We start from the raw sequence: 72,089 nt of genomic DNA, 5'->3' as shown, positions 1-72,089 counted from the left end.
CTACTAAGAACTACATAGCTTTGAATTTTTCATCGCACCAAAGGATACGTAGGAGCGAGATTCAAAGTCTCGTCAAGCACAGTAATAAAAAAAATTAAGTTTTTAGTCCTTTTTTCTTGATATACAAAATCCTGCAATAATTAGAAGAAATAGCAAATACTTTTCGGTTGTATAACTGGGTCTCGAACCCAATTTTTAATGTGACGACCATTTTCTTTTTATTTTAGGGTTTTATCGATATTTTCTATTTTCCTTTGGAATATAAAAACTTCGGCGACGACTCTGTTACTATTTCAAGTGTTCATTACGCTCAGGTATTTTTCGCGCTGCGACACTACCTAGAAACCTATAATATTTTCCTTCGCTATTTGCCACATGATAAGTACCACATGCATTAGTCAAGAAGATGGTGAGTTGCAAACAATGCATGTAACAAAAGAAAAAAAAGATAATGATCAAGGCAACCTTATAGTTATTCCTAAATATTGTACAGTATCTGTAACTCGGTGAACTGACTTTTATTTTTAAGCAAGCAATGTTGCGGTAAGCAAGAGTCGCCACCGACTTTTATTTTATCCAATATCTTGGAAGGGCAAAAAGAACAGAAAAAGACCTTTTAAGAAAAACGAGTTCGGGGGGTAGATTATGAAAAGGGAAGGTGTAAGCATCCTTTTCATCCGTAGTTGTCTACGGGCTCTTAATTTGCTTAGCTCATGTTTGTTTGTTTGTTTTGAAAAGAAGTGTAAGGACTTTAGCTTAAAAGCGTAGCCTTAGTCTTTGAAAAGAGAGGTGCAAAAAAGCTTTTTTAATTGAGCTAAGCATATTAAGAACACTACCCTAAGTTAGTCTTTTTCTATGCTTTTTACTCTTCTAAGAGAGATAGGGCTATCCTTACCATTTGGGGTAGGTAGTCCTATTGATTGGATATGCGGGACAATCGAAGGGTCGTCGGAGATCGTTGAAGGCAACAAGTAGAGGTACCTTTAGCAAATTCGAAGGGACAATCATCATTTCGTAGGCAACCATTCGAGGGACTAGATCATATATTTGTAGGCAACATCGAGGGTCATCGAGGGACTTATGATCTTTGTGATGATTTTTTAATCGTCGGGACTTTTGCTAATGGGTACCTCTATATTCGAGGGACACGACCATTGTTATTCGTAAGGCAACCAAGAGGGGCATACCCTAGGGGTGAGTGTGTGCGACGTGTGTCAGATTCAGATTTATTATTTATCTTTGAATTAAAGTTAGCTAGCGATTGATTGATTATCTTGCCATACAATCCTAAGCATTCATCTAGACAGTTTAATATTTGCAGGAAAATAAAGGTCCTAAGCTATTACATGGCTTCGGGATGAGAATTACAATAAAAACCTGGCGGGAAAATAAAGCGCGGAAAGTAAAAGGTCCTAATTAAATATTACAAACCCAAAATGAAAATTTAAAAGTCAGATTGCTCCAAGATAGTACCTCGCATACACAAGAAAATGTTAGTGCAAATGTATAAAATAAAATGAACAAAATAAGGACAAATATTAGTCTAAATTAATTCAAATAAAAATAATTGACACATAAAAAGAAGCATATAAAACGCAAATAAATATTTTTTTGTGTGTTTTCTAATATTTAAGGGAAAATAAATTCTAAATAAACTATTTTTATATTTTTCAATATGAAAATTAAAACAATTATAAATAAACAAGTAATAACAAGAAATAGAAACATATAAACAAACAGGGATTAAAAACAGTAAAAAGGGGTGTAAAATAATTAAGATAACTGGGCTCAAAAGGAAGGTCCAATACAAAAAATAAATCAATCCCCAGGAGGGGGTGTATCGCAGCAAATGAGTGGTGAAACAAAGGTAAGGGCGTTGGGCCATCTATAACAAGCCCAATAACAAAATTAATCATCAAAACCCTAAAAAAAATAAACCCAACAAAAACCTGCGAGGCTGTTTGGAGATTGTCGTTACGGTTCCTGAGTTCGTCGTGAATGAATGGTATGTTGCAGATTGGTTGCGGCAAGGATGATGATGATTTTGTTCGCTGAAAGCTAAGATTTGTGATGTTGTTCTGTTATGAGTCACGGAGTCATTGCAGGATTATGCACGTGCGAAGCCATGTCGATGCGTTACGAATTGGGTTTGTTGTGGCTGAGCGGAGGTCGCGAATCCGGCTGGTGTTGTGTTTCTGCGGTTTTACTCTGAAGCTATGGAGGCCCTGAATCGGCGAGGCGGTGTGGAGAGCTTCGCTGTCATCAGCACAGTAGTAGTTACGGATCAGCGTTTTTCTCTTTGAATCTGTTTATGCTGCTAAACTCTGTTGTTGTTGATTTTAAAACTTTGATTATTGTTACACCTGAAAACAAAACAAATAGAAAATTGTAATTGATTTTGGATGTCAATTGTATAGTTGACTTTGTTAATTTTGCAGTAGAAGGTGTGTTAGTAAATCTGTATGTTTGTATTCATTGCTGTTAGTTGTATGTTGAGATAAGTGATGAAGTTGGTTTGTAATGATATTGAAAGTGATGGAATTTGTGGGAAAATCTACGAATGTGAATATATGAGTTTCAAAAAACACATTTAATCATTTGGTTAGAAAAAAACAAAAAAAAAAAAAAGATTAAGGGAAATTGAAAATAAATGGAAGATGAAATTGTTAGTAAAATCGTAGAATAAAAAGGAAATAACCATCAGGTGTTCATCATTTAGTTGAAATTGCAAATAAATTAAAAGGAAAAAATTGAAAATAAGAGAGCGGCCTCATATATAAATCATTGGCCGAGAATATTGAAAAAACATTTTGAAAAAGGGGCCTCAGGCGTCATCATTGGCCAAGAAAGAAAAGAGGTTTTGAAAAACGTATAAAAGAAAATTTATAAATTTGTGAGAGAATGTGTAAGTGAGAAAGTAAAAGAATTGTCAGATGATTGTTGATGAAAAGGGATGGTGGAGAGTGCCCTATTTATAGATTGAAAATTAGGTTAAAATCAATCCTAAAAAGGAAATGATCCAATTGTGCTATGTCATTTATTTGAAATAAAAAGCCAATTGAAAATGTATGAAGAATAGACAAACATTTTTCTATTTATTAAAATATAACAATTAAAAGTAAACTATTTATATATTAAAAATAGACTTTGAATTGAATATTTATAAAATCCAGGATGTCAATGTAAACGAACCCAAGATTTTTATAAAATCTAATTTTTGAAATTGTTTTGAATTTTTGAAAAGCGTGGGTAAATTTTGGGGTACAACGATATCTTAAAAAGAGGACAAAAGTAAGCACTACCAACGGTCAAATTTTCCTAAAAGGTACTCAAGTACTCTAGTCTTCAAAGGTCATCATGTTGAAGCAAGTGAAAATATTGGGGCGATTTAAGGTGAAAGTTCCCATGACAATGACATCACGTAACAAATCTTCATTTAAACCGAGCAATGATTGATAAAAGCGGGAAAGTACGATAAAACCAGCATCCTGCAAAGCGGGGTAAGGGGTTTGGAGCAACGATTATGGGCTGCCCAGAAAGCTCGATAACTACGACCTAGACAGTAAAATAGTTCATTGGGCCGCGTGTGAGACATGTACGCTATCATAGATGAGGAAGCAGGTAATCTCAAACCTATGATCAATCAAACAGATTCTCGCATCTTGTGTCGTTATATTAGCAAGTTGTTATAATTTCCCTACTATATGAAATGGAGAACACTTCGTTTTTCCAGTAATTCAAATTCAAATCTCATTCGTTTCATCTCATTCTCAAACTGACTTAAGTGTTAATTTTGTAGGTCAGCTCATTCTTCACCGTAATAATATCTCAAAAATATATCATTACGATCCACATCAATCGTCAACCGGTCAATTCTTATTCCAATATGAATCCTCAAGAGGATTAGATTTCACCATAATATATGAAAATTTGGCTTGAGTTGGTGAGATAAAGACAATTATTCTTGATATATGTTTAGAATTGCAAATAGTGTCATCCAAGGAAAAAAAACATTAGTATGTCATTTGAATTAAAATTCATATTAGGTTCTGTTTGGTAAGACATGTTTTCGAGCTTATAGCTTATGTCTTATGTTTTATAAGCTCATATGATAATTTAGACCCGTTTGATAACGGTCTTTTCATCACGAACTTATAGCTTATTTTACTAGCTTATAGCTTATTTTTCAGACGCTATTTCAAATAGGGTTTTAGCTTATGTCTTATAGCTTATTAAATTTTCTTCTTTTTTATCCTTATTATTTTAATTAAAATTCATTTTTAACCCTTATAATTTATTTTAATTTAAAATAAAATAATTATATATTAAATATCTTTTATGTCATTTTACATTTATAAGTTAATTGAACCGTTAATTTTACCAAACATTTCAATGAACTTATTGTTGGAAATTTTCTAATTAATCAAGACTTTATGAACTCATACTCAATTCAAGATGAAAAATTAATCGGAAGCGTACCTGTAGGATCCACGAAATTTTAATGAGAATATGATGTGATTGAGAAATGACCGTCCAATTGTAGATTCCTTAATTCCTTAGTTTCTCTTTCATTGGGATAAAGAGAATAAATATTCTATGATATTTTTCTAGTGTCTACAATTGGGGACCATAACCCCTTATTTATAAGAATCACATGCCCTTTCATGAAGAATCATGTTTATTCAAGTTTAGAATCTCATGCCCTTCCATGAAGGGTCGTGATTATTCAAGGTTTCTTATTCCAATTTTACCCATCACAAAAATAGAAATAAGACTTTTGGTATCTACACAATATTTTTCATGACAATTACATCCTTAGCCATAAACTTTACATTAAATGGATCACTTTAATTTGGCTAATTAAATAATGGTCCTAACACATTAATTTATTACATGTGTGACCCCAAAAATTCTAACAATCTCCCACTGGTCATATATGTATCCTTATAAATGTGTTAAACTTTATGAGCTTAAAATTTCCATTATAAACATTGGACATATCTTCATCTCTCGTCCATTAATTACATCAATATATAGGACCAAAGCGGTTTTCATTATATCAGTCATAATTAAACCCATCAATGATCACAAATATAAACACAACTAAATGACATAGATTAATCATGAAATATGTAGCATGAAAATCACATGAAGGTGATCAATACATGTCAATTTTCAACTGGTCCACCTTACTTTAATGAAATCCATATTATCATACAAAGTGCAATAAACTGAAGGCAAAATATCTTTTTTCGTCCCTTAACTTTACCTCGGGGTCCAGTTTAGTCCCTTAATTTTTAAAATGACCATTTTGATCCCTTATATCTTCAAACAGCGCCACTTTAGTCCTTTCTGTTACATCCGTTAGTCAAAGTCAAAATTATGGTCTAGATGGCATATATGTGTCAATTAGTTGGCATATGACGAGGACATTTCACCATCAAATTTCTGAGTTGGCATATGTCACCATTAAATATGTTTTACATATATTTTTTATTATAAAAATATTTTTATTTTTATTAAATATGTATTACTTAAAACTGATATATTAAGAATAAGATTGTATAAGATTTCCCAAATTAAAAATCCATTAAATTATAAGATTTCCCAAATTAAAAATCCATTATATTATAAAATTTTCTAAATTAAAAATCCATTAAATTATCAAACTTCCCAAAAATTCATATTATATAATTTTTTTCTTCAGTTTTTCAAAAAAAAACAGACTTCATAGAAAGGCTCCAATACTCAGTACTCTTCAGTTTCTTTAATACTCAGTACTCATCCCAATCGGCTATATCATCATATTTTCAATTTACAACTTCAAAGAGTTAATAATAAATCTTCAAGAAATTTTTCTCAATGGCTTGTACAAAACAAACAACCAGCAAATCCACTGACGGTAAGGCTCCCCGGAAAGCTGCTAGGAAATCTAATCTGAAAACTCCCATTCAAACGTCTTGTTTGTTAAATCGCTGAAGATTTCAAAACGGATCTGAGGTTTCAGAGCATTGTTTTTTGACTCCTCAGGAAGTTATGTGTGAATCTCAAAACGGATCTGAGATTTCAAAACGTCTTGTTCGTAAAATCGTTCAAGGACCTGAGGTTTCAAAGAAGTGGTTTCAACTCTCTGTGTAGTTGTGTATGAATCTCAAAACGAATCTGAGATTTTAGTTGTGTTCATGAAATCGTTTAACAGATCTGAGGGTTTGTTTCAAATCCACTTTTTTGGGTTTGTTTTCATTGCCTCAAAGTTGAATTTGTTCTTACAATAAGCTTAATATCTAAATGTGTGAGTTTTCATGTTTAATATAAAAGAATAAAAGACTTACATCCATGAAACTGTTGGGGATGTTTCCACTGAACAATTTTAATGTTTTCACATATTTTAATTTGGGGAAGAACAAATTTTGTATTTTTTGGATTTAAGGAAGAACATGGAACAATATATGATTTGCTTCAGAGAAGAGTCATGGAGGATTAAGGAGGGCCATGGATGTGGTGGTGGAGGATTTGCAAAGTTATTTTCTGAAACAAATTGCTGGTTTCTGGATAAAAACACAATGAAGAAAATGGTGGTGAAGAAGAAATGCCACATAGATGCCACAAGTGCAATATTTGACACCGTTACTGAAAAATTGACGGAAAGGACTAAAGTGGCGCTGTTTGAAGATATCAGGGATCAAAATGGTCATTTTAAAGATTAAGGGACTAAACTGGACCCCGAGGTAAAGTTAAGGGACGAAAAAGGGTATTTTGCCTAAACTGAATAACTAAATTTTATTTCTGATCAGAACGTAATAAAATATATGAGTATGTATATATACTATCAAAACATAGAACATAAATAACAACAATGACTAACTCCCATTAAACCAAAGAATCCTCTAATTCTATAACACCTATGTGAGCAGCTTGCTCATGAAAGACCTTGGGTAGAAGCCCCTTTGTCATAGGGTCCGCTATCATGGAGTTTGTCCTTAAATGTTATAAAAAATGTGTCCACTTTGTACTCTCTCCTTTTGTCAATTATAATTTATCTTAAATTGATCAAATTGTGCAGGAAGAGATATTAACACCAAATGCACGATAAATTATCCGAAAACTCAAGCTTTTGTGTCTTAAATTTGTTGGAAGCAATATTAGACATTTCCATAATATACTTTCTTATGTTTCCTTTGCCTTTATACTTTATAGAAATCAAGCTTAGAAGAAGTGTGCTTGTTTTCACTTTATCGCTTTTAGCAAAGCGCTTTTCAATTTCAGCAAGGAAAAATTTAGCATTTGTTATTTCTTTAGATATAGTATCCTGAATGTCTCTGGAACGCCACACTTTATGATCATAAGACTCATGCGATTAGAGAGATCCCACTTCTCATAATTTTTTTTCATTAGAGGTACTGAAGTCTATAGGAGAAAGGGACGATTTATCATTAATGCAAGGTCGAGATCCATGCAGCCAAAAATAATTAAATTGTTTTCCTTCCGGTCCTTAAAATTGGCACCATTAAAAACCAGAACAGACAATTTGAAATAAATCATTAGTAAACTCAAATAATATATATGTTCAAATAATATCATAACTCATCTCAAGATATCTAGTGCACCGTCAATATCAAGTCTTTGGACAATAATATTAATTGCTAGTGATACTCTTGTTATAACAATCCAACATTGATAATAAAACATCTCAAATAATAAATCCCTCTTTGGATTGATTTATCATTCACATGTGAAGCCTTAAAATTATCACATGTTTATCATTACAAGTGTGTGTATATAATCATGTCAAATATCAATTTTCCCTTGGGCCAACTAATACTCACATAGAAACATATGCACACTAACATTCAACATTTCTCATGATCAAATCCATAAAAAAAAGCCACTTTGGTGATTTCTAGTCTCAATAGAATCATTTAAAATGTCAAATAACTTTAATTTAAAATTATGACAAATTGAATTAAATCAATTTCAAAAATGAAATATATGTATACCTTTTATTAATTTTATTAATATTCTTTGGATTACTTATAAGAAATATTAAACAATCATACATATAAAATCATGGACAAAATTTGAACATAAAAAAATTGAAAGGACGCATGGTTTTGCCAACCAATACAGCCAATTCGTGGACTATCTCAGTAAACCAAATACATAAGTGATGCTATTTTTAATTGCATTTCAATTGTCTCAAAACAATTCAATTTATAATTCATATATAATATGGTAATGCGTATCAATTGAAAAAATTGATTAAATGAAATGAACAATATTGCATCGTGAGTCAAGTAACAGTGTAGTGTAGCATATACATAATAATCAAGTCACAGTGCAACGTATATATTTTATAAACCAATAAAACACTTTAATTAACTATGATGCTGTAATGCATCAATTTCATTATTTCAGAGACAATAAATTAAAGTCACTGTTTTCAAAAGTTAATTAAAAGGAAATTCTTAGTAATAACTACTATAGCAAATAAAACATTCATAAAAAAAAGGCCGTGGAATCGTACCGTTCCGCAAAGAAATTCAAATACATGGTTCACATATAACAGTGCAATAAGCCATATTATCCATAAAGAAAAAGAAATTGAATTATCCATGCATTCATCATGATTGCATATATTATATATATAGATCATCCATAATTATTCATAATTCATGATTGCATATATAGTATATAATTTTCAATAATTCATTTTTTTTAAAACTCTAATATCAATAATTACTAAAATGCATACATGAATCAAGTATGGGTGGCTCTGATACTACTTGTTGGAAATTTTCTAATTAATCAAGACTTTATGAACCCATACTCAATTCAAGATGAAAAATTAATCGGAAGCATACATGTAGGATCCACGAAACTTTAATGAGAATATGATCTGATTGAGAAATAACCTGTAGATTCATTAATTCCTTAGTTTCTCTTTCAATGGGATAAAGTGAATAAATATTCTATGATATTTTTTTAGTGTCTACAATTGGGGACCATAACTCCTTATTTATAAGAATCACATGCCCTTTCATGAAGAGTCATGTTTATTTAAGTTTAGAATCTCATGCCCTTCCATGAAGGGTCATGATTATTCAAGGTTTCTTATTCCAATTTTACCCATCACAAAAATAGAAATAAGACTTTTGGTATCTACACAATATTTTTCATGACAATTACATCCTTAGCCATAAACTTTATATTAAATAGATCACTTTAATTTGGCTAATTAAATAATGGTCCTAACACATTAATTTATTACATGTATGACCCCAAAAATTCTAACACTTATAAGCTATCAGTCTCAACCATACGCTATAAGTTATAAGTCTCTACCGCTATTTTTACTAAACAGACTCTTAATAAAAAATAAATGTTAAGCAATATATAAATAAGATAATTTATTATTTAGATATTTAATATTTTAAAGTTTTGAGTAAAGATGTAAAGTAAAAATTCATATATCTATTTGTCAGAATGTCACTAAGGCTATTTATGCTTTTCATGTTGGCTCCTCAGAATTTAGCTTTATTATTAAATCTATTCCGCATTTGTTAGTTTTATTTCCGAACTTTGAGGTAAAGTTCATCAAACGCCAAGCGAATTCGGTTGCCCATACGTTAATTAAGGCGGCTAATTCTTGGTCTCGGTGTAGCTTTTTCAGATATGTACCTCCTTGTATTGAACGTTGTTTGATTAATGATATCAGTTAAGTTTGTCCTTCTAAAAATAAAAATAAACTTCTACTATTTTATGTAGTTTTGCAATAATCAATCATAAACACACAACAATTATTTCATTGTTCAAGCTAAGTCATTGCAAAGGATTTTAAAATACATCCCCATCCTAAAGTCTATACTCTAGCAATTATTTTTGCTTAGCAATTAATACAAGAAACTGCTAGATTTCATTCCTTATTTTATATTACATGCCCCTGTCACGATTAGAGACAGGAGTACGTGCTACGCAAACTTATATATAAAAACCATAAAAAACAACTTAAGAGAGAAGCAAATTACAAAACAAGACACATACATTTGTCATACTGATTGCGACTTAAAAAAGATTCCCTCTTTATATTCATGAATCTAATCTGATGCAAGAAGTTCCTTTTATTTGTTTATTTTATCAGTCTAGTAAAAAGTTTTGCCAAAACAAAATTATTTTCATCACCATTATTATTATAATGATAATGATTATTATGATTATGATTTATTACCAATATCACGTGTGTGTGTGTGTGAATAGAGGACTTAGTGTTGCAACTTGGAAATGCATGTGACTCTATAGTATTGAATTAACTTCAATATGTCCACTCTTGTGGCAGAATCATATCATCTTGGACATCTTTCGGCGCTTTTGTTGACTGTTGATTCTCAAGTGAATACATCCCTTCCTTATCACTCACAACAAGATCTGAAAAATCATAATAATAAAAATATTATAGATCAAATTGATATTCATAAAAATAGTTTAAGAGAAAAAATATTTTATATACACTTTTTTTTACGCTCACGCAATATCACGATTAATCACATGCAAAAATATAATTAATTCAGCTAAAAAATATGATTATTTATATAGTTGAATTAACCATATTTTTAACTGAATTAATCGTATTTTTGCATTCAATTAACGAGATATTGCAGAAGTGTTTCTATAATAATAATAAAGTACCTCTTATTGGAGGGAAGCCAGCAACTTTGGGTTCTCCAGATATTACAGCGGTTTTGTCAAAGTGTTGTTGCAAAGCTTGCACAACTCTTGCTGGTATAAGGACAGTGGAGCAACCTTTCCCTAACCATAAAACGTGCATTAAACAAATCAATTTGGTGTAAGATGTGAAATCAACTTCATAATTTTTTGACATAAAGTATATATTAATTAAGGGTGTACATCAACAAATCTTTAATTATTCTCACCAAACTATCTAACTACTTCATCTTTTACTTAATTTTAAAAAAAAAATTTAAGTGTAACTATTTTCTTTTGTGGTATGTATTACTACTTTAAACTCTCACCTATAATGTTTGTGAATATCAGCTCGAATTTTGGTGATGACGTCTAACCTAACAATATCGACTTCTGCATAGTTGAGCTATTTTTCACTAAATGAAAAATAAAACACCTGCGTAGTTGAGCTATTTCTCAGGAAAATAAAACATTAAATCATTGACTCAAACGTGTGCATGATGTTACACTAGATATTAGAGAAAAATCAAGTTGAAAATGCTTAAAAGCTAAGGTAATATTTATCACAATTTAGTTTTGAGTTGGGACAAGAAATATCCTAGAAAGGAAAAAAAAATATTTTAGCTAAAAATAGAGTTACATAGACAATAAATCATAAACTGATTTGAATATTAAAAGTGGTAAAGTTCAGCAACCAACCATTACCAACCAACTATTAAAAAACACAAACCGAATTTACCATAAAATACAAAACATAACATAATATAAAAAAATAAACATTACCTTTCTTTTTATTTGATTCCGAAGGAGCAACGGTTCCAGAACGAGGCAAGAAAACACCGGTCCCATTTCTCGAACCGGGTCCACCAATAAAAACCGCCCGCATACCGGTCTGCAATGGAGCCGGCCTTGGCAGACGAGGACGAACCCGGTTCGGGTTCACTCCATTATTACCTTTCTTCTGACTCTGAATCTCTTGTGCATGTTTTTTCATTGCTTCAATCGCTTTGATTTGTTCCTGAATCAATGCTCGGTGTGACAAAATCGACTTCATAGTACTACTATTATTCTCAAACCCATCAACGACATGATCGTAGGTTGTTGTTGTTGCTGCCGTTGTTGTTGCTGTCGTCTTCCAACATGGTGTTGGTGGTGGTGATGGTTCTTGAGATGATGACCCTTCAGAGCTTCCATGGTTAAAACTCACCGGTGACCAGAGAGTTGAATCCGGTGAAACCGTCAAGTCCCATGGTTTCATGAAATCGAATGAATCGTTCTCTTCTTGAAGAATAAAGTGAGACATATGGTGAGTTAACTCAGTAATGAAATCGTCTTCTTTGTCTTCTTCGGTTAGAATCGGAACATGGGTGGAATCGAGTGCTCCAACAGCCATAACAATAAATAAAACAACAACGTTAATAGTTATATTAAGGTTGTAATGATTTGGAAACAGTTGTTGGTAGTGTAGTAGATTGGAGGAGAATAATTAATGAGAGAGTAAAATTTATTTGTATTTAAGAAGACACAAGTGAGACGTGATGGGAGGTTTTAATTTAATTTTATGAAGAGAGTTCGGTTTGGTAGTTAGATTGGAGGAGGAGTGGAGAGAGACAAGTACAAGTCAGCTGTCATTTGTTGGACTTTGCTTGCACCTCCTTAAACATGCGAACAACTATAACTGTCACAACCCCTACCATTATTTTATTTTATTATTATTATATGAGTAGTATGGTTTAAGCAATTCATTTTCCTTGGTGGGTGCATGTGGTGTGGACTGTGGATTATATTAATATTAATATTTTAGTTCTAAGAGTTATCTATGTTTTTCTCAACCATGAAGAGATCATATATATGTCATTGCATTGTATAAAGATAACTATAAAGTTGAGTACTTAGGAATAAAAATATAGATTGGGCTTTTTACTTGATAAAGCTATGGTTATCATCTCAATTGTTAACATTATATGAATTTTAAGATAAGAAAATTAGTTATTGTCTAATCAAGTTGTCTTTGGAGTGAAGTAAGTTTTAATGCTTTATTAAAAATTGTATATTGATAGAAAAATAAATTTTATAGAGACTGAGAGAAATATTGTATTAATTAAAGTATAAATGTGAATGTTGTAGTAATGGTTTAAGGCCTACTACGGGCTAATAATGTGGAGGTTCAATTATCAGTTCAAAATTATAGGATGTTAAAGGTATACTTTTCTCACAAATTATGTTTTCTTTAAAGTGAAGTAAGTTTTAATGCTTTATCAAAATTTGTATACTAGATAGATAAAAAAAAAAATATGGAGACTAAGAGAAATATGTTATTAACTAAAATATAAAAAGGAGTATTGTAGTAATTCGGGTCGGCTAGGGGTCAATAATGTGGAGGTTTAGTGATCAGTTCAAAGTTATAATAAGGTGTTAAAGGCAGGGCCGACTTTGGGCCAGGGCAATCATGCCCACGGTCCGGTGCCTAAAAAATCGGGGACATCAAAATTATTAAAAGGTTAAAATATTATAATAATTATTAATAATATAAACGATATTTGTTAAAATCGAACAAATGAAAGCTTGTCGAAATTTTATACTAATTTCCATGATAGTGATGATATAAATTATATCAATTAATTATAGTTGATTTGAGATGGTAGACAGACTTGCGTGCAGAATTTTATAAATATGTTGTTCGAACCAATTAACATCGAGTTTCATTAGTTTGGTTTGGTTTTTACCCGAACTAAAAAAATGTCTGACCCAAACACAATGGTTTGGTTTGGATTCCAGCTTGGTTCGGATTTCCCCGAACCAATGAACACCCCTAGTTAGAGTGCTAATTTTGCTAGTCCACCCATTATTTGTCGCACTGGAAGCTCGCTCCACCATACCAAAACTTCATTTCATCATTTCAGCATACATTTCTAGTTCTTTAACGTAACAATGACACCGTTTGTGGTCATCGATTTCTAATTCTTACCAATTCCACAATCAGATCTCTCTGATTCAAAAATCATGAACTACTACAACGAGTTTACTTAAACAAGATGACGATCGATCCAGCTACCAAAAACACCACAAGTTTCCCAGCCTCAAAATCTTTCCATTTCCTCTCAGTTGATCCAATTGATGGCATATCATCTATTGAGAAATAACCTCCACCATGAAGCTCTCTTTATTCACAAGTGGCAAATGAGAGGCGTGAAAATGACTTATCTAATTTAGGGTTTTGAGACAGTGAGAAAGTGGATGGAGCTCTTAATGTAACACTTCCACTAGTCATAACTTCCAAATGAACCATCCAAAATTAGGAATCCTCATTGATGACGAGAGCTATTATGGTCTGATGTCTATTGGACTATTCATGAGATTAGGGTCACACAGTCGATATTTGAAGTCGTATGAAGGCATGAATCTTTTAGTTTTCAATGATTCATCCACCATTCCATGTGAAAATATCGAGATGTTAGCCTCTCTTAGGGAAAGAAAGGAAGAAAGAATTATGAATGTACATTTCCTCATGATCATGTGTGAAAACTTCTATAACAAAATCCCTAGGAGATTACCTCGTGACATTAGATATAGTGGCCTCTTGAGTCCATTTGAAGATGAAGTATCACAACGATTCAGGCAAACAATTTGTCATTTCGATCGATCTGCGTGAGGCTCACCTCATACGTAAAGTTGTATTGAAGAACCCTCATCCCCCACCCCCACGTGACTGTGATCACGTTTGAGAGAATAAAAAAGAAGATATGCCAAGTCGTCTGCATGATCGACCTCGACGTGCGAGAAGATGAAACATTGTGAATCGACGAGCTCAACCCATCGTCAGAGTTCAAAGTGATGACCTTAAAATCGATTATGGACGACAAATTTGAGATCATCCAACACAATTGGTTCATTTAGAGGTTGAGTTACTGCCTAAGGCAAAGAAAGGCTCATTGAGTGCCTTAAATTAAATGACGACCTCTTTGCAGTTTCTGCTAACGATATTCCAATATAAACCTAGATATGGCTTGGTATCGATGGAACATTAACCCCTCTATCTGTTATGCAGTTCAACAAAAGAGGCGACAATCTCTTGAAGGTCAAAGCAACTAGGAAAACATTATAATGCCTAATAGATGCCAAATTTATTTTCAAAGTAAGGTATATTGAATGATTGTCTAATGTTATGTTAGTAAAAAAAGCTTTGGGGAAATGGAGAATGTACGTCTATTACACTAATATCACTCGAACTTGCCATAAATATTCCTACCCACTCTCGAGACAGGCTAATGGATAATTCGGTTGTTACAAGGTGTTATTATTCATGGATGCATACTCTGGCTATAACCAGATATTTATGTATGAGGCAGACAGAGACAAGACAACCTTCATGATCGAGGGAGCCAACTATCAATATTACTTCATGCCTTTACGCTTGAAAGATGCGATGGTAACGTACATGAGAATGCTAGTAAAATTTTCATGGAAGAGATAGGTAAAAGTTTAGAAATCTAAAAGGATGTCATGATCATTAAATCCAACAATGAGGAGTTGCATAACCAACACCTTACTAGTGTGTTCTGGAAGATATGACAACACAACATGAGGCTCAACTAGGAGAAATGTACCTTTAAGGTAAGAGCCCTAAAATTATTAGGCTTCTACTCGACAAAGAAAGGCATAGAGGCAAACTTGATTAAGTGCAAGACGGTCATCAAGATGGAATCACCAATAATGAAGAAAGAAGTAATGAAATTAAATTGGATGCTCACTGCCCTTAAAAGATTCATATATAGGTCATCCCAACATGCATTACCATTCTACAAGTTACTGAATAAAAAAGCACGCTTCGAGTGGACCCAGAGTGCTACTATGCATTATTGCTCTAAAAAAATACTTTATCGACCTCACCACTTTTGTCTATATTGATCGTCGGGAAAATTTTGTTCCTTTACATGGTCGTCTCTTCTGAAGCAGTCAATGTTTTCCTTATCCGGAGAAGTAGAATATTGTCAAAGTTTGGTGTATTTTATATCAAAAGCATTGGTCGTACCAAAAAGATGTTACCAAAAGATAGAGAAGGCATTTGTGGCTCTGGTAACTGTATCATATAGTCATTATATTCATGTACTAAATAGGTCATGACATTCTATGTAATTATACTCATGCTTTTGACGACTCTTTAATCTTGATGCTTGTTTTAGCTTTGCTACCTAAAACTTGTTTTTTATGGTGTGACATGACATGAAAATGTGCTTGTAATTATTAGATCCAAGATAATCATCTATTGGATACGAATCCTTGTAGATAGGATTAGACTCAATATTTGCATATATACTATAGTAGGATCAGTGTGGTGTCTTGTTGCTTTATAAATGTCGGAAATTAATGCTCTACATTAGTTAATAGACCGATATATTGACTATTGGGTAATTCGTTGATCTCATGGTGTTAAGATGACAAGAGATACGAATGAGAGAAATATGTGGTAATATTAATAGCAGAGTAAAAGAGCATATTACTGATATATGCACACGTATAATAAATACGTAATGACAAAATCTATCCCTAACAAGTTTTCATACTGTTAACACTAAAATATTCATTTTACTTTTTGGCATTCATTTTATCTCATTTACTTTCTTGCATCAAAACCAATATAAAACCATTATATATTTAAGATCGCAAAACCTGTTGAACAATCTTTGAATCCACCAATCTTTATGGATACGATAATTGTAAAACTTACTTTTGTCTCACAATGAACATGTATCAATTATGAGATTTGAAATTAACGTGCATGTTCCCAAGGTCACTCACTTTGGCTTTCGAAATATTTTCTACTTCTGCAAATGAAGCACCCTCCGTGAAGATCCCAACATAGGGAAACACTAACTAGTGTCCTGAAAAACTTCCAATTTTTGTGCTATGGCAAGCCATGAGGGAAGATGTTATTGGGTAGACTCAATCATCAGTTCAAAATCATAAGATGTTGAAGGTACATTGTAGTTATTACCTTGAGATCCATACTCGATCCATGCCATAGATAGTTAATCGCCATTAGGATGCAAGTCAAAACAAACATATTAAAGGGTGTAAGTCTAAATCCTTAATTCACCTCCACAAAATAGCGGACAAAACAAATTTATCCTACAGATCAAATCCGTTTTGTCTTCATCGCATATAATCATGAATGATATGATATTACAATAAATACCCCCACAATATCTTTATCTAGTTATCAACTATTTCACTAATTGTAATTAGTAATACTAGTGTTTTAACAAATGATACTAATTTTCGTAGAATAGAGGGTCGGAGTATTTGGAAAGTTAGTACTCTTCAGGCTGAAAGGAGTTTTAGGCTGAAAGAATTTGAACTTAATTGTGCCACAGACACAATACAATGTCATACTCCTCAGGCTGAGAGGCATTTTACATGAGTAAAAGTAATTTGAATGGTGATGCAACTGACTTCTTAGGTCTTCGGGTCTTTGTTGTTTCTAAAATGGTCTTTGTGATGTGAGTCTTTGTTAAGTGTTACATTTTCTCAATCCTTTCTTCTTTCCATCTTTCATGTTTATAACTGTGTTTTAATAGTTTGAGTTTTTTTTATTAATACCCTGCAAGACTGTACATTTTGTATACAAAAAAGTGCAACAACCTACATAAATTGAAAGCAATATTTTTTCAATTTTTTTCCTTAATAGTATCAAGCTCATCTTTCCTGTTTTATTTTTTGTTGGGTTTTATTGTCTTTATAAAATCAATTTATACATTCTAATTGCAAATTTTTATATTAAATTTTCAACTTTATAAAATCAATTTATAAAGGGAAATTGTAATTTTGTGAATCTACATATTATGAACATTTTAAAATGATTTCAAAAATTATGAAATCATTAAATCTTATCTAGGGACCAAGAAAATGTCAAATGTGTAAATGTGGCAAAATGTTTACGGCGTGGATTTGATTTCCTTGTTTTGGAGTTCATTTCCATTTTCAGCAGGTGGAAAGGCCAAATTCATAATTCTAACTTCTAAGCTATGAAGTGATAAGAACCACAAGAAATAGATTTAGTTATTCAAGATAAGTCATAAATTTAAAATTTTGAAATATTCATTTTCTACTTTAACTTTTAATATGATTTTATAGTGGATATTAGATTTTCTAATCAACACAAATTTTTTAGCTATGTATCAAAGTGTGATATCATCTACAAGATTTTTCATATCATGACAACAACAACCCTCAAGCAATATGATTGAGAGAATATTTGCTATTTTTAAGTTGCGTTTCACAATTTTTAAGTCACCACCTCTATATCTAAGTAAGACACAAGCATAACTTGTTGTGTTGGCATGAACAACACTTATTTATTCCAAAAATATTTGTATGATGGATGTTCATCAAAAATTGGAAATTAAATGAGTCGAGTCGAGTCAAATTTGTTTCAGTTCGGCTCAATTCGTGAAAATTATTTCAGCTCAAATATCGGTTTGGGTTTGTCACGAACTTTTTTCCAGCTCAAACTCGACTCGTTAGAAATTCACAAACAACTTGGTTTAGTTCGCTAGGTTCATCTCATTAGGTTCAACTTGTTTGCTTCACGGACTTAAAAGTTATTTTTTAAAGTCTATTCTTTTTATATATTTGATCTTTTAAATAAATATATTTTAAGTAAAAAATATAAAAATAAAATAAAAGTCATAAGATTGGAATTTATACGACTATGATTTTACTTGTATAAGTATTTTTAAAAAATATTTTGCTCAATTGAGAATATAAATTAGCAATTAAAACCATTAGATTAAAAGAAAAATATAAGACTTGTTAAATTATAATTTCTTGTGTCGAAATAGCATGTTACTCGACAGAACAAGGATGTGTCGAAATAAGTAGTGTATCAAGTTGTGCTAGTTGTCGAAGTGTCGAAGCAATTATCTTCACACAGTATTTCGACTTGGGTCTAAAATATGTATTTTGGGCTTTTTATGTTTTGCGCATTGCCTTAGGGAGAAAACAACCTGCAACTATAAATAGAGGGAGTAACCCCTAATTTTGATATTAGGCTTGTATTCACAGAATTTTACAGTTGCAAAGTGAATAAAATTTTCCACACTTTGTAGGTAGAGAAACTCTGCATAAAATACTCTTCTTCCTCCTCTTATTAATTCACCTTTCTTCTAAAACTTTCTTTCTTATTTTCTTCATTGTCATTGTGTAGCGATAAGGAATTACTCAAAGGTTTCAGTTTAATTTCAACATATGGTATCAGAGCACTGACTTAGCGATTCTTGGCAAGGAATCACGATGGCAATGACTCATCTAAATGGGCATTTTTCAACGAGTCTTCTAATTCTGAAAGTAGATAACTATGAGAATTAGTGCAAGCAGATGAAGGTTGTGTTGTATTGTCAAGATCTTTGGGATCTTGTGAAAGAAATAAAAGAATGGTTAGGAACGCTAGCAGAAGATGCAACGGATGAACAAGAAGCTGCATACAAAGAATTGAAGAAATGGAATTATAAATCTCTTTTTATATTTCATCAATGTTTGAGTCCAGATAATTTTAAAAAGTTTAGTGATGTTGAATCTGCGAAAAAAAGCTTGGAAAATTCTTGAAAAGTCTTTTGGAGGTGCATAAAAGGTGAAAGAGATGTGGTTACAAACTCACAGAAGAACGTATCAATTGCTTCATATAGAGGAAAGTGAAAGCATAACTGATTTTTTTACTAGGGTTACAAAACAGGTGAATCAAATCAAGGTATGTGGAGAAGTGTTGACATCATGATCAGTTGCTACAAAGATCTTGAGATCTTTGGCTCCTAAGTTCGACCACATAGTGGTAGCCATAGAAGAATCGAAAGATTTGTCGGAATTGACAAAATAAGAGCTTCACGGGACACTTGAATATCATGAATAAAGAATGACTGAAAGAGCTGCAGGCGAGTGTTGAAAGTATTTTGGGTAAATATTTTCTAATATCGTATCCACAGAGACTGGGTTAATATTACTGCCGTTCTATAGTTAATTTATAATGAGTAGTGAAAACTATTGATTTTGATTGTTTGAATCTCCAGTTGCAAATAACAAAATAGTAATTGAATGACTAAAAGCTTAAAGAATGAATAACAATGGTGAATGAATATGTTGAGTTCTAGGGTTCATCAACCTATTCATATGCAATAATCAATTAATCCACAAGTGAACATTATCTAAGTTATTATCTTCATTCATCCTCAAAACTAATATTATGTCTAATGATCAATTTAGAACCACCTCTACCGGTATGATATTCGATCTCTCAGAATAACTATAAAGATAAAGGGAATTAACCACGATGATTTATGAAAACTTCTTCAAAATCTCATCTCTGAGTATTAATCAACAAGTCAATATAAGAACCTAGGGCAAAAGTATAAACCCTATCTCTCGATTGATAGTTTAACAATGATGTAAAATAAAAGCAAGATTCTTTATTGATAATAAAACTTAAACAATTGTTCACATGAATTAATCGAAGTAATTGCATCTTCATAGGTTAACTACTACCTTAAACTCAACACAATGGGGTTTAGCTCTCCATAGACATGGAGAACACACAAAGCTTCATAGAGGGATTCATCTTCATCAAGGGAATGTCTTCAATTGATGTTGAATTCTCCATCGGATGTTGTTGTCTGCTCTGAAATAGGATTGCTCTCTGAATTTCGCTCACCAAATATCTCTCTCTCTCTTCTCTCTTATGAGGATTATGGCTTCTATTTATAACTTTATTTCTTTTTACTCAACTCCCGCGGCGCGGCACGGATTGGTGAGGCGCGAGCCAAAGTCAGAAGTGATGGCGCGTCTCGTCCCTTATCACCGCGGCTCGGCATCTGCTTCTTCCTTCTTCTTTGTGATTTCTCTTCTCCAGGATCTCTACGCCTTTGTGTTTCTTCGTCTTTACTTTTCAACATTAAAATCTGCACAAATAACACCCAGAGTGATGCAAGTCGCTCTACAATTAGCATCGAACCTCTAAAGTTCAATTCTAACCATAAAATCCTTAAAACTCACAAGATATGTTCAACTTAAGATCAAAAGGTAGTTATTTTAACACATGAAAACACTACTAATTCACTCCTAACAAAGAGTCGAAGAGCGATATGGCTTTGCAGGCTCAGTCAGGAAAAGAAAAGAAAGGTAAAGAAGGTTGGAATGGAAACAAAGATATAGAAGGCTACAACAATTCGATTAGTCGAAATCAACAAGAAGGAAGCTAGTCGAGTTAGAGAAAGCCCTCTTACCAAATCAACCAAAGAGGCGGTGCTGCGAGAAGTGGTGGTCGAAAAAGCCTGACAAAAGTCACACTCAGTGTTTCAATTGTCAGAAGTATGATCATTATTCTAGTGATTGTCCAAAAAAGCATAAAAATCAAGAAAGTGATGCAAAATTTGCAAAACATGAAGAAGAAGAAATTATACTGATGGTCACAACAAGAGATGAAGAGAGGTTCAAGGACCAATAATACTTGGACTCAGGATGCTCATCACACGTGTCTGGAAGGAAAGATTGATTTGTCAACATAAAACCCTCAATGAAGAACATGGCGAAATGTGAAAATGACAATACTCTAGCGGTTGAAGGTGTTTAAGATGTTATGATTATGAGGAAAGATGGTAACAGATTAGTAATTTCCAATGTGTTGTACATACCAGGCATGAAGAGCAACTTGCTAAGTATATGGCAGTTTGTCGAAAATAACTATAAAGTATCGATCAAAGACAGGATGATGAGACTCATTGATGCAAATGGAAGGTTAATTTTGACGGCTCCCGTGTCTCATAATATAACCTTCAAGATTGAACAAATTATGATGGAGCACAAGTGCCTTACAAATACAGCTAGAAAAGATGAATGGATATGCATTATCGACTAGGTCATTTCAACTTCAATGACATCAGAGAGTTCAAAATAAGAAATATGGTTTCATGATTACCAAAAATCGACATTCCAAGAGAAGTGTGTGAGTAATGTGTGCAGGCGAAGCGACACAAGAACAACTTCGGCAAGGACGCAAGAAGCTATTTGAAGGCAATCCTTGAAGTCATATAGTCTGATGTATGTGGTCCAATACAGGTGGATTCGAATGGAGGTAACAAATCATTTGTCACATTCATGGATGATTTAAGTTAAAACCATGGACTTACCTGATGTAATACGGTAAACTGACTTTTTTAAAATGTTGCGGATAGCAAGAGTCGCCACCGACTTTTATTTTATCCAAATATCAGAAAGGCTAAAAGAACAGGAAAAACCTTTTAAATAAAAAAACTGAGTTCGGGGGGTAATTTATGCAAAGGGAAGGTGTAAGGCACCCTTTGCATCCATGGTTTTCCATGGGCTCTTAATTGCTTAGCTCACTTTGTTTTCAAAATGTTTGATTTGTTTGAAAAGTAGGGTATGAATAGAAATTTAAATAAGAATTTTAGCTTGTAAATAAGCGTAGTTTTTTTGAAAAGTTTCTTTGAAAAGAAGTGGGAAAAAATTTTGAATTTGAATTTGAAAAAGAGCAAGCAATTAATAGCAACTACCCTAAGTTTAGAAATTTGTTCTTTTAGCTTTTCAGGGCGAAAGGGTCTATCCATACCATGAGAGGGCAGGAAGTCTTTCAATTGGATGTTGAAGGGTCATCGTTCGCCATAAGACTGTCCCTTGCCATAAAGAGGGCAGGTAGTCTAAGGGAAGGATATAATAGTCCTTTAATATTTTTAGGCATCATGCGAGGATACCTTAGCAATTGGGACAATCATTATATAAGGCAACCTCGAGGGAGTTTCAATAACTTTAAAGGCAACATTTGCTTTAGGTATCCTCGGAATCGAGGGACTTGACTATTTTCAGGCAACAAGGCAGCAAGTGATAAGGCAACAGGCAACAAGAAGGGTTACCCTAAAGGTGTGTGGGTGCACAATCATGTGGTTAACTTCGATGACATTTATCTTGTAATTAGGTGATCTACGTTCAATTCATGGTTATCACTCCCTAAATTACTAACCACGCAATTAAAATAAAATAAAATAAAAGCAGAAATAAAATTTCCTACGCTATTACAATAAACACCTGCGGGGATGGGGGAAATATAAAACCTATTACAATAAAACCCTTATAGGGTAACGGAAAAATAAAGGCAGAAAAAGATAGGGCAGTAATTAATTTGCATCTTCAGCCTTGATCTTCCTCGAACCTTCGATTGACTCTGATCATCTGAGAATTAAATGGATAATCATAGGGATTAGTGTATTACAGATCCATTAACTATGGAGGCAAACCCTATTTTAATTCAAAAGGCAGAATAAAAATAAAATGATGTTAAATAGAAACTTAGCTTTTTTTGGTATGGCGGGGCGCGTGGCTGAAAGATCTTTGATTAACCCTGAAAAGTCGAACACAAAGAAGAGAAATGTTAGTGCATTAAATGAACCCTAATTGATTACAAACCTAAAAAGTTTACAAACCCTAAAGGGCTATTTTAAGAAAACTTATTGTAACCCAAAAGAGGTTTATAAGGCTTAAAAATGCGTTAGTGAATAATACCTACCAGAGGATTCTAAGGTTTATAAATGAATCGAGGTTAACAAACCTAAAAACTAATTATTAATTTTCAAATAATTAATTGATTAAAAATATATACAAAATAATAATTTTTATTGTTTAAAAACAATTATTGATAAAAATCGTGGAAAAAATCGAGTTTTCGATTAAAATAGTGATGATTATAATTTTATTATAAAAAAATAACTTATTAAGATAAGTAAAAAATATAAATGATAATAATTAGGTCACTTTGTCGAATTGCCTCAATGAAAAAAGGCAATTGATGTGAAGTAGGAATACAGGGTGAAGTGTAAACCCAAAGGGGAAGTGACTCGATATAAGACAAGGCTTATGGTGAAAGGATTTCTTTAGAAGGAATGAATCGACTTCGATGAAGTTTTTGCACCTGTTGCCTAGATCAAAATAATCAGGTTGGTTGTTGGTCTGACGAAGATGAACAATTGGAAAATGTGTTAGATGGATGTTAAATATGCATTCTTGAATGATTCTTTAATGGCCCCTTAGATGAAGAAGTCTATGTTGAACAACTAGTTGGGTTTATGAAACATGGCAAAGAGAGAAAAGTGTACAGGGAGAAGGAATTTGTGAAGTTCACAATTGAGCATGGAGTATATGTAAGAAGAAGCAAGAGTGAATTGCTTATACTATGTTTCTATATCGATGACTTGTTGATAACAAGTAGCTGCAAGAAAGAGATCGAAGACTTCTAAGATGATCTTAGCAATGAATTCGAAATGACTGATCTGGGCAACATTTCATACTTCATTAGTATCGAATTCTACAAGAGTAGTAGAGGCTTAATGATGCATCAAAAAAGATATGCAAGTGAAATTCTCAAGAGATTTGAGATGGAAGAATGCAACTTGACTTCGACACATGTAGAACCAAGACTGCAGTTGTTGAAAGAATTAGACGAAGATGATGTCGACTCAACCCAGTACAGAAGACTGATTAGGTCATTACGATACCTTTTTCACTCAAGGCCTGATCTAACATACAATGTAGGTATGGTGAGTAGATTCATGCATAAGCCAAAGGTATCACATCTAGCATCGACGAAGAGGATACTAAGGTATCTAAAAGGAACTCTTGACTATGATATTCTGTTTCCTACTGCTGATGAAGGAAAAGAATGTAAACTAGTGGGTTACACCGACTCAAGTTGATGTAGTAATACTGAGGATCGAAAAAATCCACAGCTGGTTATGTGTTTATGCTAGGTGGTGCACCAGTTACTTGGAGTTCGAGAAAAGAACCAGTAGTGAAACTCTCATCATGTGAAGCCGAGTACATAGCTGCTTCTCTTTGTGCATATCAAGCAATATGGATGGTGAATCTCATCAAAGAGATTACAGCAGAAGATCATGGTGCAATCACCATGAAGATTAACAACATGTTAGCTACCAATCTAGAAAAAACTAGATAGCACATGGTCGAAGCAAGCACATCAAAATGAGGTTCTATTATCTTCGAGAGCGGGTAGATAAAGGGAAGATGAACTTGGAACACTGCAGAACGGAGTATCAGATTGCAGAAATCAAGAAGAAAGGAGTGCAAGTCGAAGTGTTCAGAAGACCAAGAGTTATGATGAATGTAGATAGCTTAGACACAATGAATTAGCTGGTGCATTAAATTGAAATTCCTTGTGTCGAAGCAGCATGTTGCTCGACAGAACAAGGATGTGTCGAAACAAGTAGTGTGTCGAGTTATGTTAGCTGTCGAAGTGGCGAAGCAGTTAGTTTCACACAGTATTTCGACTTGGGTCTAAATAGGTATTTAAAGCTTTTTGTGTTTTGAACTTTGCCTTAGGGAGAAAGAAACCTGAAATTATAAATAGATGGATTAACTCCTATTTTTAATATACACTTGTATTCACAAAATTTTGCAGTAGCAAAGTGAATAAGTTTTTCACAGTATGTGGGCAGAGAGAAACTCTGCAGGAAATATTCTTCTTCCTCCTCTTATTTTTCAAACCCTAATTCACCTTTCTTCCCAAATTTTCTTTCTTGTTTCCTTCATTGTCATTATGTAGCAATAAGTAACTACTCAAAGGTTTGAGTTTAATTTCAACATGACTATGATTTGGAGCAAATCATTAGATCTAATTTTAAAAATAATATAATTCATCCCATATATAATCGAGTTGACTCATAAACCTAACAAGCCAAATTCTATATAGTTTAAATCCAGCTCATTTAGTTAATGAACTTAATTCTTAACTCGTATTCAACTCATTTGATTCACGAACCTAGTTCAACGATTTAATTATCGAATTGGCTTGAACTATTTTTGAATTGGTTCAATTCATTGTCAACCCTAATAAAAACTTATCAACAAATCTCCCTCTTTAACATTAGTTATTTATGAAGGCAATAATTATGAATCCACTATTTGAATATAAGAGGAGGAATAGAAAAACTTGTTAATTTGTGATATAAAACAAATATATGAAAAAAATGTTACCGAGCATGAATAGAAAAAGTTGTTAATTCGTGATATAGATTCAGATATATGAAAAAAAAATGTTATTTATAAGAATATAAAGTTAAAATTACTTATTTATTATTAAAGAATATAATTCTTTTGAACCAACCATTTCTACTATAATCCAGCCATGTCTATGCGGATCTGACTACTTGATAGAATACTCCGAGTTCAAACATATCAACTATGTATTTGATCGACTTCTAAAACATTTCTATAACCACTCGAATAAAGTGTATTCAATTGTAGAGGATTCATACTTAAGCAAATCTAAAGGTCCTCCACATTTCATATTTGAAAGATAGTGAAGTAATTATTCCTCTTTTATATTCTGGTATTACAGAACCCGGATGTCATGTATGATGTCGTGACATCTAGTCTGTTAGAAAAGCTGCACTGATAAAATAGGATCATCTTCAATTTTGGTTCAACACTTGAATGCTAACAGATCATAAACTTTCTGGAACCATTTATGCATAATGATAACCCAGTTATCACATGCAGGTTTTGATCTGGGGTGGTTCAATAAACACACAAGCTCTGGGAGTAATCCCCGATGTCGTCTTCGATGTTATGACACCCATTACTGAACAAACTAATAAATCAGTGAAGAAAATAAATAACACAATGAATTGTTTACCCATTTTGGATTCATAATCCTACTCTGGGGGCTACCAAGCCAGGGACAAGTCCACTAAATAGAATCGATTCATAGACCCTCAGCAAACCTCTAGTTTACGATCTAATCACTTAATACTACACGTGTTATACTTCTACCTAAGACTCACCTAGGTATGAGGCCCCCCTCAAATCCCTTCAATCACAAACAGTGATAACATCAACTAAGAAACTGAAGACACGCTTCAAGACAAACAACTTGATCTTGCTTAACAGCTTTGATCAAGAAACAAATCCCTCAACTCTTACCTACAGGATTCGAGTGAGAAGAATACTTCTCTTACCTACAGGTTTTGAGAAGAACATGGCAGCCATCCCACAACCCGGGTGATCTACCTTGACAAAGCCTAATGATTATATCTTTTCAATACTCGACTTGCTTGATAAACTAGGTTACAAAGCTTCCTATTTATAACTTATTGCCAACTGGACTTGTGCCTTCAATCACAACCTTATTTGCTGTTACAAATCAACAAAAAACTTTTGCTAAAAGAAAGGTCTTTAGTCATAAGTTTCCTAAATTGTCTCCATAATTAGACACTACATAATCTTCAATATTCTGACTTGATTCTCTTGACCTTTAAATCTGCGCCACATATGTTTGCATAATATTCCATAGAATATTCTGCATCTGTTGATTACATCTAGAATCTTCATATTTCAGCTTAGCAGGCGCGATGTCATGAGTTTCTGCATATGACATCTCTAAGACGTGTTGTCACAGAGCATGTCTCAACATTCCATAAAACATCTCGTTGTTCTACCTGTTTTGTACATATTTATATTTGTAAGTTCTATACAACATATTACATATTGGTGCTACTATATTTTAGCCAAACATAAATGTCAATCACGTAATTCTGAGCATTAATATATATATATATATAAAGGGCATATCATATGAGAATGCTATATTTATATGAGAATGTGAGAATGAATCTCAACCATTGGATTTTAAAATAAATGGTGGAGATTATGGGTGAATCTTTTTTTTCTCTCTCCTACATCATTTATTTCAAAATGTAGGAGAAAGAAAAAAAAGATTCACCCATAATCTCCACCATTTATTTTAAAATCCAATGGTTGAGATTCATTCTCACATTCTCATATAAATATAGCATTCTCATATGATATGCCATATATATATATATATATATATATATATATATATATATATATATATATATATATATATATATATATATATATATATATATATATATATATATATATATATATATATATATATATATATATATATATATAATAATGACATCATTTTAGATAACAAGTTCAAAAAATAATTTGAATACTCTGTCATCATTTATACATTGACTTGAATATTTGAGTGTTAATCTTGCAAGCACATCCCCACTCCGTCGTAGATTTTGTAACTCTTCACATATTTCTCTGGTAATATTTACGTGGTTTTTAGTTCTCCTTATTTAATTTTCAGAATTTATTAATTAATTTATTAAAAATTCATCAATCTAATCTGATATATAAATAACTTTAAAATCCTAATTGTATTATAAATTCATTAAAACCGAAACTGAAGAAAATATTATAATTTTTTCAAAAAAAAAAGTCTTAAAAATCAATAATACAAATATAACCTACAAAATTTTTATTTTGCCAAAACAGTCCTTTAAAATTTCAATTCAATATCAGTCAAAAGAATTTTCAATTCATTATATTTAAACTAGTTTGTTCTATTCTATGGTTAAAAAAAACCTAAACTCCTAAATAATATAATAGAAAATTTCTCATCCAACCTCATGAATCTCTTACACACCACAAAAATTTTCATTTTTGCCCTCGGCTTTCGTAGATGGATCTCTGGAAGCACCCCATATTTTGAAAAAATTTGATTCCTTCCATAGATGCATCTACGAAAGCGTAATAAACTAGTGTATATGGGGAGAAAATACACATAAAATCAGCTCAGAGATTTTTCCGTAGATGCATCTCCAGAAAGGTCTTAGCGCCACATTCTTCCGTAGATGCATCTACGGAAGTGTTTGATATAGTTTGAACCAACATGATCACTCCCTCCATTGTTTCATTTCTTCAAACACCACATACTCCACACCCTAAAAACCTTACTTCATCAATACTTTATATCACTCAAAGACTCAAACTTTGGTGCAACAAATCAAAGGGAGTTTGGTGGGGGACTGTAATTGTGGATTCCGGGTCATATCGGCTTTGCTTGGTAAGGGAGAGGATGCCCATGAGCTTGTCCGTCATGATCTTATCAAAGAATTGGTGAACCATAAAGACTCGTACACACGGGTATTTGGAGACGAAATGAAATTTGAATCGGTAAACGAGGCTCTTGTTCCTTGGGGTGGCACTTACACACTGGTTTCGCATTGGATGAGATTCCCGGACATGGGACATCTTATTGCATCCGCATATGACATCGTGTACATTGACTTGACGCATTACGGTTTTTCAGAAACCTTTTTCCCGCTCCGCACGACACCTCCTACAAATCCAATTGATCGTATTATATGTGTTGGGTGGCTCGCTAAATCGCGTTATTTTGTACAAGTTTACTTGAAATCGGGATGCCTCATACCACCTACTTCACTGAAATGAGCACTTTATCACACCGACGTTGCCAATACGCGGCCGGACCGTTTTGTGGATAGGATGCACAATTTTGAAAAGTTGAACAACACCGAGAAGGAATCAAATGCCGAAAAGTCAAGATTAGAACCTCCAATAGATTTAGCCGGCGATAGCTCTTTTAATGTATTTATGTAGTTTCAAAGAGTAATATATACACTCTATAACATTGCAATATAGTCCTTTTTTGTCAAGTCTTACTTTATGTCTTTATGTGTTTATACATTTTTCCATTTGCAATCTACTGCTAGCTACTGCATTGCTTCTGCTGCAAAAACAAACAGGCAAACTTCCATAGATGCATCTACAGAAGGTGTTAATTTAAAAAATTATGGGTGTTTACCGTAGATGCATCTACGGTAAGTGGAATTTTAAAACACTTTCGTGGATATAACTACGGAACTTTCTATGACAAAGTTTGTGTGGTCCATAGTCTTCAAAGGCTTCTATAAATAAGGGGTTTCTAGGTTTGTATTACGCAAACACAAACCTTAAACGCAAACACAAAAATGTCTCGTTGTCATACCCCAATTTTTGACCCTGAGATCATACATCATTTGCATCTCAATCATTAATCAAGATCACAATCTTGAGATTTCATTTTTCGGTGTTATGTTCGCTTCATCTTTGAGGGAAACTATCAAGCACCTAATTTTCTTTAATTTGTTTATACTAACCAAAAATCAAAAATATATGTTTTGTCTCTTTTGTTTATATTTTACAGGTGAAAGATCGGGCAAAAATCAAAACAGTGCAAGAAAACAGTTTTTTGAAAATTTGAAGATGGAAATCGATTTACCCCTGCAGGAAATCGATTTCCTGTGCGCAAAATTCAAAAAAATATAAGAGGGAAGCTTGACATCATTTTGGCACCTTTTTATTTGATCATTTTACCAATTTTCCACCTCATCAAAATTAACTCATTCATTAAACCCTCTTTAACCTCATTTTACCATTTTTACCATTTAATTGCCACTTTAATCACCAATTAAACACAAGTTAATCACCAAACACAAAAAGACCAATTTGCCACTACTCTTGCTCCAATTCTATAAATAGAGCCTTCTACTCTCTCATTTCTCAAGCTTTTGATAGCCAAAAAAGTTCTTGCAAATTCATTTCTCAAGCTTGGAGAGCCAAAAAATTGCTTGCAAATTCATTTCTCACCCTTTCCAAAACCCTCACCCAAAGTTCATTTTCATAAGATTAGTAAGGTTCACATTGAATCTTGCTAATTTTGAACTAAGCCTCCTACATTTCACTCTTTTCTTTGATTGTTCATCTCCATACTTGAAGGATCTACACTTTGTGCTTGTTTTTGAAGCTACTTCAACACTTTAATTCAAGAATTGGTAAATTTCTCAATTCTAAGATGTAGATCTTTGTTGCTTGTGTTAAATGCATCTTTGATGCTATATTGGTGCTATTTGATGGTGATTTGATGGAAAATTCGTGCTCCAATGGATATGTGATCATAAGGTGTTTGTATGTTTGCTTAAGTCAAGTTTTATGCCTCCTAATGCTGATTTTTTGAATGCTGCGTGCAGGAAATCGATTTCCCTCTGTAGGAAATCGATTTCCACCTTATTTTTTTTCAAAAATTTGAACTCTGGACTCAGGAAATCGATTTCCTACAGAGGTAAATCGATTTCCTGCTGGCAGAATGTGTTTTTTGCCTTTTTTATGCTTGTTTTGGCTTCTTACTTCCTCCACTTCATTAATATCATTGGATCTAGGATGTTGATAGGTTTGAAATGACCTAATCCATAATATTAGATGAATGATATTAATGATAGTGTGAGTTGATTATCTTTTGTGAATTTTATTCTTCTTCCTCCATTTCATTAATATCATTGGATCTAGGATGTTGATAGGTTTGAAAGAACCAAATCCATAATATTAGATGAATGATATTAATGATAGTGTGAGTTGATTATCTTTATGCATTTTATCTTCTCCTTCTCCTTCTCCTTTTTTCTTTTGATCGATGAAAGTCTTAATACTTTGAGAATTCTTATGGATTCTTAGTAAAGACTAGATCGTTACCTATTTTCTTTTCGTGCGGTATTGCTTTTGGAAGGCGATCTACATATCGTTCTTCTCGCATGCATTAGCATATAAAGTTTTGACCGGCCTCGTTGTAGGGTGATTTCTACATAAATCACTTGGCGATCTGCTTAACATAGCGCAATATTTCGTGTCCCGAATAAAAAGATCAAATATTGAAGAGAATTGTATGCGGTTGATTTAAGACTTGTGGAGGTTTTTTATCGTGTAGTCGCTATGATTTTATCAAGCTTCTGATAAACCCCATTGAATTTAAATCCTAGTACATCATTCACTCACCATAAAACTTATCCTTGTCTGTCTCCATCTTCAGAGTGGTTTGCTTATCTGTCAAGCTGATTCCTCGACACATTGAACTAGAAGCATGTATCTGAAAAGTATGGAAGAACTTCAACAAGACCAAGAGTTTCTAAGAGCAGAGGTCAGCGAGTTGAAAATTCAGATGAATCAAATTATGGAAATCCTGCAAGTTTTGTTGAAGAAAGAATGCAACATTCCTCCGATTTTCCTAAAGCCAAGTGTTTCAGACAAGATAGCTCATCTTTGTTGCTGATTAGTCACTAGGCCTTGATTCTGTGCTGTTTGTATTTCCTTTATTGTGTTGTTTACTTTTAGACTTTGTTTGTTTCTGAATGGTGATTTTAATGAAATGAGCATTGCATATTTTGAATTCATTAACATCCACTGTGTTTATGTTTATACCTTCTTTTACAAAAACTTTTTCTTCCATTTGCTTTCTCTATCAAACTTGTGTTTTATGCAAAGATTGGAGGGAGGATGATGACAACGAAATACCCAAGTTGTTGAACTGTATGCTTTCGAATAAAACTTTGCTGATGATGTACAAGCATTGTTTCAATTCCCAAACACTGGAGAAATAAGGAAGTTAATCCCTTGTCAACCCCTCTGAGCCTTCGAAGTTGGAGTTTCTTTCTGTATGAAAAAACCTGCATTTTTAACCTGGGGCAGGGTAGTTCTCAGTTAATTTGGCTGTGCATTCTATTTTAAGAGAATCATTCAATACACCTTTCAACAAGTGTTTCAATCACAAGCTTTCCTCCGCATACATCAAAGAAATGTTGGAGATGTCAATTAAAAGCCAATGATGGTTCATCTTAATCATTAAGCAAGGCAGTCACTATCTTTCAAAAAAAAATGTATCAAAAAATGTATACAAAGAAAAGCCTGCTAAGTCAAAACCAAAAATGATGACTTAGGCAAAAATAAGGGCATCCCGCTGACTGTAAGTTCAAAATAAACAGTTCAGGCAAAAGTAGGGATATCAAAAGAAAAAGATGAAAAAAGAGAAGTCAATAAATTCCTCAAGCAACAAAATGTTGTGACAACAAAAAGGAAGAAGTGACTGCAATCTCAAAAGTTCTCTTTGCTTGTGAACTATCATCATTATCAAAGGTGCAATTCCAGAAGTCTCTTGGAACCTGAATGCATAAGTTGAATTAACTGAGTTTTAGGACTGGAGATCATCACGAAGGGGGTGGGTACAATCAAATTTTGAGCCTTATATCCTTTGTTTCTTAAACCGTGAACCTGGCCACGTTACAACCTTTAAAAGACCTAATTGAGGCAAGGTTTGTTTGAAAGCATACTACAACAAGGTTGCGTAAGCTGACTCCCATGAGATTTTCCAATCATTTGCTTTGATATCATATCTTTGCTTTATCTTTCACTTTGAATGTCTTAACCTTTATGTTTTGACCAGTGATTCCATTTGCTTTACATCAATAACATCTTTCCAAAAATGATTTTGATTTCAAAAATATTCTTTGAGCATTGCATTAAAATTACCATTCTTGAATGAACATTTTATTTGCAAGTAAGCATTCACCTTTCAGGAAGTTCAAACAGTCGAGAAACTTGATCAGTGATCCTATCAGGGGCACGTTACTTCAAGATCCTGTTGTTCAGATGTTCAGTCAAGATTTGTTGATCAGAATATCCTTTCAATACTTGTACTGGGGCAAGCCATCCCAACATGCATTTCAAGAACTGAAGCCATGATCGGTTAACTTGCAACAATTAGTGAATCAGGGGCAATCTTCTTCAGCAATCCCCAAGCAGTTTTATCAGCCTTTCTCAAAGGATCATCGTTTTGATACAGTTACCAGTGTAATAGAAGTATGTCCAAGCATCTTCTTCGTAAGCAGAATTGGCAGAGTTCCCGTGTTGAGGAATCGAGTTCCTATCATGCCTCACAAAAGAGTCTCCCTCAGTTGTAACAAACAATTGCATTGCATTAATCATATATCATGCATAGAAAAATTCAACATCATGCATTGAAGCAAATTTCATACTCATTTGCATTTTTCGAGGTCTTGTTGCTATCAACATCTTCACCTTGAGATCAAAGTCCAACTTACTTGGCACCTATCCAAAGCAGATGCTTGTTTGTCTTGTCCGTCTAGTGTTATTCCTAGATGTATCTTTTCTTCTTTTAGTATCATTCCTGAAATATTTACACCATGCTTTATCTTGGTTCCCTTCAATCATGTCTTATCTTGATTGTCTTTGATCATGCTTTATCCTGATCACTTACACCATGTTTTATCTTGTCTCCCTTCAATCATGTTTTATCTTGATTGTCTCTAATCATGCTTTATCCTGATCACTTTCGACCGTGTTTTATCTTGGTTACCTTCAATCATGTTTTATCTTGGTTGTCATTTGATGTTGCTTCGTCCATGCTTTATCTTGAACGTCTCTGATACATTCTTCCCAAAGTTCAAATCATGCTTTACCTTGATTGACCTTGGTGTTACCTAATCATGTTTTACCTTGATTGTCATTTGGTATTTTTCAATCATGTTTTACCTTGATTGTCATTTGATGTTATCCAATCATGTTTTACCTTGATTATCCCTTAATGACATCCAATCATGTTTTACCTTGATGGACCTGTGATGATCATCTAATCATGTTTTACCTTGATTGTCCGTTGATGATTATCCAATCATGTTTTACCTTGATTGTCCTTTGACGATATCCAATCACGTTTTACCTTGGTTGTCATTTGATGTTGTCCAATCATGTTTTACCTTGATATTCATTTTGATGTAGCCACATTCATGTAGGCCTCAGATATTCTCTTCTCGAAGTTCAATCATGTTTTATCTTGAAAGCTTCTGTCGAGAGTTTCTTTCTTTTGTGAAGTCCGATTCTATTCCTAGATGACGTATACCTTTTACCCCAGTGGAATCCTTTCTTATCTCCCCAGTGGTGTTATACTCCTATCTATTCCATAATCATACTTGATGCATCCATTAGCATCACATCATACCTTAGGTTCAAAAATTGTGTGTTTTGTATTTAAGTCTCTTCAATTACGTCGAGCTGAGGATTTTAACCCTCACATCTCCGGATAGAAGAAACTTAAATAGGGGCATCTGTCATACCCCAATTTTTGACCCTGAGATCATACATCATTTGCATCTCAATCATTAATCAAGATCACAATCTTGAGATTTCATTTTTCGGTGTTATGTTCGCTTCGTCTTTGAGGGAAACTATCAAGCACCTAATTTTCTTTAATTTGTTTATACTAACCAAAAATCAAAAATATATGTTTTGTCTCTTTTGTTTATATTTTACAAGTGAAAGATCGGGCAAAAATCAAAACAGTGCAAGAAAACAGTTTTTTGAAAATTTGAAGATGGAAATCGATTTACCCCTGCAGGAAATCGATTTCCTGTGCGCAAAATTCAAAAAAATATAAGAGGGAAGCTTGACATCATTTTGGCACCTTTTTATTTGATCATTTTACCAATTTTCTACCTCATCAAAATTAACTCATTCATTAAACCCTCTTTAACCTCATTTTACCATTTTTACCATTTAATTGCCACTTTAATCACCAATTAAACACAAGTTAATCACCAAACACAAAAAGACCAATTTGCCACTACTCTTGCTCCAATTCTATAAATAGAGCCTTCTACTCTCTCATTTCTCAAGCTTTTGATAGCCAAAAAAGTTCTTGCAAATTCATTTCTCAAGCTTGGAGAGCCAAAAAATTGCTTGCAAATTCATTTCTCACCCTTTCCAAAACCCTCACCCAAAGTTCATTTTCATAAGATTAGTAAGGTTCACATTGAATCTTGCTAATTTTGAACTAAGCCTCCTACATTTCACTCTTTTCTTTGATTGTTCATCTCCATACTTGAAGGATCTACACTTTGTGCTTGTTTTTGAAGCTACTTCAACACTTTAATTCAAGAATTGGTAAATTTCTCAATTCTAAGATGTAGATCTTTGTTGCTTGTGTTCAATGCATCTTTGATGCTATATTGGTGCTATTTGATGGTGATTTGATGGAAAATTCGTGCTCCAATGGATATGTGATCATAAGGTGTTTGTATGTTTGCTTAAGTCAAGTTTTATGCCTCCTAATGCTGATTTTTTGAATGCTGCGTGCAGGAAATCGATTTCCCTCTGTAGGAAATCGATTTCCACCTTATTTTTTTTCAAAAATTTGAACTCTGGACTCAGGAAATCGATTTCCTACAGAGGTAAATCGATTTCCTGCTGGCAGAATGTGTTTTTTGCCTTTTTTATGCTTGTTTTGGCTTCTTACTTCCTCCACTTCATTAATATCATTGGATCTAGGATGTTGATAGGTTTGAAATGACCTAATCCATAATATTAGATGAATGATATTAATGATAGTGTGAGTTGATTATCTTTTGTGAATTTTATTCTTCTTCCTCCATTTCATTAATATCATTGGATCTAGGATGTTGATAGGTTTGAAAGAACCAAATCCATAATATTAGATGAATGATATTAATGATAGTGTGAGTTGATTATCTTTATGCATTTTATCTTCTCCTTCTCCTTTTTTCTTTTGATCGATGAAAGTCTTAATACTTTGAGAATTCTTATGGATTCTTAGTAAAGACTAGATCGTTACCTATTTTCTTTTCGTGCGGTATTGCTTTCGGAAGGCGATCTACATATCGTTCTTCTCGCATGCATTAGCACATAAAGTTTTGACCGGCCTTGTTGTAGGGTGATTTCTACATAAATCACTTGGCGATCTGCTTAACATAGCGCAATATTTCGTGTCCCGAATAAAAAGATCAAATATGGAAGAGAATTGTATGCGGTTGATTTAAGACTTGTGGAGGTTTTTTATCGTGTAGTCGCTATGATTTTATCAAGCTTCTGATAAACCCCATTGAATTTAAATCCGAGTACATCATTCACTCACCATAGATCTTCCTACTAACTTTGATAACATACTTGACAAGTTTCAAGATGGTTATCTTTAACACTTAACAACTAACTTTAATTTCCGCACCTTTACTATACCGCTCTTTATATTACCGCTCTTTATATTTCTCGCTTTATCGCTTTACTTTATCATTTCATCATATTTACTTTCCGTCATTTTCTCTTTGTCCACTTGGACATATGTTTATGCTTCTGTTATTTTTCTTTTGTCCACTTGGACCATACTTTATTTTTTTCGCTAAAACACTAATAAATAACCAAAATCTAAAAAATACATAAGGCTCTCTTTGGACTATCAGTTACTATCCCTAGCGCTTTGGAGATTCAGACTTATGGACCTAGTACCTCTGGACTCATTCTATTACTATCCTGTGATTGTTCTGTCTGTCTGGCATTGTTCTGTTGTATGTTTATGTGTGCAGGTATTTCCTTGAAAGCCCTTGATGGTTAATTCCAAGGCATTGATATAAGGATTTTACCCGAAAACAGCCGTTACTCTGCCCAATTTTCGTCAGAATCTTAATGTGCTTAATGAAAAATGGTGCTAAGACAATAAGTTCATCTGGATCCCCAAGTGTTAATGTGTTGGTATTGATAAATCCAAAGGATGGGAAAACTACCTTGGCTCTTAATGTCAAGTGTTGGCTTCTTATTCGGTTAGACCGTTTCTTTCCTTAGCTTTTATTTTATGCATTAGGTTAGCCTCTTCATCTCCTCCCATTCTTAAATTTTCAAAATCTTCTCCCTTTTTTCCAAAATATTCTTATGTTTGCAAATATTTTCAAAACTTTTTTCTTAAAAATATCTTTCGCCCTTAGTGGCTTTTCTTCAAAAGTTTAGACACCGTTAATTGTCGAAACGAGTGGTTATACCCCACGATGTTGAAATTGATTGATAATAACGAGATCTTTTCCGCGTGAGAGAGCTAGTGGCATACTCGTTGATTTTATCCGAGTTGGCGCCCTTCTTTCATTTGCGATGCAAAGAACTTGTTTGTTCTCATGCTCAAAATCAATGGCTGAGTATTTCTCTCTAACGACAACAAAGTGTTTATTCGTTTTTTAAAATGTTTTTTCCCAAAAGCGGAACTACATTAGCTCTGACTTCTCCATTGCACCGAGGAGGTATGTAGGCCCAAAGCTTAACGCTTTGCCGAGCTTATTTTAAAAATAAAACAAACTGTTTTTTAGCACACACACAACACAGATTTTCAAAAAGCTTCCCGTGGAGTACCACGGATATGAGGGGTGCTTTAAACCTTCCCCTCATATAATCAACACCCGAACCTGAGTTCTCTTTCTTGTTTTAAAAACAAAACTTTGGGTTTTACGTTCTTTTCCCTTTTCCTTTGAAAAAATAAAGCGCGGTGGCGATTTCAAAACGGAATATTGATTCGAGTCAATCCCATGGCTTCGATATCAGATTTTCCCCGCTACACTCGTATTAGGCCAGATGGATGTCACCGAACATCAATGAAGCGTCCCGATCCTGAACCAGAATATTGCATAAGGGAAGGGCATGTCATTTTCTCTCATGTTAAATCCCCTGTGCCGGCGAAGTTTTGGAATATCCATTCCTTCGACCAACTCAAGAGGACTATCATGTCTTTTTTAGAGGGGGAGTACGAACCCGGAGAAGAAATCAAAAGGATCCAGAGGCTTAGAACAAGTACCTCGTTTGCGACCGGAAAAACACAATGTTGGTGGGTTGAAGTGAAATGGGACATCGATTGCATTCAAATGATGCATGAATTAGATGACATTGATTTAACCGTTGTAATTTCTTAGATCTATTAGCTTTCTTAATTTCTGTTTGAAATTTCGTTGTAATATCAATTAATCAATGAATCTTTTATGATTCAAAATGCATGGGGTCTTTTATGGTTCAAAATGCTTATGTTTTTGTCTGTTTTCGTAGATGGATCCATAAAATGCTTCTGTAGGTGCATCTATGAAACAAAATAAACGTAAACAAAAAAATGGGTGCTTCTGAAGATCCATCTACAAAAATACGAGGACAAAATTGTCAATTCAATGGTGCGCCTAAATGTTATGGGGTTGGTTGAGAAATTTTCATACAATAAATCTCTTTTCACTTTGAATTCCGTCCACTCCATTCAATTCTATTGTATTTCCCTTCACTTCTTTCATTTTAAAATATACAAATACAAACAGAGTCTAAAATAGGGATGGCAACGGGTGCCCGCGGGTGCGGGTTTTATAGTACCCAAACCCGCACCCAAAATTACCACCCGAACCCGAACCCAAACCCAAAAGCTATTCGGGTGACAAAATAACACCCACGCCCACACCCGCTGGGTTCGGGTTTTTTCACCCAAACCCAAACCCGCAACAAAATACATAAAATATATTTTTCCTACAATTTTCTTACAACTTTCCATAATATATATATATATATATATATATATATTCGGGTGTGATTTCGGGTTTCGGGCGCGGGTTTCACACTACCCAAACCCGCACCCGAAATATCGGGTTGTACCCGAACCCGAACCCAAACCCAATCAACTCGGGTTTTCACCCGTTGACTCGGGTTCGGGTGCGGGTGGGCCCCACGGGTTTGGGTCTGTTTGCCATCCCTAGTCTAAAAGGACCAAACTAACAAAATTGAAAAAGTAAGGAGGGGGCGCAAAGCAATTAAACCAAATTAATATTGGGTAAATCAAAGATTCAAAGGGACTTGGCTCGAAAGGTGAAAAACCCAAAGGGGCGGCGAAGCGAATTTGCAGACGAACATCACCGTCCCGTCGGTAACAATGGAGGCTCGTCACGCATCTCTCGGTCGACGAACGGTATCTACCTCTTTCTCCATCTTTCTCGATTATATTCACACTCCACATTCATGCATTACCATTTCCACCTCTCCAATTTCTCACTTTTCGTTTTACCCAATTTTCACATCAACCATTTCATCTTCAATTTTTACTCAATTTTTGCTCAATTTATGTATATTTGATTTCTCTATTTCCCTAACCATTTGATTTCAATTGAATTGTATAATTGAATGCTTTCATAGCTTGAGGAAATTCGTCAAAAGAGAGCCGCGGAAAGATTGGTTAAAACCACTTCCGGACCAGATCTAAGTCAGGTTCCGACCATCTCCGGTGAGTTTTGTTGGTTTTATCGGCGAATAGAAAAACTCATGTCATATACTTTTTCATTTGTGTATTGATCTTTCTATGCATTACATTGCTGTAATCAAAATTGTTTTTCCTTTTCCTTTAGAGATGGCTACAATTAACAAGTCGGAGAGCGGAAATAGACTCTCTGAGGTAACATCTATTCTTCTATTTTATTGTTACTTGAATTCTGCGTAGAGCGATTTTGTTTTGAGTGATGCTATTTTCTGAAATTTGAACTCAATTGTGTATATTCTTATTACAGTCAGATGTTAGTTCGCTAATATCTCAAATAAAAGATCTGCAAAAGAAGAACACGGAGTTGGATGAAGAAAACAAGAAAATGACTTTAAAGGTGAAGATTCAGATTTGTTGTTTGTTGGTTTATTATTTTTAGGTTGACAAAAAATAAACTGGTAGGCTGATTGTTGTTTCTCTATTGTCGCAGCTTCAAACGATTGAAATTGATAATGATGCAATGCAGAAGAAGTTAAATGGACTGGTAAACAAAAAGGGCTGAAGATGAATTTTGTTTTTATAGTTTGAGTTATAAATTTGATTACTTAGAGCGCAGTTGCTAATTAGTCATAATGACTTTGCACTCCGCAATATTGAGATTGTAATGATTTTAACACTTAATTAGAAAACCCAATTTGATCCTGTAGGAGCAAAATACGGTGCCATCTCTCAGAAAAGCTCTCAAGGATGTTGCGATGGAAAAAGATGCTGCAGTTGTTTCACGAGTAATTATACTCAATTTTATCCATGTCTCTTTGCCGTAGCTTGTTTTGAATCTTTCGTAATACCTTTTGTAACTTACGTGTTAGTGCAGGAAGATCTTTTAGCACAGCTTCGTACCCTGAAGAAACGGCTGAAGGAAGCAGAAGAGGAGCAATATCGTGTATGGGAATTTTTATTTTGCTAAAAAAATGTATGAAAGGCCATTTTTTGTCTTCAAAATCTTATTGGCTATCTTTCTCTCTAGGCAGAGGAAGATGCAGCAGCATTGAGAGCAGAATTGAATTCAGTTCAGCAACAATCAATGACTAACACAGTCAGTACAATTCCATCTCTTGGTCCACCAGACCACCATCTTCAAATATTAGAAAATGAGCTAGCTGGTTTAAAATTGGAACTGCAGGCGAGTAACGATCGTGTTATTGCCACTTTGACTTTTTAATTTTTAATTTATTTTTCTGTTGTGTGTGTCTAATGGTGATTTAAATCTACAGCGTGAGTCACTGATGAGGCACCAGGGGCAAGAACAATTAGCAAAAGAGCAAAGCCGTATTGCATCATTGATGTCTGAAAAGCAGGAGTTGGAAGAAAAACTAAACTCCATGTCTAGAGAGGCTGCAGGTGCTGTTCATAAAAACTTTTGGCCATACTATATTAAATTTCTAATAGCTTATTGAATCAAAGCATGCTAGCAGTCAGTAATGTAAGTCATGGCTCTCTTTGGATGCACTATGCCATCCTTCGATCGCAAATGACATGGCCATAAAGTTCAAATTCTTCTTTGGTGGAAGCATTCTGCTTTTCAAACTAATAAATGGTCCCTGTTGTCTTCTCTCTGACTTCAAATAATATAGTTTCACATCTACTGATTTGGCGATTTGTGCCATAAAATCTTCATGATACACAGGGTCTCCAATCCATTATTTAGCAAGGACATCTATTAAATTATTATTTGGTTCTAATTATCATTGCATTTGACTTGATATTCCTTCTTGATGTATTGGTGCACTATAACATTGAATTGACCATGGGTTTTGCTCTCGCAGAAATCTCAGATAAAGCAACTCACAAGGCATTCACTTTGGTGAGGAAAACTTCTTTGATTTAATGAATTTTCAATATTTAATGTCTGTTAGCTGATCAATCATGCCAAAAAAATTGCATTACTGGTTAATTTAAGTCACTGTTTAGGTATTAGCATATTGGGCCCCTTTGAGTCCTCACTCTTGATTATGATGATTTTTTTAAATCTACTCTTCTTTTCAATGTTCCACATGGCTTATTCTTCATCCGACATCTCACTTTTTACTATTTTAATATTTTGTCATGCTCTTATATGTTAAATAGGATTGCACCGAGATTCAACTTGAAGCCTCTACCTTTTCACTTTAGTTTTAGATGTACTTAGGGAACACATTCAAGAGCTAGCACTGAGATGTATGTTTTCTGCAAATGATAGTCTTACTTGGAGAGGCGAGAGAGGAATTTATTGGGAGGTTGGAGATGGGTCTTAGAAGCATATGACTTTCTCCCGAGCAGAAGTAAGGCGGAGTATTTAGGAAAAGGCAAAGCTATTTCTAGCTTAGAAGTGAGAGTTGAAGATCATATCATACCACAAGTTACATGGTTGAAATATCTTATGCCCATAGTACAAAACTAAGAAAAAATAGAAGACCATCGAATTCAAGTTGGTTGGTTGAAATAGAGGAGGGTCTCAGGTGTTTTATATGATGCGAAAGTACCGCTCCGTCTGAAGGGAAAATTATATCGGACAACGGTAAGAACCGACACAGAAATAAACTAAGTGTAGCAGAGATGGGGATGTCGCGTTGGATGTGTGGTAAGATTAGACGAGATATGATTATCAATGACGATATTAGAGAGAGTTGGGGTAGCAAAGAGTAGATCAAATGGAGGTGGTCAAACGGCTAGAGGTAGAGGAGAAATTAGAAAAACTATAGAAGTAACTATTTAAAAAGATCTCGATATTAGAATACTATGACTTAGTTTGATCCGTGTAGTCCACTCCACTTAGAAAGATAAGGTTTAAATGTTGTTGTTGTTGCCACTTAAGTCTTACTCCCTCTGGTCCTTAATATAAGAAAAACTTTACTTTTTAGATTCATTGGATAATCAATGTATCTGACCCATATATGGGTATTTTGAAACTTTAAGTAAGTGGAAAATAACAGAGGTGAGTCAAATTGAAGTTAACTTGGAAGAAGGAATTTTAGTGACCGGACAATTGCGGGGGAGATCTCATTCAATCTTCTTTAAGGATGTAGTACTCACCAAACTTGTTTGGACTAGATACATGAGCTGCCCATTTTTTGACAACCGTCCCAATATTTTTTATATATCAAGAAAATCTGAATTATTTTTGTTCATAGTTTCAATCTCTTTTAAATATGCTACTTTAAGCATGACCTTAGTTTCTTGTTATCTATCATGGGTGTTTTGGCAGCTGATGATGAATGACCTATTGTTACCCCCAACTCTATTTTCAGTCTATTATGTTTTTGTTTAACGGTCAACCTTTTGCTAAATCTCAGGAGGACAAGCAGAAACTTGATAAGCAGTTGCATGATATGGCGTTAGCTGTAGAAAGATTGGAGAGCAGCAGGCAGAAACTTCTAATGGAGGTAAATTCTTAATATCTAAATTTTATGTTTTACTTTTCTGTATATTCCATCTGATAGAGTGGTTGGTTTGCCATCTTGTTGGAAGATTGATTATCAATCTACAGAGATAGAGAGGCTTTTTGAGGAAAATTCTAATCTCTCAAATTCACATCAAGAGGCAATTGGAGCAGCAGCAAGATGGGAAAGCCAGGTAACAGCTAATATCAGGAGTCTTATCAATACACCCATGGTTTAATATTTTATTTGACTAGACTTCTAAATAGGGAAATCCTTGCCTACTTGTTTAATAGAAAAATATCGATTCCTATCATTTTTCTTTTCGAGATCAAGGCTCAAGAGTCTCTGCATCTTTTGACTAGTGAAATTCAGTGAACAAATTTCGTCTAAGAATTTAGTGTTGTGGTTGATTTATCTGGGAACTATAGTTCAATGGCTCTTAAATAAATGAAATCTAGGTTTACTACTGTATGCTTTGTTGGAGATGAATATCTTTCACTAAAATTCAAAGGCTCCAAATAATGTGTTTTGTCAGAGATGAATATCCTTGTAATTGTATGTTTTGTAAAATATTGCCTCACTTGACAAATTAATACGCTGGTTGATATGAGATATGACACCCTCTTTTTGGTTTTATTAGTGTCTGTCATATTCTCCTATATTATTATGGCTTGCTGGTGAAGCGATTTTATGTGAAGTGTTATACTGAGAGGTGGTTTTCTCTTGCATGTGTATTTTTTCCTGCATTCTGTTTTGCCTAAGATTGATATCACTGTGGGGTAAATTTTAATGCCGTCAGTTCTTTATCTATTTATGCAGTGTTGAAGATTTCCTTCTGAATGTATACATTATAACAAATATGATAGTTCTAGACTGAAGAATTTTGTTTCTATTACTGTGTTGACTGGTGATTCTGCAGGTGATGGAGTGTCTTAAGCAAAATGAAGAGCTGCGCGGGATTCTAGAAAAATTGCGAGTGGAACAGGCTAATGGCTTACCAGACTCATTTAAGAATGGGGTACATGAGACTGATTCCTCAACATCTATTGGAGAGGTGGCATCTCTGAAGGTTATATACTTACCCTACTTATAAGTTATAACATGTCTGTTCTTTGTTGTCAATTCATGTTGTCCCCTTGCGGGGTGTTCTTGGGGTCGAAAATTGACTCTGCAATTAATTGTCGAACTATAATTTTTTGCATTGTCTTCTGAGAAACTTCATTGAGGTCCATCTGTTCTCAAAACGTTGACAGCTTTCATCTGTTTCTGTTCCTTATTCTACACCCATTTGATTGCTTGGCAGGGCCAACTTGTAAAGGAAATGAGCAGAGCAGAGACACTAACGGCAGAAGTCATGCAACTCTCTGCGCAACTTGAACAAGTCAAACAAGCATATGATGGTCTTGCACGCTTGTAAGACCCTCTATTTTTTTCACTCTATCTGGCGCACATCATTTATTCATTCTGACCCTAAGTTTCTTGGATATAATGCTCCTTTATTAATGCAATCTACAATATTGCAGTTATAAGCCAGTGCTGCGCAATATTGAAAACGGTCTCATACAAATGAAACAAGACAACTCATTGTCTGTACGATGAAAGTGATGGGCAGTTTGTTGATGATACTCTGGTGACTGAAGCCCCAACTGATTACATGAATTTCCAATTTAATGGAGTTTGTAGCACCCATTATTCATATCAGTTTCCTAAAAACGAAACAGGACTGTTCCGTAACTGGCGATGATGGAAATGGAAATGAGAACTCTGGTAATATTTGGCACGAGAGACCATATGTTACATATACATGAATTTGTAAAATGTATCATTCTTTAAACTATATTAATATGTAAAGAACAAACATTATCAATCGGGTGAGTATATTTCGATGATAGTTTTGTATAAACCAAACATAGATTGAAAGAGTTGTAATTAAACCTTTTTTTTTTTCTGGTTGATGTGTATCATCTTTATAGGTTGCATAACAAAGTGGTCTTTGGAAGTTTGATATTTTAAGGAATTACCTTCTAGTTTAATATCAGAAAATATGCTCTAATGAAAAGAAATTCCAAAGGACAATGACTCTCCTTATTTCCCTCGCATCATCATGGTGTAAAAGAAACTATATAAAGTGAAAGCTTCATTTGTGTTAAATGTGCTGTCTAAACGCTTTACACTCTGTAACTTGGATTATATGAAACAACCTTTCCTGAATAGGATGTTTCACATTACAGCCCAACACAATCAATCAGAAAGTGACCTCAATCAAGATATGATTCGTGATTCCAATCTTCAATGCCATCATTTATACTGGTTCACAATTTCACATGAGTTAAGAAATCTGACCAGAATTTTTTACCTAGCTCGTTTTAAACAGTCGTCGAATCTCTCTAAAGCTTTTGGAGGAACCCATGAATAGAAAAAAGAACTTAAAAGCAATAGTTAGATTTATTTTAAATAAACCTATATCTGTACTTTTCGTTAAAGTGTATCGTAATTTTGTCCTTTACGTAAGACACTTATCATTAACTTCAAATTAAGAGTTTTCTTGGTAGTTAAATTTAACAGTTTTATTTTTGGATAAAAAATAGACTCATACAATAAACTCATAATGGATAAAGGCCAAATCAATCAATGCCAATTAGTCCGGTGATTATTCCATTATGAAAAGCAAAACCATAAAACAATTATTGAACCTTAAAAAAAAAAACAATTATTGGAGGACCTAAGCAAAGCCATGGCTTAGTTATAAAAGAGTGAGCAAAGGTAAGCTGGCAATATGTCTTATTTTCTTTTCTCCAACCATGAAAATCAAAACCATATTTTTCTGTCTTAGAGGGAACAACCACAAGAGTAAGAAAAACGAGGTGGAAGATTTTGAGAAACTCTCCTCCAATGACAAGCCTAGTCGTCACAAGGGAAGAAAAAATGAAGGGTATGTTTCAACAACTCATGCTGCTGCTGATGGAGCCGGCAGCACCAATGTTCATAGCAATGATGCAGGGGGAGTGGCTGCTGCTGTGGCGACGGCAGCTCATGTGTCTTTGATGAGTCAAGATGGAAGTGCTCATGGTGGTGAATCTGGTGGTGGAGATGGTGGAGGCTAGGACTGATTAATAAATATGTATAAGAAATTTTAAAATTTTCCTAGCTATTATTATGAGTTGGTTTACAATCAAATATTTCTTGTTATCCTCTTCTCATCTCATCTACCTTCTACTTGTATGTTTTGCAAGCTTATAAATAAAACTTGATTTCTTTTTATGATTATGGGGTTGTTTTTTTTGGGCTAAGTAGTTTAATGGTGAAGTTGTGGATTTGAATACACGCTTCTATAATATAATATTACTGCACTGCTATTAACTGAACTTTCTTAAAAGATGGACTTATTAAGAATGAAGTTGTTTTTGGGTTGATTAAAAAAGTTATATATTTTATTTGATCAATTTTTTTATGCATATGAAAACGAAGTTTCAATAATCATTAAAAACTCATGGGCACAACCGTCAGATTATGTTCAAACTCAAAACAAATTTTTTAGTGTATAGGTTGGCAAAATAGGTCCAGTCTATTGAATATGTCTATTTTGTCTGTACTATTTTGGAGGGTGGAACAAGATTTTTCGATCCACACCCTCTGTTTCCTCTAATATATCCGCTCTGCTCCACCTTATTTTTTGCAGACTTTCACAGGGACAAATATTAACATAAATTTTTATAATTTTTAAACTTTAAAAAGTAGTTTGCCATTAAACGAAATAGACTTAAACGAAATAGACTTAAACGAAATAGACTTAAACGAAACGGACAAGTCCGTTTGCCAACGAAATAAATATCATTTGCCAATTGAGTTAAACTATGATATTTTCTCCAAAAAAAGTCATGAACACTTGTGGTTTTTTTAGAAACCAGTGATTAACGGGGTATTTGTTTAATATGAACAGTGCATGGGTTTGGTCCAAAGTATTAAGAAACAGAAATGTTATCTTTACACTGAAAATAACACCCACACCGTATAATGATACGGTTTTGTTTTTAAAAAATATTTAATATTTATTTTTTATTTGGTTCCACACACAACCATTAACACATTGCAGGTTGTATTTGATACGGTGTACATCATAGGTGTTAGATTAAATAGAACAAATGAAGAGGAGAGAAACTGTAACGAGTTCACCCAAAATCTAGGAATCAGGCAACTGAATAATGTTTCTTTTCTTGGAGTAAAATTACATTACATGGATTTATGCATATGCCCTATATAATAAAAAAAATATATTCAAATTCATCCTAAAAAAAATTGCACAAAATTTTGTTCAACCGTATATCATACTAAATTATAATCTTATAATTTCTTCCTATAAAAATTTTCCACCCAATTTTATTAATTAAAATTAAATTTAAATCACAAAGTTTATCACACAAATAATTTTAAATTAAAAAATTCATTTATATTTTAATGCATTTGCACATTAAAATAAAACAGATACGAAAGTGTCCATTTAAACTCTAATTATAATTAATTATAGAGAAATAAAAATGAGAAAATTGACATTTGTTAAAAATTTAATTTCGTTTTTAATTGTTATTATAGGGTGGTTGGTTTAATGGAGGAGAGAGAAAATTTTATTTTAATTTTTTAATAGGGATAACTTCTCTACCCATCACAAAAAGTTGGGTAGTGTACCTTCAACCAATCACAAGGTTACATTTAATTTTAACTCATTTAATTAATTATAAAATAATACAATTGTTTGTTGTTTTCAAGATATTTTACATTGAAGGTAACTTTATCCAATTTTTTAAATTGGATAAATAAGAATTCACTTTTTTTAATTAATAAAAAAAATGATTGATTGTTTGTAAATCCATATATTATAGTTGGGTTCACATAAGAATTTTTATAAGTCCAAATAACTTAATTTAAAATGTCCCTTGTTTATTAAAAGAAGCGCTTTGGCAGCTAAATGTCATTGGATTTTTTCAAAATGGAAAATGGATTCCATGCATTGCATATCCTAATCATTCATTTTAATTATTAAGTTATTATATTTTTATTTATTTTTTTATCAATTTGAGTCCTTAAAATTTAATTCAATGACTTACCAATAATGATTATGATGGTTTGACTGCAGAATTTCTTTAATCGAAGTCCCAAAAAAATGGGGCAGGGACGTCACTTGAGAAATTCAATTTTTTTAAAGAAAATATAATATTTATTACATTAATTTATTTAATGTTAAAATATTTGTCAAAAACATGCATAATACATAGGGTCGGTCTTGACTTTTTAGAGGTATAAGACAATAATAAAAATGGACCACTAATAAAAAACTAAACAACTAACTTTGAATTTTGATTTTATGAGATTTTTTAAAAAAATATTAGAAATTATTTTCAATTGTTTTTTATGAATTGAAAAAATAGTTTTAACATCTAATTATTTAAACATATATTATTAAAAAATTTCATATAATCAAAATCTCATAATTATAATCAAAATCATATAATTTTATACAATGATATTTTAAAAAATAATCTTTTCTAACAAATTTATTTAAAATTACATTAAATTTAAGTGATATTTTAAAAATTAAAACACTTATAACAAAATAATAAAATATTAAAAAAAAATTAAAATAAACTACACTTTATTTATTATTTATAGGGATCCTAAATTTCTACAAGATAATTTTAAATAATTCATAGATTAATTTGTACTTTTAAAACAAGCTTGAAATCTTTATTACCAATAATGAAAATAAAACAATTATATTCCAAAAATACCTTACATAAATAAAACAATTATATTCCAAAAATACCTTACATGGAAATTGAACCCTGATCATTCCAGAGGAGATTACTTCAAAATCCATTCAAACCACTCGGCCAAGCGCTGCTTTTGTTTAGTCTATGCAATGTACGTATTTAGTATATTTCAAATAAATTTGCAAAGCCCATAAACTCAAATTTTGAGGTCCTTTTTTAAGGCCCTGGGTCGTGGGCCTGCTTGCCCTGGCCCAGGGTCGGCCCTGATAATGCATTATATGTTTGATTGTGTGTATCGAATAATTTTTTTTCTTTCAAAAACATGCATTATAAATATTTTAAGTGTAAAACACTTGATCTAAGTGTTAAACTTTTCAAAAATATTGGTGATAGAGTAAGGAAATTTGAATATACGAGCATTTTTGACAACTTCATGTATGTCTTGGCTATATTAGACTTGACATTACTTGTGTTGCAGGATCGTTGTGCATGTTTATAAATAAACCCAATATAGAGCATTGTTATGTTATTGAAAATGTCTCGAGGTACTTTAAGAGGGTTGTGAATATTATAAAAAATTCTCCGCTGCTTGTTGAAGAGTATAATGATGTTGATTTGAACACCTTGTTAGATGATTACAAAGAAAATTAGTAGTTACATCTTCTCCATAGTCGGAGGAGAGTCTGTTAGAAATATAAGAAACAAAAAAAATCCCACTCAATTCACTATGGAATAAAAAATGACAGCTCTTGCATTCGCTAATGAAAAAGCGAGCTGGTTGAGTTGATTGCTAGCAAAGATTCCCCTGTGAAAAAATCAATTTGAAAAAATTAAGAACTATTACTATAACGGTAATAGATGACAAGACCGTCATATGCTCAACATTGTTCGAGAGTTTCTCTCTAAAAGAGTTGTTAGAGTGGATTCTGTAGGCACTGATGAAAACTTAGTTCACCTTTTGACAAAATGATTAGCTAGAAAGAAAATCCAAAACAGATCCAAAAGGATGAAACTATTTTCACTGTATCAATGAATCACTCATAATGGTAACCTGGCCTAAAAGACTAGAGATCACGAGAAATGAGATCAATGAGTAATAATAAATTGTGAAGTGGTATGAGAATATCTTAAAAGTAATATAAGAGAACTTTGTGAATATCACTCGTTCACTTTTGGTCTTTCCATTTGAGTCAATGAAGGAGTTAAACCAATTTTTTCTTTCTTTCTTTGAGTAGTTTTTTGGTGCAAATATTTTGTACTTTTATCTCTATGTTAAAGCCATTGATATTTAGCGCTCTAGCTCCACCTCAATTCTTCTCAACTTAGAGTCACATCCAAATCACTTTCTTTATTTTTAATTTTGTGTATAATGTGATCGGTATGTCTCAAATTCTGAAGCTTTAACATATCTTATTAATTTTTTTCTTATATTTCATCAATTTTCCATTTTTTTTATCCCCAATCGTGGAGATTGTTTAGAATCCCACAAAGTTTAGTTTTATTGTCTCCTATACTAGTTGTTCACTTGTTTTTCACTATGTTGTCACTTTTATAATCTTGAATCCAATGTTTTTTAAAGTTTTTTTAACATTGTTGATTGAGATCTGTTGTTCATGCAAACATTGTTAAGATCAAAGTTTTAAAAAATAGTACAATGATAAGAAACATACAAAAGTAAATGGAGATTAGAATGAGTATGATATTTTTTTGTTGATTTTACGTTAACTACAAATATTTTAAGTCTAGATGACATATACTTTTTATTTAGGTTACTATTAGACCAAGTTGTAGCAACACCATTGTAGCTTATTAAGTTGCATAGGTTGAGATTCGCCATGAAATAATTTACTAATATAGAATATAAAAGGTTACATAGTTCTTAGTGGTATACACATATTTCTTTTATCACATCCAAGGATTTTGGGTATTTTTTTTAATTTAGTTATTTTTATAAGTGTAAGTTACCATTGTAAAACTTTTGTTGCATAAACTATGAAATATATTAAAACAAGATAAACTCACATATAAAACATATTTGAATTAGATTTCACTAATTATTCCTCTAATATAATCAATTATATACTTTCTCATTCTCAAGTAACATGAGATCTTTCATACTTATTAACTCACGATTCCTCGCTCAATTAATATGTACAATGATCCAACAATTGTTTGTGACTATAAACTAAGCATTATTCCTAGAAATTATTATTCATACGTGAATTTATTTTAGAATCGTTATTTAGAAAGTCTTTGGAAAATTCTTTGCCCACCTCCCAACCTTTTAGGTCACCTCTGGTGAAAAACCACATATACCCCTGACTTCAGAAATGCATTTCCGAAATGTAAGAAAAAGGTGTTTTCGGAGATGCATCTCCGAAAGCGCTTTTTTTTTTCAAAATTTGTCTTATTTCGGAAATGCATTTCCGAAAACACCATTTCGGAAGTTCATTTCCGAAATACTGCTCGTTATGCAGATTAAGCAAAACAGCCCCCTCCCCCATTCATTTTGCCCTAATCTTCTTCCAAACTCAGCCTCTCTTTAAAATTTCTGCGAAAAGCAAGTGTGAAGTATCAGATATTGCCAACATCTTCTTCCAATCTCAACCTAAATCATCTCAAACACTAATTGGTAAGTTTATCAATTTTTTTTCAATTTCTAGATCCATTATTCATTACTCTATTAGGGTGTTTAGAAATTGAAAAAATCACATTAAGATAGGTTGATACTGATATTTAGGTTGTTTAGAATGCATAAAAGTAGTTTTGATTTAGGATTTTGGGGTCTGCCATGGAAGTTGCAGAAAACTTCTTCGCAGAGGTGTTTCGGAAGTTCATTTCCGAAAACACCTCCATTCCCAGTTTCGGAAATGAACTTCCGAAGTGTATCAGAAATGCAATTTTTTTTTAGTTTTATATGTTGTCTCGCATATTAATGGATTTCAATTGTTTTCAGGAACATGTCAGGCAACCAAGCACGCATCAGACAGGGTAGAGAGACCTAGACTGCGTTGGCTAGACGCGAGCGGGCGGCGGTGCAGCTGGCGTCGACGCAGGGCCGGGGGCAGGGCCGGGGACGACGTGTGCGAGTTCCCGTGGAGATGGACGAGGGTACCTCTACATCTGGATCGAGGAGTCGTCTGGCTCGGGTATCTTCTTCCCGCCAGCGAGAGGAGGAGGAGAAGGAGGAGGAGGCAGTGCCATTCCACGAGGCGGAGGAGGTACCGGATGTTGACCCTCCACACGGGGAGGAGGATGAGCAGGAGGAGGGCTACCCGGGAAGGCCCAGTGACACTTCCGTGCTGCTTACCTACCACGAGCACGTCGCTCGGCGTATCTGGGAGGGAGATGTATTTTTTATAATTTGCCCGACTATATTATTTAACTGTTTATAATTTAGCCGTTTATTCAATATTTTCTTAACGGTCTATTTAACATACTTTTTTATTTGTTTTTTTTTAACAAGAGAGAGAGCCTTTGAAAATGGTGAACCACTCCCGGAAGGTTTTCAGTCTGTTTAAACCAACTGTTGAGTGGTTTAACGACGCGGTGAGAGCTTCAGGGCTTAGTGGGCTCTACATGACGGGGTACACCACCATCAGCCACGGCATGCAGGAGGCCTTTGTGGAGCGGTGGCACAGGGAGACGTCTTCTTTCCATTTTCCGGTTGGGGAGATGACGATCACCTTGCATGATGTGCAGTGTCTTCTCCACCTGTCGATCAGGGGGGCGCTGTTGCATCACTCCCGGATCCAGAAGATCGAAGTCAGTGACAGTTTGGGTATGTGCAGATGATACCCAGGTCACCTTTTGAGGCTGCTCCCGACACGGTGACCTGAGTGCAGCTCACTGGCATATTTGAGGATTGGGAGCGTCATGTGGTACCGGAGGAGTATCGTCGCATTCGGGTCACCCAGGACTGGCACAGTGTGGAGGGGTACGTCACATGGTTCTACCCGGTGTCACATCCTCTGCTGAGACCCGACGCTCTCGGCGCTCCTAGGCCAGCACACGAGGAGATCTTGGAGAACCAGCAGGCCGAGGATGACCACGCCATTGATCTCCTGCCGATCTGCCAGCGGATAGAGATGCTTGGGCGGGACGTGTTGGATCGAGGTGTCGTTCATCAGGGCGGTCCAGAGGCTGTCGCCGTGATGGAGATGATCGCCACTGATGCGGGCCGTGCGGCGGCATACAAGCGGCAGAGGAGGTCCCAGAGAGAGAGGGTTAGGCATACCCAGTAGGAGTCCGAGTTTATTTTTTTGTTTTCGGATTGTATCTTTCGCACACTATTACTATTTGGATCGGCTTGTATATATTTTCTGGATTTGATTTATCATATTTGTATTTTCTGTTTATATGTCGCTTATTTTATTTGGCGTTGCAGTTTAATTAAAAATACGAGACTGTTTCGAAAAACATTAAAAAAAAAACACAGTTTCTGCATAATTCGGAAGTGCATTTCCGAAACCCCCCAAAATCTGAAAAAAGGTGTTTTCGGAAGTACATCTCCGAAAACACCCCTCATTTGGTGTTTTCGGAGATGCGCTTCCGAAGTCTGAGAAATTTAAAAAAAAAAAAAACTTCGGAAATGCATTTCCGAAGCAGGGGTAAAGTGGGGTTTTCGCTGGGGGTGACCCCCATAGGGAGGTGGGTAAAGAAATTTTCAAGTCTTTTAAGTCTAGATGACATATACTTTTTATTTAGGTTACTATTAGACCAAGTTGTAGCAACACCATTGTAGCTTATTAAGTTGCATAGGTTGAGATTCGCCATGAAATAATTTACTAATATAGAATATAAAATGTTACCTTTGATAGTTCTTAGTGGTATACAAATATTTCTGTTATCACATCCAAGGACTTTGGGCATTTTTTTTTAATTTTGTTATTTTTATAAGTGTAAGTTACAACTGTAAAACTTTTGTTGCATAAACTATGAAATATATTAAAACAAGATAAATTCACATATAAAACATACTTGAATTAGATTTCACTAATTATTCCTCTAATATAATCAATTATATACTTTCTCATTCTCAAGAAGTAACACGGGATCTTTCATACTTATTAACTCACAATTCCTCGCTCAATTAATATGTACAATGATCCAACAATTATTTGTGACTATAAACTAAGTCTTATTCCTAGAAATTATTATTCATAGATGAATTTATTTTAGAATCGTTATTTAGAAAGTTTTTTTCCAAGCACTCTCCGTCAAACCACTACTTTAAGGGTTGTCAATTCGAAAAGGTATTAAGAACAAGAATAAAAACATAGATATAATAAAAAGAAGATCGTATATAACCCTAATAATTTAAAAAAGATTCATTGATAACTATACTTAATCCCAACATCAAGAGAATTTAACTATTCAAACTCATGGTAGCTTTAAAAAGATATGAGTTAAAAATGAAATTACATCCAATATTGATGAATCAAACTCCAAATACTATACACCTTGTCCGACTTTGTGAACCCTTTTTCTTCCTTATCTTTTTGTTCTTTGATTGTGAAAATAATGCCAAAATTCTATTATGAGTTATCACATATACTTTTTTCTTGAGGAAAACGACAAGCCACTAAGATAATTGTTCCTCTCAGAGAAAATGGACATTTCTTCATAATGAAGTTGTTGTCATATCATCCTGATCTCTAACTTAAGTTGTTGGGCCATTAATTTCCTTGCATAGAGAACTGCCTCCCCTTATTTACCTTACAAATATTCGTGTTCTGATTCAAAAAGAAATTTGTTGGCTTGCCAAGCGAATTACACGAACTTAGAATCCTTTAAGATTTCATCTTTTAAACCATTCTTACTCAATCAATATACACAAAAGATGGAAATAGGTAAAATAACTATGATTATATTTAAAATCTAACCATATACTATATACAATGAATTGGGGAGTTTTGATAAGTTTTCTTGCAAAACAAGTCAATAAATGATGTGAATTATATACGAAAACTTACCTAATATTTACATTTATCGACCTTTCACCTTTTCATTATCAGTTAAGATAAGGGTTAAATATAGGGATGACAATCAAACCCAAACCCGCGGGGCCCACCTCCACCCGAATTTGAGTCAACCGGTGAAAATCCAAGTTGGCTGGATTTGGGTCCGTGTTCGGGTGCCACCTGATATTTTGGGCGCAGATTTGGGTAGTGTGAAACCCGCACCCGAAACCCAAAATCACACCTGCTTATATATATATATATATATATATATTGTGGAAAGTTGTAAGAAAATTGTAGGAAAAATGTATTTTGCTGTGGGTTTGGATTTAGGGGAAAAAACTCGAACCCAACGGGTGTGGGCATATATTGTGGAAAGTTGTAAGAAAATTGTAGGAAAAATGTATTTTGCTGTGGGTTTGGATTTAGGGGAAAAAACTCGAACCCAACGGGTGTGGGCGTGGGTGTTATTTTGCCACCCGAATAGCCTTTGGGTTTGGGTTTGGGTGGTGGTTTCGGGTGCGGGTTTGGGTGGTGGTTTCGGGTGCGGGTTTGAGTAGTGTGAAACCCGCACCCGACCCGACTAGTTGCCATCCCTAGTTAAATATACAAAATCCCTCTGTAATTTTAGCGAGTTTTGTTTTTAGCTCCTGTAAAAGATTTTTTTTATTCCCCCCTAACTTATCTAGATTCCCTCACTAAACCCCCTAAATGCCATATGTTCATCCAGAATCCTCCCAAATTCCCTTTTTTTTAACGTGGCTTTCGTGTTTTATTATTTTCCACTGTGGCACTGACAATGTGGTTGTTGTGTTTTATTTTTTTCTCACTCTGCCTCCATCATCTTCTTGTTTGTGAATCTAGGATTCATCGTTCCCCTTTCTCTCTTCATCCAACAGTGCAACGAAAATTTTCTCGCGTTCTTCATCTCAATCATGTGGTAGCAATGCATCATCCGTTGGTAACTCTTTTTGACGGGGCTTGCCAACATGTAGAAACCCATTGGTAAGTGTTTGTTCTTGTTTGTAGTCGTATACTGTATTTAGTAAGTCTTATATGTGTTAATCATATATGCAGAATGGATGTGGATTGTTCTTGTGGGACAATGAGGTGTAAGGTTCAGAGGAATGAATTGATTCCCTCAAGATGTTGTGAGATGACAGAGGAATATCTTAAGGAGATTTTGAAGGACATTGTTAAGGAGAATTGGGGTGTAAAAGGCAGTCCACACAATATTGAAAAATTAAAGAAAAATCTTGTAATGGAGAAGAAAAGGAACTATAAGTTGATGCTTGCACTTGCTTTGTCCTGGATGTTATTTTCAGTAGTGTTTAAAATTTATGGTTATGATTTCAGTAGTATTTTAGTTAATATAATGAAGGGTTATTATAACATTTGATGTATCAGCATTTTGTTTCAATGGAAAGGCATTTTATGTTTCATTTTCAATAGTGTTTCAATTGATGTATCAACATTTTGTTTCTATGATTCTATGTTTCTATGTAGCAGTAGTATAAACATGTTTCATAAATATGAGAATACATAATGTTGGACAAGAAAGCATAAAATGAAACATTGATAGCATAGTTAACAACATTAAACATCATGCATTCATTATCAAAAAGCACATATAGTGCATGATATCTCATACATCAATACAAACACAAACTAAACATAGCTTTGGCACAAACACAAAATGACATTATAGGTTTGTTATAAGCATTACTAGAACTAAAAAAACATTACTCAATAACAACTTGTTAATTTATCATATCTTCTTCTTCCAAAACTTCAAAGACCTAGTTGACACTTCAAGCTTAGAATCTTGAGCACTTGATGTTTCTTCAGGTTTTGATAATGTAATTGGTTGGTCACTTGATCCTAGGCCTATAATTGGATTTTTTAAACCAGCTCAACTATACGCTTTCACTCTTCCTTCTTCTTGCAGGGACTGGTTTCTTTTCTTTCTTTCTATTTTTGCTTATGGATGACTTGTGTTTGCAACATAATAATTAGTGTGACTTTACACCATAGCAGATATAGTAGAATTGTTTTGAGCTGGCATGACAGCTGGGGGTTGAGTCTCAACATCAGTTGGCTTGTCAGTTGGCTCCATAATTTGCGTGGCAGTTGTGGGTTGAGTCTCTACATCAGTTGGCTCCATAGTTTGCATGGAAGTTTGGGGTTGAGTCTCTACATCAGTTGGATCCATAGTTAGCATGACAACTAGTTTTTAAGTCTCTACATCAGTTGACTTTTTATCATCTTTAGCCTTTCTCTTCACAACAAATATACAAACTCAATTAGCCAAAGACCAAATTCAGATAAGATGCATATCAATAAATAAACACAACACTTAATACCTTTATTTTTAGTGCATTAGGGTCTTGTGTCACAATCTTACATGTCAATGCATTATGGTCAAACTTATCACATTTGGTGCACTGGTAGGCAACCCCAAGTGACAAGCATCAACCCCAACAAATGGTCTACATTCATTTATAAAACCTTTCTTACAACTATCAAAACAAAAATAAAAGGAGCCAAACCTAGGTTGGATGGATGGACATGGTCTTTCAACATTTATCTTCACAGTGTTACCAGTATTAACCCTTCTTAACTCAGCTGCATACCTCCATAGAGCAACATACTTCTTATCAGCATCACCTTCAATAATCTTCTTTGGTATCAATTTAGCCTTCCATGCTCCTGCAATAGTAATACCTACAGAAAAATCTGTCTAATTTCTTACATGATATCCCTAATTCATACTTTTTCACATATTTGGATTCTCTTGACCACAGACTTAGCCGCCCACTTTGAGTTTGCAGATCTGTTATTCAACACCGTAGCACACACATGGGTATCTATTAGTGTTTTTATAACAAAAGTATGCTTGTGGCCCACTTTAGAGCATCAGACTAAAAACCCACATTTAACCCTGCACTCTAATTCTCATTTTTCAAAAATTTAATTTCCCTTCCATTTAGCACCGACCACTCACGAATTGCCTCCCTAAAGTCAACAAGATAATTAAATTCCATACCCCACTTAAATTTATGGTCCTTGTTGAGACACTCCTTCCTAAACTTCTCATACTTGGGCCTTTTATCACTACAATAATCATTTGGATCTGAAGAGTCCAGTTCATCACTATAATAATCATATTCATCACCTTTCTTATTGGACCCACACAAAAGTCCAACAACTACCCCTCTTCCCTTATTAGTAATGTTACGTCAATTCTCTCAAATCGATCTACAAGAGCAGTAGCTCTTTCATATTCACTATCATCTAAACCCTCAACCACCTCATCTTTTATGTCTTCCACATTAGTCACCTCATTTATACAATTAGGCTCCCTTACTCCAAGTTCTATATTTTTAACATCTTGTCTCACGAAGATATCTCCACCAGTACCCAGTATAAGGTTTCACATAAAAAACCCAATAGTAGAAACCAAGGAGGACGAAGAAGGCAACATATCACTTACCTTAGACATCCTAGGTTTCATTGTCGTCGAACTCGTTTTCGTCACCACATACGTCGTAGCCACCATCTTTCCCTGAGTGTCGTATCCTCCGTCACGTTCTTTTTCTTCTTCGCAATAATTGAGAATGGGAAAATTAATCCTAATTTTTACAAGGGGTAAATAAAATGAGTAAATCTAGTCAGCATAAAATAAAATAAACTAAATGCCATGTGTTATTGCTTATAATCCATGTAGACAAAAATTTAAAAATGGAGAATCTGGATGAAAATGTGGCATTTGAGGGGTTTAATGAGGGAATTTAGATAAGTTTGGGGGGATTAAAAAAAAACTTTTACAGGACCTAAAAATAAAACTTGCTAACATTACAGGGGATTTTGTATATTTAAGCATATAAATAATTAATTAAATTCACTAAATAGGAGCTAAGTCATGTTAGAATCTACATTAAACTTGTTTCTTATCATATCACAAGTCTTGCATATCCTCACAATCGCCATGCTATTGGTGTTCACAACTCTTTGTGAATATGTTTTTTTGTCATAAATTTGTCCATTAGGCAACTATTTAGTTGTTGTATGCAATATGTAATATCTTTATAACCATACACAACATAAGCAACACTATATTTTTGTTTTTTGTTTATCTTTGTTTTTCTACATGCTTATTTTCTTGGGCTATTGATATTGGGTTTTGGAGCTATTGACTTCACGTTAATACCAAGAAGGTGATTACCTATAAAAGAATGAATGACTTGTTCAAATATTGAATCTGGTAGGGAATCACTCTTAAGACATTGGGTCCATCAAACCCATTAGGGATTACTAACGTGGACGATCGATATTTTTATGCACACGTTTCCTCTTTGTGAAACATGTAAAGTGTCTTTTCTTCTCTAGCCAGTTTCTTAAAAATGAATGTTTTAATCCATTTTGTCTGCTTCCCATTCACTAAGACTCTAACACTAGTTCTTTATATTGAGCCTATTTTTCTTTTTTTTTTTTGTTTGTATTTTGTTGTTATAATAAATGGGTTTGTTGCATTGGTAACAACAAATTTTTGATTTTTCTTGAGAATAGAGATATAAAGACTAAGAATGAAGCGAATGAGGTCTTAACACCTAAAAAATTCTTATGTATGAAGCCAAACCAAACCACCAATTGAAAATTGTAATATGATGAACTATATGCTTCAATGGAAGAAACATATAGTTCTTTAAAGTCGAGTAGGTCAATGTATTATATTCTTTTAATTCAAAACTTTGCATTATCATTCTATTTTTTAATTTCTTTCCATATTATATTTTTAAAATTACATGAGTTGAAGTCTCTTTCTTTCATTACTTTTTTGCATAACTTCACATGATTATTAAGGATAATTGATATACATCACGAATGTAGTGTTCGTTAAACTCACGAGAATGAGGTGGCAATACACTGTTCATTAGATTTTATAATTCCTCTCTCTGAATATCAACTAAAATAAAATAAAATAATGATATTTCCTTATTAAAGTAAATGTCTGTTTCAAAAATAAAAAATAAGAATGGCAGTTCTCATAATTTTCGGCCAACAACCATTTTCATTGGCTGGACAATAATTCGTGAGCCATTCGTGATGAAATCATTCGCGTCAAATAGCATTACTCAATTATTAATTCGCCTAAATTGACATGTTCTTTCGATAAGATTGTAATGTTGAAATATATTTTCAATTAATTCATAATTTGTTTTACAATTATTTTTTTAAAATTTTATTTAATATATATATTTATTTTTAAAATTTTATTTATTGTATATTATTTACTATACATACTTTCAAATTCTATGTATGTTACTATCATTCACTATCAATTATTTTGTAATGTCAAATATATAAAACTATAAAATCTTCAATTATAAAATTTTACTATTTTTTACTATTAGTATTTATATTATATTATTTTTTTAAATATTATTTATTTATATAATATGCAAATAATATTTCGTATAAATAATATATTTCAATCAAAAATTATTTCTATGCATGTAATATAAATCTTCCCATTAATGCCAACAATTTAATTTCAAAAAATCTATTTTGAATATTTCGCCAACAATTTAATCGTGAAAAGACTGCTTTGAATATCTCCTTAATAGATATAAGTGTCATTCCAATCATAAAATTTGAGCGAAAAATATAAATGTAAACAAATATTATTGAGATGATCTTCCTTTTCTTATCTTTTTATTCTATATAAAATGAGTCGTAAATTAGATTTACCTTATCTTAATAGATATCAGTACTCCATTCTTCCTACAATGAGTGATCCAGCACACCATTTCATACCGATTAAGAAAAATGTATAAAAGTAAGAAAGAGAATATTGTTTTTACTATAGTACCCTAATCATGTATTAGAAATAGTAAAATTTTTATTAACTAAAGGGTAGAATTAGAAAAATTATATTGGAAATTGAAATTGATCATTCATTTTAAGATATCATTTTATTCTAAATAAGTCAATCATTATGAAACGAAGGGAGTATGATATTTCTTTTTATCAAGATAAAATGAAAATCGTAATGATATTATATATTTTATCATAATTTAGTTTAAAAATATATGTGGGCTTTTATATATAATTTATTGTTAGACAAATAAATTGAAGGATAAAAGAAAAAATGGGCCAAAAGTATGGGGTGTATGTAATATTGGAGAGATATATATATATAAGAGTGTACATAGTAGAAAAGGATTGGAAATGTGTAGTAAAGACACGTGGGGGTCGGTGATTATAATCGGATGCAAACCTATTTATATTCTTCTCTTTATTCTTCCTTTCTCGTCCGCCTCTTGTTTCTTTCTCTCTTTCTCTCATATCCCCTCCTCCGACTTCCTCTTCCATCGCAAACCCTAAAACCAGACACAGAGACACAGACCCATACCTTCTTCTTCCTCTTCACACACTCTCCCTCTTCCTCAAACGGAGAATCAATCGCGCTCGATTCTTGATGGCCGCTTCAACTACAAGCCAGGTTTATATCGATGTTATCGAAGATGTCATGGTCAAGGTTCGAGATGAGTTCGTCACCAACGGTGGTGGTCCTGGAGATGAAGTTCTCAGAGAGCTTCAAGCCGTAATTTCATCAATTCTTTTTTCTTTCTCTTAATTACTCATTCAGTTTATCGATTCATTAATTAATTGATTAATTAACTACTTTTTTGATGTAGAAATCTGATTTGTTTTTTTTTTGTTGGTTGATTGAATTTAGGGTTTTGGATCTGATGAATTGGTTTGTGTTTGGGTTTAGGGATTAGAGATTAAGTTGTTTGTTTTGTGTTTTTGATTGTTTGTTTAGATTTGGGAAACGAAGATGATTCAAGCTGGTGCGGTTCTTGGTCCAATTGAGAGGTCTACTGGTGCGAACAGACCGACGCCGGGTGGTCCGATTACTCCGGTTCACGATCTGAATGTGCCGTATGAGGGGACTGAGGAGTATGAAACTCCCACTGCTGAAATACTTTTTCCCCCTGTGAGTTTTATTAGTTGTACAACTACGGTCCAGTTGAATGTGTTTATTTTGAATTGTGAATGGGGGTTATTAGATTTTTGATGCGGGGTTTTAATGATTTACAGACGCCATTGCAAACTCCAATTCAAACCCCTTTACCTGGAGCTGGTGAGACCCCGAATTATAACATTCCTACTGGACCAAGTGACTACTCTTCTTCTGGAAATGAAACCGGTGGAAATGCTGATGTTAAAGGTGGAAGACCAAGTCCATTCATGGTAAAGTTTACTTTCTACTGTTTGATATGTCAAAAATTTGCACATGCCAAATTAGATGTTTTCTGTAAGCCTGAATCCTCTCATGCATGCATCCCAAAAAGGATGGTGACACGAGTAAAAAGATGGGAAAAGGGAGGCCATGATATGGTAATTAAATTTGGAGAGAAAATAATTAAGAATTAGAGAGAAATGAGAGTGTTACCGAGGGATTTTGTGGGAGATGATCCAAATCTATTTTCCGTTGTATTAGTTTCTCAATTATCATTCTCAATTTGTGCAATTGATTTAATCTCTGGCTATTGTAGATTTACTGAAATCTTTTGTTTAGATCATGTTCTTCTTTTTAAAGTGGACATTGATATTGTACTTATGATTCTTCACAGCAACCTCCTTCTCCTTGGATGAATCAGAGGCCTCCACTTGATGTCAATGTTGGTAAGTCTCGTTCATGTTCAGGTTAACATTTGATTAAGCAGATTCGTAGTAACAGTGGATTGCATTGCACACTGTAGCTTATGTGGAAGGACGGGAAGAGGCAGATAGAGGAGCTTCTAATCAGCCTATGACACAAGTAAGCAAGTCATCGCGGGCTTTACAGAAGGCTTATTGTTTACTGCTTTTAAGATTTGATGAGACCTTATGGTTGAGCTGTTTTATGAAAGTAGCAAATTTTGTTCCTTTCTTGTTCCAACACATTGAATGAGTATTTTTGTTTAGAATGTCATGTCTGGATGATTATATTTAGAAGACTAAAAACAATAGACTAAACCATTAAGAGGATTTAGATTCGAATGCTGTCGTTATTCATGATTTTCAGTAAAACAGTATTGCATGATTTGGTCTACGTAGACAATTTCACCTTCTGAAGGAGGAATGCTTATTGCTTTTAAGTCTGAACATGAAGTCATGACATTTAGATATTAATAGATGTCTGAAAAAAATTCTAGGATTTCTTCACAGTGCCTGGTGGAAAGCGGAAACGCAATGATATGCCTCCACCATATGATGTTGGAGGATATATACCTCAGCAAGATGGAGCTGGTGATGCTGGATCTGGCGATTTTGAAATTGAGGTGTGGCCTTTATCCCACTGTTTTGTCAGCATCAACCTTTTATAATAAGTTATATTTATATATGTTAGGTACTTCCATATCACTTGTAGATAGTTCTGTACTAGTGCTAATAGTCAAATTTATTATTTATACCATCAGTGTTTGTTTTCTTCCTTGAGTGTTGATTTAAAAAGCAAGGGATTTCATATCACATTGTTAGATTTAGCATTTCCCCAGTCCTTTTGTGGGGCAGGAATGATACAAGATGGGGTGTGAAGGATGGTGGAGTGGAGGCAGTTTTTGTCATCTGTATAAAGTGTATGGTGCTTATCAGAGTTTAACATTTTTTTTGTGACGGGAATTGCTGTGGGGTTAGGACAAGGTAACGGCAGCCGGCTACGGGGTTGACGGAGTGTGGAGGAATGTCTTGTCATTTCTACCCAATTTGAATCTTGTAATTTTATGAAATTGATGTAGTTAATACCCAATTTCTTTCATGTGATGCTGTACAGTGACAGTTTTCCAAATGAGTCATTAATGATATCTTCACCCGCTTCAAAACTATAAGGGCTCATTTAAACCATAATAAATGGGAGAACCTTTTCTAAAACCAAATGAGCTCTTGGATTGCAAGCTTCTTTCCAAGCACGCTCCTGTGCATTGTTCTACTGGCATTTAACAGTACAAGAGTGAGCTAGGAAAGAAGCTAGCAACATTGTGCTGGCCAGATAATGGTTGTGAATCACTATGGTGACTTTTTGTAGTACATGCATTGTTTTATTCTGTCTGTTTGTTACTTAAGTCACTGACCTGCTCAATTGGTGGAAACATTTATTCATTTACATAACTGATGAGCTTAATATTTTAGGTTTGTGGAGGGAGCATCTCCTTCAATTCACAACACACTAATTCAAAAGGGAAAATGCGGGCACACTTGGAGAGACTGAATTCTAGGATTCCTCAACTTGATGGACCAATTCCTTATGAGGATGATTTGCTTTCTACTCCCAATGTGAGTAGTATTTTCATCCGCTCCTGCCTGTGCTTGTGTGAGCTTTTGTAAATTACAATGGAACAGTTTTGGTGTTTGTTCTTTCCCAACTCAGATATGTATTTTTACTTTATTTACCTGTTCAAGTTCCTGATACCCCCCCGGTATGCATTTTTGGAAAAACTGCATGCACCCCAACCTTTAGTTATCCATAAATAGACACACCAACTTTGTCTTTTGACAATTTATAATCCAGTTAATGTTCGAAGGGCTTTCAATGGCCCGCTTCTGTATCTGTATTTAATGTGTATTTGATTTACTTTTGTTGCAAAATAAATAAGAAACTGACCACATCTCTTCAGATGTTTATCAGTTTAGGAAGTAATAAACAGTGATAGAAGTCTTATTTTAGGATACTCCCATATGAATTAGTGTCTGTTTAGTTTGGTGCAAATACTGCTTCTTCCTTGGTTCATTTTTTGTGTGATGAAATTCCTTGGTTCATTTTAAAAAACAGAGCAACTGCAACTGTAATTCAGAAACAATATATAACTATATAAGCGACTTAATGGATTAAAATAGGTATTCCCAGTTGTGAAACCTGGATGAGTTGCATATTTCAAAACTGAATGCTACTTTTGGTCACTAAAATCTTTAATTCATTCAATAGACCTCTATTTACAACAATAACAAAAAAGGATACAAGGAGATTGAATGGCTAAATTCCAGCTTATTCATTCTACATGTGAAATCTTAGAGTTTCAATTGCGTTATGCGTCATTTGAAATTTACCATAAGTTTTGCATTCTATCATCTTACATGGTTTTGTTTTATCCATGTTCTTGTAGATATACTATAATAGTGGAGTGTACAGTGAAGACTACAACGCCGCAAATACACCAGCTCCTGCTGGTAACTTGAAAGTGTGATATATTAGTTATATTTTCAAGAGTCGTGGCATATCATACTTTTCTGACAATTGTTATTTCTCTTGCCTTATTAGAAGTACCAGTAAGCACCCCTGCTCTCGTTGCTCAAAATGAGGTGGTAAATGACGATGACGATGACGAGCCTCCATTAAATGAAAATGATGATGATGATTTGGATGACTTGGACCAAGGAGATGATCAAAATACACATCATCTAGTTTTGGCCCAGTTTGACAAGGTAACAACCTCCCTCATTACATGTCGACACAGTTGTAATATAGAAGTATATTTAACAGGTAGGGGTTGGATAACTATTTTGGGGATAATAATAGTGTTGGCTTATTAAAATTTAGGTGACACGTACTAAGAGCAGGTGGAAATGCACATTAAAGGATGGCATCATGCATATAAATAACAAGGATATTCTCTTCAACAAGGTTTGTTAATCTTGAAGAGAACTCTTATATTTTATCATCCTTTCAGTTCAGTTTATCAAATTTTCACGATTAATGATGCAATACAATTTTGCAGGCAACCGGAGAGTTTGACTTCTGATTTTGTTGTGGGCAGTGCTCTGCTGAAAGCATAATACTGAGGTGTCAGAGTGTTTCGTGATATTTCTTTGATTGTAGTTAATATTAAGAGAGAGATTCAGGGAGAGAGAAATCCTTACACTTTCGAGACTGTTTTGATGTTGGCCACTTGTGCATAATGAATGGGCAATTTTTGGCCTTAATATGATGGTTAGTAGATACTGGGCATTTCCTCAAGTCCATTTGTCAAGTATGTGGTTCCGTTAGTTCTGTATACTTGGACATTTTGGTTAAATTAAGAGCTGCACTGTATGATAATGATAGTTTATTTAGCCTTGCCTTGGTTTGAGTTTTTCGTATCTCTTTTGATTTGTTTTTGACCATGAAAAACGAGGAGACAACATTTAGTGTGTAGAACTCTATTGTAGATCCAGATAGAGTGATATTGACTTCTTAAGCCTGTGACTAAAATAGAGGAAAATAGAACTTTTTCAGCATTAATGGCCAGCTGATTTTCTTCCTTATTATGAGAAGGATGTGAACTTGTGTTTGGCCACCACACGGGGCTTTTGAATAGAATGAGAATTCTAGTTTCTGTTTGGCTTGGCCTTATTGGACATTAATCTGTCTCATAAGTTATGAAGAATGCTAGTTTACGAATGACAGCAAAACCGTAAGCAATGCCATATTCCTAAACATTTTCCCAAATAATCGTTTCTCATATCCTCATGGGTTTGGAGAGGAAAATAATTGTTTAAATAATTCATTGAATTTATTGGCAATGTTGAAGTTTGAGAAGGATTGGAGTGATTATAGAAGAATGCTAGAGTACATTGAAAATAATTTTTATGACGACTTGAATAATCTTCAAGTGCGGAAGGTGAGTTTGTGCAGGTTCAAAGATCTATCTTTAATAATCCGTGATGTATTGTGAATTCCTATTATCATTGTTACATATGAATGGAATTTTAGTATCGGTTCTATCATTCTTAATAAATATAGGAGTCATTTGATGTCAAACAATGTGGAAGTTTTGAATTGTACTCATAATAAAAATATGATTTAAATACTTATTTGAATATACTATTACATATTTAATTGGTCATCCTTTTTACTATTTCAAAACACTATCAATATATAACGTTTCATATACTAAACACTCTTTTTAATGATGATCAAAATCATCAATGTATTTCGCACACTTAATTTCCACCCAAATGCTAATTAAGGTAATATGACTCTAAAAATTTCTAATGTATTTTATAGTGTTTTTCAGTCTTATAACGTACAACACTATGTATTGGTATAGTTTGGACTTTGGACCATTTTTATCCATGTAAACTTGAAACAAACACACCCTAAGTGTTTTACATATGGGTACTCCTTGTGATTTTCTAGTTGATGTGAAAACTTAGTTGTGAAACTTAGTTGTGTATTATATTGATTGGCGCCTACAATTCACGAGTGGTAACTTTTTTACTTCATGAGAAGGTTTATTGACATGAATTCGAGATGAAACATAGAAATTAAGTGTCAATAACTATCCATTATCACCACAACCCCCATGATCCCTATTAAAAAGAAATTTAAATTTAAAATTAATTTAAAATTTACCACTAAAATAGTGACACATACTCATTATTGCATTTCTTCTTCAAATTGCTTCGTACTAAATAGCACTACTCAAATAATAATGGAATAAGACATAATAAAGCATACATACAGTCCCATAGACTACGTCTTGTCTCAGACACTCTTTATCTATCTTCCTTTTTATTTTCTCTCCAAGTTTATTTTCCTTTTAATTTTCTCTAACATCAAACTGTCATTTAATTTCTTGACTACAAGGATCTCTATTTGGCAATTCTAACATTCATCAATCTTAAAAACTTCATGCAACAATTAAAAGTTTTTATGCTTCAGTCTCCTTTCTAACATATCTCCATGAAAACTAACAAAACAAAATTAAATTATTTTAGACTACCTTCTAGTAACACTATTTTAAAGTCTTATAATCAAATTACAAACAAAATAATCAATTATTCAATCCACAGCGGTCCTTGCATCATTCAAAGGATCTCCAAGGTAAGTGTTCACTTTTTGCCCGTTAACCTTACATTTATTTCTAGTTTTTTCTTTCAAAAGGTCTACAATTTCATAAGGACATACCTTAAGAAGTTTAAAAGACCCTAACCATCTTGATTTTAATTTTTCTGAAAATAGTTTAAGTCTTGAGTTGTAAAGAAGAATTTGTTGTTCTTTCACTAATTCTCTTTTCTTGAAACTTTCAGTCATACCATTTCTTGATCTTAGTTTTGTAGATTTTATCATTCACATCAGAAAACAATCTATGCTCATCCAGATAATTATATTGTAATATTTTTGCTTTCCCAACAATATGCAAGTTAAAATTTAATTTCTTAACGACCCAAAAGACTTTATTTTATAATTCAATGTGTAGGTGGTAAGATTTTCCGTAGACTAGTCGATATGGAGATATCTCTAAAGGTGTTTTAAAATCTGTTCTATAATCCCATATAACATCTTTAAGATGCTTGGACGAGTCCTTCATAAAAGGGTTAACTACGTTTCTTAATCTCTCTATTGGACAATTCAACCTAACCTTTACTTTGGAGATGGTAGGTTGTGACAACTTTATGTTTGATCCTACATCTAGCCATTAAATTCTCAAACAACTTGTTGCAGAAATGGGCACCCTTATCACTAATGATAGCCCTAGGTGCCTCGTATCTAATGAATTGTTTTTGATACAAATTTTGGTCACCATATTGACATCATTAGTAGGGATTTCCATTACTTCTATCCATTTAGAGACATAGTAAAAAACCACAAATATATATATATATATATATATATATATATATATATATATATATATATATATATATATATATATATATATATATATATATATATATATATATATATATATATATATATATATATATATATATATATATATATATATAAAATTTCCAAAAGATTGAGGAAAGGATCCCATGAAATCAATGCCTCACACATAAAAAATTCAACCTCTAAAATATTTATGAGTCATTTCTTGTTTCATTGAAATGTTTCCTAGTCTTTGGCATCTATCACAAGTTTTAAAAAATTCAATTGCATATTTAAATAAAAAGGACAAGAAATAACCTGATTTTAGGACCTTGACAGCAAATCTGGTTCCTCTAAACTGTACTCCGTATGGTGCATTATGGCAAAATGACAAGATCTGACGTGCCTCTGGACCATCTACACACCTTCTTAGCAGCTGGTTAACACACTTCCTATATAGAAAAGGGTCATTCCGAAAATAATTCTTTGTATCAGGGAAAAATATCTTACTTTGTTGGGAATTAAATTATGGTATACACATATTTGCAGATCAAGTAATTCACAATATCTGCATACCATGATGTCAATATAGTAGTCATCATGAGAAATTCTTCATTAGGAAATTCTTATTTGATGTCCTCATTGTCACGACCCTGAGCTTCATTAGGGAGATGTGACAAATTGTCTGCTACCAAATTCTCTACAATTTTGTGTCGCTTATTTTCAAATTAAATTCTTGCACCAATAATACCTATCTAATTAACCTTGCTTTTTCATATTTATTTGCAATGAGTATTTGATTGCAACATGATCAATGTACACTACCACCTTGATGCAAACCAAGTAGGATCTCAATTTATCAAAGAAATACAATAGCTAGCATCTCTTTCTTTTTTTGTGGTGGTGTAGTTGACTCTGACATCTACCAATACCTTGATTGCATGAAAAATTATGTGAAACACTTTATCATGCCTTTGAACTAGAATAACTCCAATAACAAAGTCACTAACATCACACTTCAACTCAAATTATCCTGTTGGTGTTGTGACAATAGGAGAAAAAATTAATGCAATTTATAAAATCTTGAAAGCTTGCATACACTCCTCACTAAAGAGATATGGCATCACGACCAATGAGCTAATGAAACTTCTATAAAAGCCACCACGACCAAGGAAAATACGGATTCCCTTGATGTTAGTGGCTGATGAATGCTTCTCAATAACTTCAATCTTGGTTTGATCCACTTCCAATCCTTTCTTAGAAATATGATTTCCTAATACCATGCCTTTTTCACTATGAAGTGACATTTTTCCTAATCGGACACCAAGTTACTTTCTTCACATCTTTTCAGCACCAACTCCAGGTTGCCTAAGTAGTTTTGAAATTGTTCTCCAAAAATAGAGAAATCATTCATGAATGCTTCCATAAAATACTCAACAAAGGTCGGAAAATATGACCATCATACATCTTAGAAAAGTGACCGGTGCATTATAAGTCCAAATGACATCTTTGTGAAGGTAAAAGTTCCATAAGGACATATAAAACTAGTATTATCTTGATCTTCAAGAGCTTTGAAAAGTGGTTGGTGCATTATATTGTTCTTGTCACTATTTTCCATTAGTTTTCTATGCATGCAAATAATGAAGCGAACCTTCTTGATGTTAGAAATTTGCCAACTAATGTCTATTTTATACCTTCCCAGAAGTGTCAGAAGTTGACACCTCTGTTATGCAGTTAGGCTAGTAGCAATGATGTGTAATAACTTCTATCCAGACTATAGGTATGCATATTGAAATAAGACGGAAGTTGCTTTAACTCCATAATAAATGGGTTCTCTATTAAAGACACACTGCCTTTAATTATTTCAAATGTGATTTCAAAAGTTTCATAATTGTTCACTAATCCTGCAGTAGGTAAGAGTGATCTAGTCACAATACATTCCTTATCTGATTCCTTTTTCTTTAACTTACCTAACTCTTTTCCTAAATCATCATTGTCCTTAATGAGTTGGATGCGAATAAGTGAATCCCAACTAGAAATCAAGGAGTAGTCAACAACATATTCTTCTGGATATTTCAAAGCATTGAGCATATTAAATCCTGACCATTGACTCTCATGGAGATTTCTCCTTTTTCAACATTAATCTATGTTTTCCCAATTGCAAGAAAAGGCCTCCCAAACATATTGGGAGTATCCTCATCAGTACTAAAATTTATAATGATGAAATCAACAGGGAACACAAATTTGTCAACGCTTACCAGCACGTCTTCAATCTTGCCTTGAGTGTAATTTATGCTTTTGTCAGCTAGATGAAGTGTGATGATTATTGCCATTGGTCTTGTATCACAATCCCAATATATTTGAAGATGGATAAGGGAATAAGATTAATGATATGCTTTAAATCACACAAAACTCTCCACAAAATATTTCTCCTATGTTGCAAAGGATGGTGAAACTTCCTGGGTCTTTCAACTTCGGAGGAAACTTCTCTTGAAAAAATTGGCCGCACTCTTGATTTAATTCCAATGTGTCAAAGTCTCCCACTCTTTTTATTTTTGTTAAACATCTTTCATAAACTTAGAGTAATTTTGAATATGTTGTATGACTTTAATCAATGGTATATTGTCCCAACTCTCTATGGTGTGGACATTGTCTCAATAATTCTTTAAATCTTTTTAAAGCATCAAACAAATATTCATCTTCCCCTTGTCTAAATGAGGTGATCTCATTTCTTGGCTTAGCATTCCTAACAGGAGGGAAATATATGGATAAAATTTTTTTAACCAAGTCATTCCATGCAAGTATTGAATCTGGTTCCACGTGGCTATGGGAATTTGGTTCCAAATAATTGAGCCAAACTTTAGATAAAACACATTAGAGAATAGAGAAACAACCTCAACCTAAAAATATTACCAGTAACTCTAGGGATCTTGAGATCGCTAGCCATCATTCTGAATCCCTTTTTTCTTTACATGCATCTACTCTTTTATTTTTATATATGTTATATTTTTAATAATAAATATTCATCATTACTCTAAGAATCATATTAAATTTTAGTTTTTCTCAAATAATAAAGTGAATATTCACTCTATTTGTCATTGAATCAATATAATTTGAACTGGATGATAAGTTTGGTCCATGTTGCACCAATCAAATTGCAGCCATTGATATAATATTACAAAATGAAATTCTTTTTCTTCACCATGTTTTTTTTTAGAAATTCTTTAAAAATTCAGAAGTACATTTTAAATTCTAGAATTGAGAGAGTGTTTTTGAAGTGTTCCAAAGGCTATCAATATATAACATGTTAGAAAATTACAAACCTATTCTTGCCAACTTTTTTTTTATTCACCACAAAGTCCATCAAAAACATTTCATTTACACAAATTTGTTTTCACTGACAAATCTATTCCACACACTCCATTCCACTTGAATTCTAATTCAGGTGATATGACTCAAAACTCTTACGCTTTATTTGCGAGTTTGGAGAGGAAGGGAGATGAGAGCTTTGGAAATTAGGAAGAATTAGGTGAAAAGAATAAAAAGATTTTGGGTAGGAGGATTTTGGAGGGTTTGATTTTAGGAAATTTCTTTGGCCACCTCCCAACCTTCTAGTCCACCTCTGGTGAAAAACCCAAACTACCCCTGACTTCGGAAATGCATTTCCGAAATGCAAGAAAAAGGTGTTTTCGGAGATGCATCTCAGAAAGCGCCTTTTTTTTTTTAAAAAATTTGACTTATTTCAGAAATGCATTTCCGAAAACACCATTTCGGAAGTTCATTTCCGAAATATTGCGCGTTTTGCAGATTAAGCAAAACAGCCCCCCTCCCCCCAAATCA

At 33.6% G+C, this 72,089-nt stretch overlaps 4 protein-coding genes and 1 non-coding gene across 5 annotated transcripts; 4 read left to right on the top strand and 1 right to left on the bottom strand.

Moving 5' to 3' along the window:
- Nucleotides 1-9,890: 9,890 nt before the first annotated feature.
- Nucleotides 9,891-12,385, bottom strand: LOC131648273 (uncharacterized). Its single transcript, XM_058918048.1, has 3 exons — nt 11,482-12,385; nt 10,684-10,803; nt 9,891-10,422 (listed from the first exon to the last, which is right to left on the bottom strand). Exons 1-3 carry the CDS (start codon nt 12,089-12,091, stop codon nt 10,310-10,312), a joined length of 843 nt encoding a protein of 280 aa, XP_058774031.1. The 5' UTR covers nt 12,092-12,385; the 3' UTR covers nt 9,891-10,309.
- A 26,661-nt stretch (nt 12,386-39,046) lies between these two features.
- On the top strand, nt 39,047-44,911 carry LOC131653965 (protein CROWDED NUCLEI 1-like). The gene is made up of 15 exons (XM_058924323.1): nt 39,047-39,202; nt 39,427-39,514; nt 39,636-39,682; nt 39,795-39,884; nt 39,978-40,031; nt 40,195-40,272; nt 40,362-40,430; nt 40,515-40,670; nt 40,762-40,888; nt 41,314-41,351; nt 42,820-42,909; nt 42,995-43,099; nt 43,826-43,975; nt 44,210-44,319; nt 44,430-44,911. Exons 1-15 carry the CDS (start codon nt 39,167-39,169, stop codon nt 44,503-44,505), a joined length of 1,314 nt encoding a protein of 437 aa, XP_058780306.1. The 5' UTR covers nt 39,047-39,166; the 3' UTR covers nt 44,506-44,911.
- A 684-nt stretch (nt 44,912-45,595) lies between these two features.
- On the top strand, nt 45,596-46,174 carry LOC131653966 (uncharacterized). Its single transcript, XM_058924324.1, has one exon. The coding sequence runs from the start codon at nt 45,708-45,710 to the stop codon at nt 46,008-46,010; it is 303 nt and encodes a 100-aa protein (XP_058780307.1). The 5' UTR covers nt 45,596-45,707; the 3' UTR covers nt 46,011-46,174.
- Nucleotides 46,175-60,928: 14,754 nt separating this feature from the next.
- On the top strand, nt 60,929-65,728 carry LOC131653964 (transcription initiation factor IIA large subunit-like). The gene is made up of 11 exons (XM_058924322.1): nt 60,929-61,238; nt 61,461-61,634; nt 61,739-61,891; nt 62,275-62,326; nt 62,404-62,462; nt 62,839-62,964; nt 63,812-63,955; nt 64,783-64,846; nt 64,938-65,101; nt 65,217-65,300; nt 65,395-65,728. Exons 1-11 carry the CDS (start codon nt 61,113-61,115, stop codon nt 65,416-65,418), a joined length of 1,170 nt encoding a protein of 389 aa, XP_058780305.1. The 5' UTR covers nt 60,929-61,112; the 3' UTR covers nt 65,419-65,728.
- Nucleotides 65,729-70,881: 5,153 nt separating this feature from the next.
- LOC131654411 (small nucleolar RNA R71) lies at nt 70,882-70,988 on the top strand. The gene has a single exon (XR_009299451.1). It is a non-coding gene; the product is annotated as a small nucleolar RNA R71 (small nucleolar RNA).
- Nucleotides 70,989-72,089: the final 1,101 nt, after the last annotated feature.

The sequence above is a fragment of the Vicia villosa genome, linkage group LG2 (assembly GCF_029867415.1).
Source record: "Vicia villosa cultivar HV-30 ecotype Madison, WI linkage group LG2, Vvil1.0, whole genome shotgun sequence".
Lineage (NCBI taxonomy): Eukaryota > Viridiplantae > Streptophyta > Magnoliopsida > Fabales > Fabaceae > Vicia > Vicia villosa.
This window is presented reverse-complemented; position numbering and strand designations above follow the sequence as displayed.

Coding starts and splice junctions, on each gene's coding strand:
- LOC131653966 (XM_058924324.1), top strand. CDS start 45,708: ATGAAAATCAAAACCATATTTTTCTGTCTTAGAGGGAACAACCACAAG.
- LOC131653965 (XM_058924323.1), top strand. CDS start 39,167: ATGGAGGCTCGTCACGCATCTCTCGGTCGACGAACG. Junction 40,032..40,194: donor AGAAGAAGTTAAATGGACTG/GTAAACAAAAAG, acceptor TTGATCCTGTAG/GAGCAAAATACGGTGCCATC. Junction 40,889..41,313: donor CATGTCTAGAGAGGCTGCAG/GTGCTGTTCATA, acceptor TTGCTCTCGCAG/AAATCTCAGATAAAGCAACT.
- LOC131653964 (XM_058924322.1), top strand. CDS start 61,113: ATGGCCGCTTCAACTACAAGCCAGGTTTATATCGATGTTATCGAAGAT. Junction 61,239..61,460: donor TTCTCAGAGAGCTTCAAGCC/GTAATTTCATCA, acceptor TTGTTTGTTTAG/ATTTGGGAAACGAAGATGAT. Junction 62,327..62,403: donor TCCACTTGATGTCAATGTTG/GTAAGTCTCGTT, acceptor TGCACACTGTAG/CTTATGTGGAAGGACGGGAA.
- LOC131648273 (XM_058918048.1), bottom strand. CDS start 12,091: ATGGCTGTTGGAGCACTCGATTCCACCCATGTTCCGATTCTAACCGAA. Junction 10,804..11,481: donor GGAATCAAATAAAAAGAAAG/GTAATGTTTATT, acceptor TTTTATGGTTAG/GGAAAGGTTGCTCCACTGTC. Junction 10,423..10,683: donor TGGCTTCCCTCCAATAAGAG/GTACTTTATTAT, acceptor ATGATTTTTCAG/ATCTTGTTGTGAGTGATAAG.